The 61,739-nt window shown below is 34.3% G+C and overlaps 1 protein-coding gene and 4 long non-coding RNA genes across 5 annotated transcripts; 3 read left to right on the top strand and 2 right to left on the bottom strand.

Annotated features, from left to right (window-relative positions):
- Positions 1-20,122: 20,122 nt before the first annotated feature.
- LOC132068827 (uncharacterized) lies at positions 20,123-21,237 on the top strand. Its single transcript, XR_009417534.1, has 3 exons — positions 20,123-20,881; positions 20,952-20,992; positions 21,025-21,237. It is a non-coding gene; the product is annotated as an uncharacterized LOC132068827 (long non-coding RNA).
- An 83-nt stretch (positions 21,238-21,320) lies between these two features.
- LOC132062242 (glycosyltransferase family protein 64 C3-like) lies at positions 21,321-22,313 on the top strand. The gene has a single exon (XM_059454853.1). The coding sequence runs from the start codon at positions 21,321-21,323 to the stop codon at positions 22,311-22,313; it is 993 nt and encodes a 330-aa protein (XP_059310836.1).
- A 15,168-nt stretch (positions 22,314-37,481) lies between these two features.
- Positions 37,482-41,665, bottom strand: LOC132068820 (uncharacterized). Its single transcript, XR_009417531.1, has 2 exons — positions 41,483-41,665; positions 37,482-37,745 (listed from the first exon to the last, which is right to left on the bottom strand). It is a non-coding gene; the product is annotated as an uncharacterized LOC132068820 (long non-coding RNA).
- A 2,555-nt stretch (positions 41,666-44,220) lies between these two features.
- Positions 44,221-45,346, top strand: LOC132049055 (uncharacterized). The gene is made up of 2 exons (XR_009413046.1): positions 44,221-44,257; positions 45,227-45,346. It is a non-coding gene; the product is annotated as an uncharacterized LOC132049055 (long non-coding RNA).
- A 10,907-nt stretch (positions 45,347-56,253) lies between these two features.
- LOC132068815 (uncharacterized) lies at positions 56,254-61,267 on the bottom strand. Its single transcript, XR_009417529.1, has 2 exons — positions 61,143-61,267; positions 56,254-56,415 (listed from the first exon to the last, which is right to left on the bottom strand). It is a non-coding gene; the product is annotated as an uncharacterized LOC132068815 (long non-coding RNA).
- Positions 61,268-61,739: the final 472 nt, after the last annotated feature.

Here is a 61,739-nt window from a genome sequence, read left to right as displayed (position 1 = left end):
GCTCATATAGGTCCTCCATAAGGATTGTTTTGTTCTAAAGTTCCACCACAACTTGAAAATAAGGCTTTGACATATCCCGCAAAGATCTAAAACCCATTCCACCTTCTACCTTAGGATGACATAAAGTTGTCCAAGATACCCAATGCTTGCTTCAGTTTCCAACCTAATTACTCCCGAGAAAAAACTTAGGACATTCTATGAATTTGTGCAAACACTCCGATGGTAGATCACATGCGATAGTAAACGGATAGGCATACTCTCGTAGCACATGATTAATAAGGGTTGTTCTTCCTCCTATTGACAATAGTTTTCCGGTCCTTAGGCCTAACACCGTTCGTATCTTCTCGCCGATCTCCTTAAAGTGAGCAATTCTTCTCTCCCATAGTAGATTAGTATACCAAGATATGTAAAAGGGAATTCCTTTCGGGAATATGGGTACACTCTACTACACTATTTGCCAAAGTTTGAGAAACGATTGGCGCAGTAAATAGCTCTTTTCTTTATTGATTTTCTGCCATCGATCTTCTCGTATTACGCAATGTGTCCATTACAAGCTTCAAAGTATGTGGTTGTGCGTACGTGAAAATAATTGTGTCATCTCGTATATGCCAAGTGATTAATATACGGACTCCATTTTGGCATGCCATAACCTACATATCCTTCTTCTTGTGTAACTCATTCAATGCCCAGTCATACATTCTGCAGTTATTATGAATAAAGTAGGTGATAGTGGATCACCTTGATTTACTCTAGTTGATTTAAAGAATCCCGAGCCTCGTCCATTGATTAGAATAGAGTACCGCTGTCCGAAATGAGTCCGTATACCATATCAATCAAAAACTCTCCAAATCCCATCTTCTCAATTTTGTTAAGAATAGCCAAGAGATTCTATCATAAGCCTTGCCATATCCAAACTTTGATAACCGTGTTGGCCGGCTTGCCCCTTTATTCTCGATTTCATGGACTATTTCTTGAACAAGAAGTATATTTTCCACAAATGCTTCGCCTTCACAAACCCGATCTCTCGAGGAGATATAATAAGTGGTAGTAATTTCACTAGTCTCTCATGGATGATTCTCGAGAACACTTTACTAATGAAATTACTCGACTTATCGGTCTAAGATCCGAACAAGTAACCACATCTTTCTTCTTAGGTAATAATACAAGATTAGTTCATGTAATATACCTTGAATTTCATGTCCACAAAAAAAGGAATGTACCATATTAATGATATCTTTTGTAATAATCTCCTGTGCTGTTGGAAGAACTTCCCGATAACCATCCGGACCCCCTGCACTATTAGCATTCAATCCAAAAATAGCATTCTTGATTTCATTCTCCTCTGGAAACTCATTTATCTCCTTATTCTATTCTTTTGATATCAACTTTGGGATGTGCTTTAGCAACTCAAAATCTATGGCTTCGTTTCGGCGGTGAACCGAGACCGAAAAATGTGATGGCCTCCTCCACAATATCCTCTCTCTATCCAACCACACTCCATTTTGATTACGATTCTTGTCAATTGCAATTTCTTTCTTTTTCCTTTTATACGGGCATGGAAAAATTTTGTATTCCTGTCTCCATCTAAGAACCACTGCATTCCTGATTTCTGCTTCCAGAATTTCTCCTTCACTTCATAGAAATTAATGAGCTCTGCTTGAACCTTTTGTAACCTTTCTCTGTTAGCACCAGAAGGATTTTCCTCAAATTCTTGCTCATGGATCTTAACAATTTCCTCCAAAGTATTTATCTATTTGAAAATATCTCCATAGTTATCTCTACTCCATTTAGATAATACTTTGCTCAACTTCTTTAATCTGCTATGAAAAATATAAAATGGATCTGATCTATGTATTCCATTCCAATTATTTTTCACAACATCCGGAGAAAAAGAGGGATGATCAATCCGTAGAATTTAAGAATGCGAAAGATTTTCTAATTACCTTGCTATCGACTTACAAGTAATTAAAAGAGGTGAATGATCGGGGATCCTTGTTTGATAAGATGCTCCACTTCAAAGTTAGGATATAGACTCGTGGTCCCCCGATTAGCTAAGCACCTACAACCTTTTGAAAATACATTGCTCATCCGCTCTACCATTCCACCAAGTGTACACGCTTTTGAAACCCATATCCGTAAGATGACATATGTTAATACACCGATTAAAATTTTCTACTTCACAAATGGCACTTCCAAACCCCCATTTTTCTCACTTTCATCAACTATCACATTAAAGTCTCCTCCCACAAGCCAAGGTAAGTTAATATTATAAGAAATATGGTATAGATCATTCCACAATGCCATTCTAGTCGCTTCTTTCTTTAAAGGAGCATACACCATGGATGATGATCTCTTGACCCCCATCAAGATTTATCAATTTAACGGACAAAAGTTGATCCGTATCCAATTGAATCTCCACCGTATCCTTCCTAAACAAATAGCCGATTTTTCCATTAATATTGTGCAGAAGCGGCCCATTCCAACCCAAAACTTGTACATCTACGCATGTGTCTTTGATGTCGAAAAGGTTCCATTAATGCAATAAAATAGAATTTTTTTTATCCGTTTAACATCACCACTCTTTCAAAAGCTTGTTGAGTGTTAACGGATCGTATATTACATATGAGAGCACTATTCATTGGGAACCTTTTTGATTTAGATGTTGTTTTCTTGTTTGTACACCCCAATCGATTGTCGGTGGCACACTTTTTCTCCCCTCGCCTTTCTTTTGACGGCAAATCTTTTTGCCTTTGGCATAATGTCTTGGTGATACACCCCTTTATTCATAACCTGGTTCAAGTACCGAGTTAAATTCGATCATCCACTTCATCATCATCCCCTATATCTATTTCATTGTGATGTTCTTCAAGCAGCTGTTGTCCTCCTGGCTCAAAAGTTGTACAGTCAACTGGCAAGTTTCCTTCAGTACATTACTTCCTTTGTCCAGTTTTTCTCCAAATTTTTGTCTGCAACATTCTCCATATTTGCATCAATTTTTCCAGCAATTGATTTGTGAGTATCCACTTCATGTTGTCTCTCTATATCCATACTTTCATTTCCCTTTGTTGTTGATTGAGTGTCATCATCCGTAAATCCAATATCTTTTGTACCTCCAGTTGACATTGCACTACTATCATCTGGGGGTTTGTCAGGTTCATTGTTGAGGTCCACACTCATCTTCTTATGTCTAATTTCAACATTCTCGGATTTATTTTCACCATGTGCCCCTTCTCTGATTGCCTGGCTGTTTGCATTTTGAGAAGAAAGTTCAGTCAATCTGTTTTCTTTGTTGTCATCTTTCTTTTTGTCCACTATTTGTTGTTGATCATTAGCTTCATGCTGTATTACTTTGCTACTGATTGTTTTCTCCTTATTGCTATTGTTGTTTACTGTATCATTGGTGCCACTACATTCTCCTTTGGTCTCCTTGCTACCAGATTTTCCATTTGAACTTGTATTATCAAGTGTTTATCGTGTATTTTTACCGAGTGCTCTTGTGTTTTCCCAAATGAGTCTTCCACCCAAGGTTTGGCTGATTCCTTCTTCCCCTGTTTTGGCTGGTTCTCACTGGACTGATCCTCCTCCACAGTTGTGAGAGCCTCAAAGTTGTTCTTTGATTGTATTTCATGCCCTTTAGTGACCCCTTTCTTACCATAAGTTCTTTGCACCACCTCATTAATGTTGATTCTCTTCTTTTTATTAGTCACAACATTCCATTCCTTAGTGATATTGTTGCCATTTGTGTTTGCTCCCTTTCCTTTTGTGTGAACAGGCTTAGTACTTGCTTGTTTTTTACCATTCTCCTTAGTCTGAACATTATCCTGCTTATGCTGCACATTATCTGTGTCCGACCATTATCTTGTTTATAACTTTTGGCTTTCAGCTACTCGTTGTCTACGCTTTGGTCTAAATTCGGGATGCACCATCCAACAACCTTGTAAATCATGCCTCGCAATCTACAATTGGTGCAATATTTGGGAGATAGTCATATTGTATTCTTTGCCATTTAGACTTTATATCTCCAGTCTCCTCATCTACACAACTAATATGTATTCTCTTTGGTAATTCTCTTAATAAATCAACTTGTACTTTCACCCGAGCACAACTTGGTCGTGTCCTATTACTTGTTGCTTTGTCAATGACCAAAGGTGTGCCAACTGCATGTGCCATTGAGAATATTGCTTCCTTATCAAACAGGTTTGTAGGTAAAATAGGAAAAGATATCCATGCCACAGAGATCGTAGTCTCCTCCTCCGGATTAAACCAAGGATCCCAAACTAAAAACCTTAGAGGATATATTCTTCCCCTGAATTGTAATTCCCACGCACTTGATGTGAGAGCAGCATAGTCTTCAAGTCTAGATAGTCGGATTAGAATGTGTCTCTCTTCTAAAAAACCAATGTCACAGGGACCTTTAATCTCTAATTGAATAGGAATAATCGTTTTCAATTCTTTCAAATCTGGCCGCCCATATGAAAACTTAGCAATCACCGCATATTTCAATTTTTGACGCTTCGTGAACTCCTCAAACTCCTTCTTAGTCCACGCAATAGTCGGTTCACCACGCAAATACGTGATGGGTTTAATGGGTACATCTTCCTCTTGTGTAACTGGTTGTAGTGCAGTAACATAATTGAGTTTTGGGTTATTGGATGTAATGTTTTTCCTCAGCCTTTCTGTAAGTTTCAATTCAGAAGACTAAAATTGACCATTAAAAACAAAACAATAAGCATAACAGAAATAATTCTCGTAAAAGAACTCTATATTTAAATTTCTTTGTCTTACAATACTTTAATTTGGAGTTTTGCATACGAGATGATAATTCTGACATAAAATTCTTTATCGCTGCCACTACATTTGGGTTTCTTTTCATCTATCACATAAGCAAACTCTTTCTTGGTCCTTTATGGATCACATCGTAGTGTTCACAGGCACACTGGTCTCCAAACTTTGTGTCTTGTGACAGAAAGCCCTTTTTAATTTGGACCCCCAATATTTTATGCATAACTTTGTGCAGTCATTTATATCACACGTATAAATAATGATTGCAGATTGAACTTCAACAAGGTTTCTTCCACTGCCAAAGATCATCAATAGAATCAAAGGAAAGACTTTTTTTTTTTTGGCAACAACTGTGAATTATTACCATACCAACCAACAATCATTTACACCTAAGAGAGCACTCCTTAGTGAGCCTCGGATGCTAGTTACATAGCAACTCAATGAAATGACTAATCTTCCTACCCCTTTTTGATTCCCTATACATTTTTAGCCTTTCTCTAATGACATATTGTATCTGTTGCACTATCAAGCTATTGTGTACAATTTGTTGCCTGAAAATTTTATGCTTCCTTGTTGTCCATATCTGATATATGGTCGCACCATACACTGCAGCAACCATCTCCTTTCTGAATTTGCTCCAATATTTGTTCTTTATCTCCATCAGTGTTGTTGAGACTTTGCATAGTTGCATTTGAATCCCCGTCCAGTCTTGTACTGTTCGCCATACTTCGGCTGTCCTGGTGCACTGGCAGAATATATGCTCTGCATCTTCCACTTGATCTTCATCACATAATTCACAGAAGATGGAGTCATAATGTAATCCCATCCCATGTAGTCGCGCTTTGGTTAGCAACCTCTCTTGGTCCGCAAGCCAAAGGATGAACCTGTGTTTTGGCAATGCCAGTCTAGACCACACTAGTTCTGCCTGCACTGCCCTTGGCCCATTCCCTATCAGTTCCATATATCCCTTTGTCACTGAGTATTTTTGAGTAGGTACTAGGCAATAATGGCCATTATTGTACCAGGCCACCATCTTTAGCTTTAGCTTATGGAGTTTCTTCCAATACCAACTACAGTCATTAGGAGGTGTATGATTCCAGAAGTCATTCGTGTTATGCATATATATCCCATGTACCCATTTTACCCACAGCATATCTCCCTTTTCCACGATCCACCAAATTAATTTGCCAACAGAAGCCATATTCCAAGTTTTACAGCCCTTAATATTTAGTCCACCTTGGCTTTTCGGCTTGCAAATTTTGTCCCATGCCACTAAATTCACCTTTTTTGCCTCATCCGAGCTTCCCCACAAGCAATTCCTACACTGTTTGTCCACATCCTTAATCACACCCTGGGGTAGTATAAACACTGCTCCCCAAAAATTATGCATAGAAAACAGCACGGATTGGATGACTTGCAATCTGCCTGCGTAAGATAAGTGCCTACTTGCTGCTACCTTTATTCTTGCTGTTATTTTCATACTTAGTTGATGGCATTCTATCTTGGTCCATTTTTTGGGTGATAGGGGCAAGCCTAGATACCTAATAGGAAATGCTTCAATGTTGAACCCAGTCAGTTCTACCAATATGTCTTTCATATCAGTCTCTACCCCAGCAATTAAAATGTTAGATTTTTCATTCTTTGCCACCAATCCTGTCGTTGCTGAAAAATGATTCAGTGCTTCCATTATTCTTTTCACGGATGCTGTATTTGCTTTGCAAAATATCATCAGGTCGTCGACGAAGGCCAAGTGTGTGAGTTGTTGATTCTTGCACATAGGGTGGTATCTAAAATCTGGCAGGCTGCCCATCTTGCTCAGTACTCTTGATAAGTATTCCATGACTAATACGAATAACAAGGGAGAAATGGGATCCCCCTATCTAAGCCCTCGTTTCCCTTCAAAGAATCCATGACTTTCTCCATTAACCTTGATAGAGAATTTTGTTATAGTCACACACATCATGATCAGTTTTATAAATTTCATAGGAAACCCAAATCCATGTAGCATTTCCTCTATGAATTCCCATCTCACCATATCATAGGCCTTTTGCAAATCAATCTTCATTAAGCATCCGGGTGTTGTTGTCTGCCTATTATAGTGTCGTAGTAAATCATGGCAAATAAGCACATTGTGGATAAGGGATATGCCTCTGACAAAAGCTGCATGAGTAGCATTGATAAGTGCAGATAAGACTTGTTTAAGTCTATGACATAGCATCTTAGACACACATTTATATATCACATTGCAGCAGGCAATTGGTCGAAACTGGCCTGCATTTTCAGGATTAGTGGTCTTGGGTATCAGTGTAATATTGGTTGCATTAAGTTGTTGTAACAGTTTATCAGTCTTCAGTGTCTCCAGCACAGCATCAGTAATAGCCTCCCCAGTGATTGGCCAAGTATCTTTGAAAAAACCACCCCCATACCTGTTAGGTCCCGGGCTTTTAGTAGGCTTAATACCAAACATAGCATCTTTTACCTCCTTCCTTGAGTAAGGTTTTAGTAATTCCACCTGTTGTGCAACTGTCAGCACATGCCCATTTCGTAGAAATCCTGTATGTGCTGATTGTCGATTGCCCCCAGGCTCCCCGAGCATATTTTTGTAAAACCTCACAAGTAAACTTGCTATCACCTCTGGATCCTGCTGCATTTGCAAGTTCTCATCCTGCAGCTGAATCACATATTGTTGTAGTGTCTTCTGCCTAAGAATGGAGTGGAAGTACTTTGTATTTTCATCCCCAAGTTTCAACCATGTGGCTTTGCTTCTTTGAACTAACATCATTTCGGCCAAATAGCTAGATTTCTTAAACTTCCTTCCAAGTTCTTTCTCCTCTTGCTACAAGTTAGGATCTCTAGGATTCTATTGTAGTTTCAACTGTACGTCCTTTAATTTCATCCTGTCCGCATCCACCTCTGTTAACACATTACCAAACTCAGTGGTGTGTAATGCCCTCAATTTTCCTTTTAACAATTTCAATTTCCTCACAACTTGATACATTTTGCATCCCTCTACTTATTGATCCCACACACTTTTAACTATTTCCAGAAAATCACGGTGAGTACTCCATACATTGTAATACTTGAAAGCCCTCTTCCTTCTATGGATTGAGTGCATCAGTGTCACATAGGCAGGACTGTGATCACTAATGCCCTCGGGCAGATATTGCACTCTACTAGCCATCATAGTATCCATCCAATCTCCATTTACCAACACCCAATCTATTTTGGAATAAATTCTATTGCTCTCATGCTTGTCATTCCAAGTGTATGTACATCCACTTTTTGGCAATTCTGTAAACCTACAGTAATTGATACACTGCTGGAAATCAGCCACTTCCGCTAGTGTAACATTATTCCCTCCAATTTTGTCTTCTATATGTAGGACAGAGTTAAAGTCTCCTAAAGCCATCCAGGGCAATGAGTTGTTGTCATGTATTTGCCCCAAATAATCCCATAACTCTCTTCTTTCCTCCTTGACATTGTATGCATAGACAAATGTAATCAAATATTCAACATGCATAGCTATGTTGAACACTTTGCAGGTGATAGCTTGGACACTCTCGCTGTATTTCATTACTCTATATGTATCCTCTCTCCATATTACCAGAATTCTCCCATTATGGTGAGACTCATGGTTTGTACAATACTTCCACCCACCAAATAATCTATCTACTACCATATTTATTTTGCTACTCTTAATTTTTGTCTCGAGCAGCCCTATCATACCAACATTTAATTCGTTACAAAGGAGTCGCACCTCCTTCTGTTTTGAGAGGCCATTAAGGCCTCTCACATTCCAGCTAAGTGTATTAAGCATCCTTGTCAGGGGTAGTAGTTGGTCCACCCCTTTCCCAGGTCTTTACTACCTGCACATACGTGTCTCCTCTCTCCTTTTAGGTGGTTGGAAGGAGTTGGCTATGTTATGCTTCTTCCTATTCTCGTTTGTTGCCTTTGCAGTTTTCTGTGGCCTGACCCATACGATCCCCTCTTTTGGATTCTGGTTCTTCTCTGTTTGCCTAGTAGCATTCGTTCTTTTATTCCCCATTTGGGCCAGTTGTTTGTGTTGGCACAGGTGCTTGCATTTGTATTGTTTCAAGTGCTTGCACTGCAGGTGCTTGCACTTGTGCTGGTGCATATACTGGACCTGGGTCTGGTGCTTGCCCTAGTGTTGGCACAGCAGTTGGTGGTGGCCCTTGTGGTGCTATCACAGCTGCTTGTGTTTGTAGTGCCTGTGTTGGCGTCTCTGCTGGTGTTTGCACTATTTCTTGTGGTGTCACTTGTGCTGGTGTGGCCTTCTTATTTCTCCTACAATTTTCACTTTCATGACCATACTTCTTACAATGCTTACAAAGCGATGGTCGCCAGTCATATAGAACTTTTTGCGTAATGACACAGCCTCTTTCATTCCTGAAAAGTATTTCATCAGGCAGTTCTTCCCCCATCTTCACTTCTACCAACAATCGTGCAAAGTTGAGCCCTATCTTCCTGGCAGTGTGTCTGTCCACCATAAGTGGCTTCCCAACCAAGCTCCCTATTATGCTCAATCCTCGTTGACTTCAGTATTTGAAATCGACACCTGGCAATTTGATCCATATGGGAACTGATTGTAGTTCCTCTTTGGTGAACTCCATGTCCGGGGACCATGCTTTTACTATCAAGGGTTTATTATCAAAGTGGTAGAATCCACCTTGAATTGCATCATTCATCCCAGCTTCATTATCATATCGTACCATTATTAGCCCATTCTTCATCATAGCTATTTTATTGATACCCAGTTTTCCAAAAATCCTTTGGATGTACCCATTAAGGACAAAGAAATGGGGGATGTGCACCTAGTACATAGCAAATCACTGAGTGCTGCCAATAGTCAATCTCAGAACTTGTATCGTCTACATCTATTTCTCCAATTAGCTGGTCCCCAATACAATCCGGGTTTACAAATTCCAGTTTGAAACCAGCATTTGACAGTTTTAACAAATCGAAATCATCCCAAATTGATTTAGCGTCTACTTTCTTACAGCACTCTTGTTTTGTTGCTCAACCTCTTCTGCCCAGGATTTCCTACACCCACTTGCATTACCTTGAGTCACGCTAGTCCAATTCGCCAGTCGTTCCTTTTCTGGGGTGATTGATTTTGTATTCGGTGTTTTCCCCCCAATCTCAGGTGATTTTGGTTCTTTTGCGGTGAGATTCTCGCTCTCCGTTATCGTCTCCTCTGTAATCCGCTTCAATGTTGGACCCACCATCTTCGAGTTTGTACCCACAGCCTTCTCTTGCCCAACAATTTCACTCATCGCTCGTGTTCTCATGGTTCCCGCCTCCGGTCCCGTTTCCCTAATTGGTGTTTCCGATGGGTTCGCAGCCTTCCCTCTCTTTCCCATGGAGAAACGCACGCTATGCTAACGTGCACCGAGAGAGTCAAAGCTATCCCCCCCCCCCCCCCCTTTTTTTCTTTTTCTTGACTATAGTTTTCAATGAAAGAAAAAGTTTCAACAGTTTAGGAAAGACTATCTTTAGATCCATTTTTCTTCGTCTTTTATATAACAAGATATTTTTGTAATGTTGGGAAACGATCTAATTCCTTACCATTGTTTAAAATTTCTATAACAATCTTAGGACTTTTTTAGGAATATTTGAATGGGTTTCCCGTTTCCTTATGTCTATAATGGAATCTTGATCTAGTTACTTAAAATTATTTTTATGGAGTTAAGTTAAATATTTTTCTTATTCAAGCACCGTCCAGTCAAAATCAAGTTTGGAAAGTTTTAACACTTTTCACATAATTTTGAATGGTCATCTAATACAGTTAGACTGCTTAACAGTCACTTTCTATAACAATATTTCACTATAATAACCAAATTTTATTTAGAATCAATTTTTTATGTTATATTTTATCTCTCTATTACAGCTTTTTGCTTATAACAACATCCATCGATATAACAATACACATTCTTTTAAAGTTGCTCCTCTACAACAACCTTACTCAAATATGTATTAGTTTTACTATCCCACTTCCATTACTAGTAAAGTACTTTTATCTACAAAAATATATATAAAAAAAAAATTTAAAAAAAAAAAAAGAAAAAAGAAACGAGTACTATGTTGCTGTCATAAAGCTACACATAGAGATATAATCTCTAAGATAATTAATACTAATCTAGTATTTTAACCATATAGTTTTTAATCTTTAATAACCACTTTTGACAAAGAATATAACATTGCTATTTGCTACTTATATACTTCAGTAATCTAGTATGTGGGTGCAAGGCTAAAGTCCCGTGGTTGAAATAAAACGTGATAAGTGCCCCGTAAAAAAGGAGCGGACAATATGTACAAGCTGTTTATAACACGTTATCAGCACGATGCTCGCGATGAGGGGGTGTGTTGTGAACTTGAAGTTCCCACATCGCTCGCACACGGGATTGTGTGCGTGCTTATAAGCAGGGCCTGAAGCCTTTACTTGTATACGCGTTTTAAAGCCGTGAGGTGCGCCAAAGCGGACAATATGTACAAGCTTCTTCCAAGATGTATTACAAGTGTATTTCATATGAAAACTTATGCCTCTATTTATAGTGATACATATACATTTAATATATGAATTAATGGAGGAACCATTAAGATGGTGGAGGAAAATGGATGAGCCATTAAGATGGTGGAGGAAAATGGAAGATCCATTAACATGGTGGAGGAAGCATTATATTTGTGATATGGACATCCATAATATATTTCATAACACTCCCCCTTGGATGTCCATAGATGATGTGCATCGTTAAAAACCTTATTGGGAAAAACCCTGTGGGAAAAAGCCTCAATGAAGGAAAAAGAGTGCACATATCTAGTAATACGCTTTGAGAGTTGCCTCATTAAAAACCTTACCAAGAAAACCCAATGGGACAAAACTTGATTAAGGAAAAAGAGTACAACGCGTATTTCACTCCCCCCGACGAAGACTAAGATTCGATGTCGGAGTCTTCGCATTCCAATCTTAAATATCATCTTCTCAAGAGTTGAAGTTGGCAAAGATTTGGTGAACAAATCTGCAGGATTGTCACTTGAACGAATTTGTTGCACATCAATATCACCTTTCTTCTGGAGATCATGTGTGAAAAATAACTTTGGTGAAATGTGCTTCGTTCTATCTCCTTTTATAAATCCTCCTTTTAATTGAGCAATGCATGCAGATTATCTTCATATAATACGTGGGTAATTTTGTATCACATTTCAAGCCACATCTTTCTCTCGATGAAATGTATCACCGATCTCAACCACACACATTCTCTACTTGCTTCATGAATAGCTATTATCTCGATGATTCGAAGAAGTAGCAACAATGGATCTTTGTGGATCGCCATGATATAGCAAGAGACTCTCCGCATGTAAAAACGATAGCCTATTTGAGATCGAGCTTTATGTGGATCGGATAAATAACCCGCATCGCATAACCAACAAGATCCGTACTACCTTTGTTAGTATAAAATGTACCCATATCGCTAGTTCCCTTCGTATATCGCAATATATGCTTAACTCCGTTCCAATGTCTTCGTGTAGGAGAAGAGCTATATCTTGCTAGCAAATTAACAAGAGAACGCTATGTCGGAGTCTTGTAGCGTTAGCAAGATACATAAGTGCACCAATTGCACTAAGATATGGTACTTCGTGTGACCAAGAAGCTCTTCATTTTCTTCTTGAGGTCGGAACGGATCTTTACTCACTTCAAGTGAGCGAACAATCATTGGAGTACTTAAAGGATGCGCATTGTCCATGTAAAATCGTTTTAAAACCTTTTCGGTATAAGCAGATTGATGGATAAAGATCCCATCTGTCAAATGTTCAATCTGCAAACCAAGACAAAGTTTTGTCTTTCCGAGATCTTTCATCTCAAATTCTTCCTTCAAATATTCAATCGCCTGGAGCTCTTCCGGAGTTCCAATGAGATTTATGTCATCAACATAACCAAAGAAGTATAATGAACCCCGATTTTGTTTTCTTAATAAAAACACATGGACAAATGGCATCATTTGTATATCCTTCATTTATCAAGTACTCACTTAAGCGATTATACCACGCGCCCCGATTGTTTTAAACCATATAATGATCTTTGTAATCCGATTGAATACATTTCCCGAGACTTTAAACCAAATGCTTCTGCATTTTATATCCTTCAGAATTTTCTTCTAAATTTCATCAAGTAAACCACATAGGCGACAAAGATCCATCGCATAAATAATGTGACATTTTCTCTCACGTTTGACCGCCGGTCCAATAAACATTACGTTTACCAAGATGCATCATTTTTTGGTAATTATTTCTACGTTAGCATGATTTAATAGACGTAGAATTTAGATCCTCATAATCTTTTACAATATTGCGCGCTATATTGTATCAAAATATTGTCGACAAGATATCATTTTGTATCGGTTCGCAATTCGACATAACTTGCTGAGATCTCATCACTTCAATATTTTCAGGTACCTGAACCTCTCATAAGGTGTTATGTCGTAGCTCTTCAAGAGCACATTGCCTCCTTATTATGATCATTTGCTCCTCCCTTTTTTGTTCAAGGATTATTATATTTGGAACCGATTCGTCTACCGTGCTTCATGCATCTGTAGACTTGTCCTTCCGGGACATTAGGAGCATTTTGCAGATGAAATATGAAATAGTTGGGTCAGCAAATGCTTCCAGCATTTGACTTGAATTATCTGAGGATCATACTGATGATAATTCACAACATATTTCTTAGCTGCTTATTCTCTCCCCCTTATTTTACTGACATATGTCCCTATTTTCTTTGGGAAAATCCATCTGTGTGCATCATGGTATATCCATTAATCATGTACCTCACATCAAATGATAAAAGATGGAAATATATAGTTCCCGACCATGAACCAAATATGAGGGAGAATTTATCAAAATTTATTGATCCGAAGCATGCAAGTTGTCAGTTGTATGCAATATATCATATTTCAGACCAACATCTGAAACTCTGCTCTCATAAGCAATGGTTTAGCTGTATTATGGAGGCATCCAATACCAAACCAAATTAGATATAAACCAGCATTATCAAGATGATTGTCTTGATTACATATTCTGAAAATTGTGCTTCCAACTCAATCATTTTGAGCGAGCAACTTCGTAAATGTCAAACTGCCTTGACAATAAACATACATGTGACCGTCTCATAGATGCATCTATTTAAGACATCACATTACGGTGAAGGGGCCCATTCACCTTTTATATTTTTCGAATTTTGGGGATTCGGTCCCAACATTAGCGTGTAATCAACTTATCATGAGAACAAGCAACACAAACAAATTCTTGAAGAATCTTCTAGTTCTTCAATATGTTTTTAATACTCAATTAGCACATCGATTTAAATCGGACGATCAAAATGGTCTTGTCAACTGATAAAATTATCTGTACTCGTAAACTTCAAGTTTACTATGACGAGTGCTATTTCTTTTAATAAACTTCTGGTTTACTATTGCATGAAATTATATATATCAATAAACTTCTAGTTTATCGTGGTATGTGATCACATCATGCTCGGGTAAAATTTCACATGTGTATTTCTTACCCGTAGTAACTTGAAGATATTTAATATTCCGATCATTTGTAGTCTCAATATGATAACCATTTTTATTGTTAGTAAACTCCCGTGTCACTACGGTGTTCCGATCGTACCAATTACGATCTACAATGAATGGTATTATCATATATAACATCTTCAAGAGACTTCAATTTATTTATCATGATCGATATTATTTGGACAACCGCTAGTGTCATGATACTTGCAAATAAATAATTAGCTCTTCTGGAGCCTTTGATCATTAATTTCTATTACCAAATATTTCTTAAATACTTTTGGTACCATGAAAGTAAATTTCGACACTACTGGTGTCACGAAATAAATATTGAATTCTAAACTTCAATATTTTAAACATCTCCTTCAGGGAGATTCATCATTAACATCTGAACATTTTGTATCAAAGAGGCAACCACATAGTTATTAATTCCTTCACGGGAAAATACATTAATTGTTATTTCCTTCGAGGAAATCAATAACAACTAACCATAATTTATCAATGTGGTTATAGTAGAAAGCACTTTACTCTGCTTCCTTTTTCTTTAAAATGATACTTTAATAAAATTATTCAAGATGTTTCTACATACGACGGTACGTGTTGCAATGCCTTAATTTCATACCACACAAATAAAATGTATATTCCTTGTATTTTATCTCTCCAGGAGATAAGTTGTTGTATTTCTTCATTCACTTCGGGAAATGAATCCTGATTATTCAAATGTGCTTGCAATACAACGTTCATTAATAACTCGTTATTTTGCTTAAGCACAAGAAGACATTCCGAGAATATTTCTCGATATTTTACCAGATTCTTTACGTGAGTGAAGTTTAAAGTTTTACTACTTCAGAAGTAAATTTTCAGATTATTTATTAACTCGGGATTAAATTTCATAATTCTACTACTTCGGGAGTAGAATTAAAAGCCTTACTACAAACTATCACATTCACTTCGTAAAATGGATCTATATTTGCAACATTTATCAAAAGTTTTCATTCTTCAGGAATAAAACATAATTATCTGAACGTGTCTTAAGCATATCAAATCGTGATAGCTTATAACCTCTTTTAAGATATTGCTACTTCAGGAACAAATTTAGGCATACATATTTAGTCCCAACAATAAACCCATTAAAACTATTACCACTTCTGGTGGTTTACGTAAATGAATTCAGTCATAATCAGACTTGAAAAATATTGTCACTTCTGGTGATCACATATTTCTTGCAAAATTTGCTGGATATTAAGTGGGTCTATATTATCCACTTTATAATCTTGTTATGATATTGCTACTTCAGGAGCAAATTGAAATATACATATAATGTAGAGAATTACACATCTCCAATTACGAATTTGAGGTATCAACTGTCATTAGAAGCAATGACAAAAAGACATAAGAACACTAACCTTTTATGTCAAACTCTTAATGATGGCAATTCCATTTGTTCTATTGTTTTAGACTTTCACTTACTCATCTTTTCCACAGAATTAGTAACGATCAAATATATGTAAGTGCAAAATGTTGAGAATTCTCTAATCCTTTTCTTAGTTTCAACCAATCATGGAATCACGTTATTTTGTTAATATAGAAAGTAACTAGTATGCTAAAGGAATACCACTCCTTTCTAGCCACTATATAAACGGTAGAATTTTATATAAATATAACAAATTGGTACTACTTACCTTAGGAAGATCATGGCTCTAGCTTTGCTGGAACAGTTCCAAACAATCTTATAAAGCCACCATATCATCAACATTAGCTCAGTTGGTTAGAGCATCGTGCTGATAACGTGTTATGAAATGAAGCTAAAAGAGTCACAATATTAAAGGATGAAAACCATATAAATAGAGTGACAAAGAGGAGAGATTTTATTGTTCTTCCAAGATGTATTACAAGTGTATTTCATATGAAAACTTATGCCTCTATTTATAGTGATACATATACATTTAATATATGAATTAATGGAGGAACCATTAAGATGGTGGAGGAAAATGGATGAGCCATTAAGATGGTGGAGGAAAATGGAAGATCCATTAACATGGTGGAGGAAGCATTATATTTGTGATATGGACATCCATAATATATTTCATAACAGAAAACAAATAAACGAGAGAGAGAGAAGAAAGCTTTGGCTATTTGTTCGATAGTCCCGATTAGAAGTGGAGAAGTTGCTTGCTATTTATAAGAAAGAGCACTTCCACTGCGGGGAGGAGCTAGGTGAAGGGAAGGGGGTTCAATTGAATCTCCTTTGTTGAAAAATCATACAACGCAAGTGAGGCAAAAACGATTTATTTTTTTATATATAAATTGTTGAATTCTCTTGACATAAAAAAATATTCTAAGGGAAAAGGGTCAAATATACCCCTCTACTTTAGTTTATTGGCTAACTTTGCCCTCCGTTAGCTAAAGTAGTCAAATATACCCCTCCCGTTACAAGTTGGGTCAAATATACCCCTACCGTTAGCAAAGTTTCAAAAATACTCCTCATTTCTAACATATTTCCACATAAACAAGTCTAGTCATTGGAATCGGATGACATGAACGCCACATGACATTTAACTTATTCTATGTGGTACCTACGTGGCAATTTTTTAAAAAACAATCTAGAAAATTGATTTTTTTTTTTAAACAAATCTGACAAAAATGGCTTTTGTCAATAAACTAAAGTAAAGGGGTATATTTGACCCTTTTCCCATATTCTAACTTACTGTTAAGAGGGTCCAAACGTGCTTTAGTCACAAGTTCAGATCCAAACGTGCTTTAGTCACAAGTTCAGATCCAATTATGACATTATAGTATTTTCTTGTAATATTTTGGCTCCGCCACTAACTTCCGCTAAAAGTAGTTTCCAATCAAGTCGGAGTTGCTTCTCTATTCTTAACTAATGTTATGTAGAAGCAAGTCCTTATTTTTCTCTTGGCTAATGGAAATGCTTTGTAGGAATGGAAAGTGTTGCACAAGGTAGACTTCTTGAAAATGACAATGGGGTTCAGTGAAGAACTGGAGCTACCTGAATCAAAAACCAGAGTGGCAACTTATGAATCCTTCTATGCACAACAGGAAGAGAACAAGTCCAAGACTTGATGTAGTTGATGAGCAAGTCAGCTAGTAAAAAGAACAAAGAAGCCTCCCCTACTCCACCCCCATCCACCAAAAGAAAAAAAAAGGAATAAGTTAGTGTAATTAAGCTTAATAACATGGATGTTCAGTAATGCAAATTTCTATTGATCTGCTGCTTCTGCTATGTTGTGGTAATGCTACAACATAGCATTAATTACAAACCCAGCTACTTTAAAAAATTAAAATTTCGAACCCATAAACGTCAAATCCTGGCTCCGCCCTAGTGAGTGGTCGATTTTTTAGTCTTGTACAGGGTTCATATCATCGCATGTATATAGTAATTGCAAAAGCAGTAGCGTATGCTGTGCTTGTGCTCAAACTATACAATAATGTGCGATGATGGGACATACCCATGGGTGGAGCTATGGGGTTCATCTGAATCTCTTCGCCACACTGTACACACAAGACCAAAATATTTGTTATGCATTTATAGTAGATTTTCCTTAAATATTTCGTGTGCTTATTTTTTATATTTTAAATTCCTAAACGGCATACCTGAAGAATTTTTGTTCAAGCTCTTAAGTGCCAATTACACAAATAGGTCAGATCCTCAACCTGTTATTACGCGCCCTTCAACCCACCTTCCACCCCCCCCCCCACCCAGCCCCCACACACACAGAGCCTATAGGTACTCTTCGTATTGACAAAACAGAATACATTTCGGTCTGTCCTAGAAAAGTACACTTCTTCCTTGATTGACAAAAAAAGTTCTTCCAAAATTCTAATAAAAAGAAAAGCTCTATATATTTTAATGTGACGTGTTCTACAAACTCCTTACTATCTTTTAAAAATCACTTAGGCTTCATTTGTTTACACTTCACAAAGGTCTTAGTCTTAATCATTAATCTTTTTGTTTTTACGTCTGAATCTTAATCATTCATAAATTAATGAGTCTAAGTTGATCTGTAGAAAAGTCTTATAGGAGTGGGTATAAATACCGAAAATCGAAAAGCCGGACCGAACCGAACTAATTCGATTCTTCGATTTCGATTCTATTTTTTCTAAAACTTCGGTGTTCGGTTCAGTTCTCGGTTTTATGATCCCGGTTCTTCGGTTAAACCGAAGTTTTATAATATAAGTTCAAAAAATTTAAAATATTGAACACTGCTGCTCCCTCAGCCCAAACATTTCCTGCAAACCAGGCCCAATTCTCACTGTCTTCGAACAATTAGACTTTAATTTCCTAATTTCTATTTCCTAACCCTAGCCGCTAGCATCTGAGACAGAGAGAGACTGAGGACTGAGTGAAGCATTGAAGCAAGATCTGTGACTGTAATGTTTATGGCTGTAAGTTGTATGGCTTAAGGCATTTGTGTTGATGGTTGTAAGGTGTATGGTGTAATGAATTTTAAAACGTGTGTTGCTTGCTCAGTTGCTGGCTATTGCACGCTCATGAATCAGATTCTTGCCGGTGTGTATGGCTTCTAGTTGTTTCCCATTACTATCATTGCCATCCCCTTCCATCCCCTTCAAGTGAAATTTTATGAGATGGCTGAATCCTTCGAGTGAACTGTGTAAAGCGAAGGTTTAGTTAACACAACTTCAAACTGAATTAGAACAACTAGATCGAACCGAATTAATTGTTCGGTGAAGACTTTTGATAAATCGAGAAATCGAGCCGAAATTTGAAAAACTGAACCGAAAAATCGAACGTCCAACCTACGACCTAATTGAATAAGAAAAGTTCACCTAATTAATATTTTTTCTTAGGGGTTGAACTCATATCTCCTTGTCTCTCGAGTTTCTTGAAGCCTGTGCATTGCTTGCCGGTACAACAGCAAAACACTAGGCAGTACATGTGAAGGACCTATATTTTTCTTTTTAATTTTCGGGTTCTGCGAAAGTGCCATCTGCCAAATTAATTTGGTGATTATTCACCAACACTAGGAAGTTCTATTAAGTAGGCTTTTGGACATGCGATTCAAAACTGTGAGATGAAATCAATGTTTGAATATACATTTCATTTCATGATTTTAAATCATGGTTTGAAATTCCAAATCATCCAAAAAGATATGATTTGGGATTTCAAAACCATAGTTTCAAAAATTTTAAATATAAAACTTGACTCATAAGTTTATATTTTATAAAAAAAAGACCTATAAGTTAGTAGATATTTTTAACAATTACTTCCACCAATCATTTACCAACCTTTATTTATGTCTACCATGTGAATTATTTATGTCTACCATGTGAATGATTATATTAAAGAGTAGTTACATTACTATTCATGTTAAATTTTATTTTTTATTGAATTAAAATTTGATTAATTGATGTTGTATTTTTTAGAAAGACCTTCTAGTAGCGTATTAATTTTGTTATGAACTATGATTTGCTCATTTGGTAAGATTGTCTAAGAATTGAGAAAATTTTGATAGTTTTCACAACTTGTGTGATTTTTTATGTCTATAAGAAAAAATACAACTTAATAAATTAAAATTATATGTCCAAAAATGATTCCAAATCACGATTTCATAATTATGATTTCAAATCATGTCCAAAATGAAATTCATACACATAAAAAGGTTTTCAACATTGCGCACTGTAATTTTTCGGTAAAGAGATTCAGTTGACAGCGATATTGTGTCGTATCTAACATTAAAGTGAGGGTAACTTTTATTATACTCTTATAGTGAGAAAAGGCCATAAATAGTCCCTTATCTATGGGAGTAGGTCTAAAATGGTCCCTTATCTATACATTTACCGATTTTAGTCCTTTAACTATCCAAAAACTTATCAAATTTGGTCTCCGTCTATTTTTTTTATACAAACAGCGTACAAACTCATAAACCTTCGTGAGATTAATCGTTAAACCATTCCTCAGACCTATATTTCTCTCTCCCTGCTTCTTTTTCCTCAAGTTCCTCTTGTTTTAAAAAAAAAAAAAAAAAGAGCATTCTGGCACTGGTGTCGCTCTCGAGTCTCTAAAATTCGAAAAGACAAACTCAGGCACAAAATTTCTGTAACCATTCTTCTCAAACACTACTAAAAAACTGGTAAAAACCGATAGCAAAAATCGACGGAAATACCGACGGATTCCGTCGGTTTTTTCAATAATTTTTTTAAATCTTTTTTTTTTTAAGAAAACCGACGGACTGTGTCTGTTATTTTTTGCACAAAAATGCGCGAAAAAATATAATTATTTTCTAAAATAAACCAATGGAGTCCGTCGATTTTTTATTTTTTATTTTTTATTATAAAAAACCGACGGAGACAGACTCCGTCGATTTTTAGAGCGAAAAACAGTAAAAATTAAATCAATGTAAGTATATGAACAAAAAATATCAGTGTTCTAGTGGTAAAGCCCTTTAATGCCAAGGAACATACCCGGGTTCGATTCCAAGTTCCTACATTTCATTCTTTAATTTTCAAAAAAAAAAAAAAAAAAACGTGAGACCGTCGGTTTTTTTTTAATTTTTTGTTTTTTTTAACAAAACCGACGGACTATGTCAGTTTTAACCGATGCAGTCCGTCGGTTACAAAACGCGAGAGAGAACTTGAGGAAGAAAGTTGAGGTTAAAGAATGAACTTGAGGAAAAAGAAGCAGGGAGAGAGAAATATAGGTCTGAGTAATGGTTTAACGATTAATCTCACGAAGGTTTATGAGTTTGTACGCTGTTTGTATAAAAAAATAGACGGAGATCAAATTTGATAAGTTTTTGGATAGTTAAAGGACTAAAACCGGTAAGTGTATAGTTAAGGGACCATTTTAGACCTACTCCCATAGATAAGGGACTATTTATGGCCTTTTCTCCTCTTATAGTAGATATCCTTTGTTCTGAATCATAAGATTGCCAGTAGACAATGCCTAACTACCATAACAGAAACCTCAGAAAAATGAAGAACTCAAACGCCGGCTTTTCCTTACATGCAGTAATTATAATCTTATCCATGCCCCTTTTCGTCTCTTCACTCCGAATCAGACCACGCCTTTCGGACCCATGCAACCGTCCCCCGGCAGACCCGCTAACACTCCAAACCGATCAACTAACAGTACTAATCAACGGCTACTCCGAACACCGTATCCCACTCCTCCAATCAATCGCCGCCACGTATGCTTCCGCATCCTCCGTCGCCGCCGTCGTCATCCTCTGGGGAAACCCTACAACTCCGCCGCAAATCCTCTCTGATCTAACCGAATCCCTTGCCACGTCATCAACTCCGATCTCTATACTCCGGCAACTTTCGTCAAGCCTCAACCTCCGTTTCTACCCGCACAAATCGATCACTACACGTGCGGTGCTTATTTGCGATGACGACATCGAACCCGACCCGGAATCCGTGAACTTTGCGTTTAACGTGTGGAAATCCAACCCGGATCGATTAATTGGATTCTTCGTCAGATCGCACAACTACGACCTAACGCAAAAATCATGGATCTACACCATGGAAAACAACAAATACTCCATCGTATTAACAAAATTCATGATCGTGAACTTACAATACCTCCACGAATACACATGCAACGAAGAATTCGCAAAACTGAGGGCAAAAGTGGAAGAAAAGAACAACTGCGAGGACATACTGATGAATTTTGTGGTGGCGGAGGAGGTGAAAAAGGGTCCAATTTTGGTGGGTGCGAAGAGGGTTAGGGATTGGGGAGATGCGAGGAACAAAGGTGGGGAAATGAAGGAAAGGGAAGTGGGTTTGAGTAGTAGAAAAAAGGAGCATAGGAAGAGAAGAGGAGAATGTATTGCTGAGTTTCATAGATTATTGGGGAAGATGCCATTGAGGTATAGTTATGGGAAAGTTGTGGACTCCATTGGAGAACAAGGTCTATGTGAGAAAGGTGGTAAGTTGGTATATTGTGATAGGCAGATTTTCAGATGATATATGAAGGATATTCCAATTTTTCTTTTTCAATAATCGAAAAAATACGTTTGTACAGTTGTTGAATGTTCAAAGCATGACTTCTTGAATGAGATCAAATTATTATAGCATCTTTTGAAAATAAATAAAGTTTCAAGATACATAAAATATGTTTGAAACTTTAAATATTTTAAGATTTTTGTATTTTACAAATACTTTTGAGGAACTCATCTCCTATAGGCATATAATTAGAATAGACAAAAAAATAGTATATAAAAAAAATGTTATATTTACAAATCTCTTGTGTTATTTTTGTTAATCTCTGGTGAAGCTACTGACTGCAGATAGATTAGTCAACTAAGATATTCGAGCTTTTGACCAAAAGTACATTCCTATTGTGTGAGCTAAACTTTCATTACATCCTTGTAATATTCTACTTAAACTTAAAACATCCTTAAGTTTTTAAAACTTGACCAAAAACATTCCTCAGTTAACTTTTTCATTCACTTCTAACGGTCTCCTCTCATGTACTTTATAAAATGTGAGGTACTACTAGGGGCGGATCCATGTGGGTTTGCGGAAACGTATAATTTTTATCCGATCTTTATATTTATAATGTGAAACCCTTCAAACATATAAGAAATTTGAGCTGAGAACTCAGTAACAACAGACACTGCTAGCTGGGAACCCACAAGCTTCAAATCCTGAATCCGCCTCTGGGTACTACCCACTTCCCAATTTCATAACCTTGAATTTTCTGCCGCTTACCATGTTCTACTCCTAAAGAGCATTTACTCCAAGATATCACACGACTCGCACGCGATTTGAGGCATCTGATGACGAACATAAAGAAGTCGTTCCAACGGTGGTTGTGAGTAAACAGCTTTTTGAACTGAGAAATGTGTATTAACTTAAAATGCTTTCAGTCTGTAATTATAATTGCTTCCAATGAATTACCACTAGGGATACTTTCAGTTGTCGATATCATAACGTTACTAATGCCTCTAATAAAAGGGAGAATCCAACAGTGAATAGAAAAAGACTATCATATATTACAATTGGATCATTTGAATGATGACATTGTTCCGCAGACAAAAATAAACCAGCACATAGTAATAGTATAGCCTTCACAGCCACAGTAAAAAGGCAAAAAGATAATTGAAGAACCCTCCCCCCCCCCTCCCCCCCCGTCTCCCCGGCGTTGCACTGAGGATTCTTGTAAACCTTCGAATTCGACAAGGAAGTGACTACTACACAAAAGACAAATTATGGGTCTTAAAAAATAATGAATTCTATTAACCATGGTTCAAGTATTCAAGGAAAAATTCTCCAGTAAATTAGCTGAGACAAAATTGTCAACTGATTACAAGCTAAAATTTCATGCAAAATGCCTGAAAGAAAGAGCTAACATTTTAAAGGAGGTTTCCTATTTTCCGTGGTGAAAGTTTAGATATTTTTGGTTGGGGTAGTGGGGAATAAGAAGAAAGAAATGGTAAGAAAGGAGAAGAAGAATCAAAGTGTTAAGGCACAAGATAACGAGAAGCCATAGATAGCTGATGCATCAGACAAAGGAAGATGGAGGGAATTTAATTAAAAAAAAAGGTGATAAAGTTCATGAGAGAAAATAGCACCGTTAGAAATGGATGAAAAGTTAACTGAGGGATGTTTTTTGTTAAGTTTTATAAACTTAAGGGATGTTTTAGGTTAAGTGAGCTATTATAAGGATGTAATGAAAGTTTAGCTCATAGAATAGAGATAATTTTGGTCAAAAGCTCAGGATATTCATATTTAATCATATTTTTTTATTTTTTTACATTTTTAATTTATTTTTTTTTAAGAATTATTTTCGTATAATTTTAATTTAATTTTTTAATTTTTTATTTCTTTATTTCCAAAAAGTATTTAGATTTGATTATCAAAACTTCGTTTATTTGGAAAAGCATGAGCCAGAAAAAATTTACAATCAAAGAATATTAATATTTTTAGTTTCTCAAAATGTTCTAAAAGTGGGTTAAGTTGGACGGGCTGGATTATGGCCCATCATTTAACTCATCTTGACCCAGTCCGTTTTAGCCAGAAGCTTTTTTCAGGCGAGTTGGCATTAGCGTCCATCTATTGATTCAAATTTCATCTGGCCCGCTCAACTTTAGCTTAAACGGCCCATTTGCCACCCCTTAACAGTGGCCAATGTCGAAGGAAGATCACAAACAGCCCAGACATCCAGAGCACTATATATAGAAGTCAACTATGCTATTTGGTAATGAAAGAAACCAGCGGATATTTGAGGGGAAAAGCAGTGATGTCGACAGATCTCTTGTTTATCTAGTTTTCTTGTCTGGTTTATAGATTCTTGTTAAGTGTTGTTAGAGGAATAGAGGATTCCCACCATAGGAGGTGAGCCTCTTATTTCTCCAAGCAGATTAGTTCCACATGAAAGATAAAACTCTTTTTAGAGGTTATAGGGTCTCATACTCTCATTTATTTTTAATATAGTAAGAGTAAAATGTTTGAATCTAAATATTAAGTCGTGCATTTAGATTTAGATATTTGAATCTGAATATTAAATAATTAAGAATGTCTTTTTTTAAAATATGAATCTATAAAAAGTGTCTTTATTTAAAGATGAATATTATTTTAATAAAATTACATTAATCTACTATTGTATCAATAAGAATATTATTAAAAAATGTTATGACAGTAGATGGTGGTGATGGTTGTAGGTGCCGATTAGGGATGGTGTTGGCTAATGGTTGTATTGTGATTAGTAGCCAGTGATGATGGTGACGGTGGTTGACAATATATAGTGGTGATTGTGGGCAGTGATTGGTGGTTTTTGTGGTAATAGTGGTTGGTTGTGATGATTGTAATGGTGGCCAGTGATAGTGATGACTGATTGTAGTGATTACAATGGTTGTAGTTGTGGGTGGTGGTAGTTGATAATAGTGGGTCGCGATAGCTGACAATAGCGGGCAATGAAATTGATGAATTGTCATTTCTATAGAAATCTTAAAATAAATATCTTAACGATATAAAACTTTAGGGTTGGGCGTTCGGTTCTTCAGTTTGGTTTTTTCGAATTCCGATTCAGTTTTCGATTTTTCAAAAGTCTGCATCGAACACCCAACCGAATTAGTTCGATTCGGTTTGATTTTCTAATTCAATTTTTTCAATTTGAAGTTGTGTAAACTAAACCTTCACTTTACACAGTTCACTTGAAGGATTCAGCCATCTCATAACATTTCACTTGAAGGGGATGACAATGATAGTAATGGGACACAACTAGAAGCCACATACACCAGCAAGAATCTGATTCACGAGTGTGCAACAGCCATCAGCTCAGCAAGCAACACACATGTTTTAAAATTGGCCAAAGTCATAGACAGCCCTCTAAATTTGTCCACATATTCCTCATGGCCACCTAAACTGACGCTTGTTCGTTCCGATTGAACACCTGAACCCCTCCGAATTTGTACCATTTAGACACCTTTTTTATAATCAGTAAAAATTATAAAATGTATGTATTACACTCGCGGTAACGTGGCAAAATGACCAATTAAAAAATGACATGTGGCATTGGGTCCAAAATAATTATTAAAAATAATTATAAGTTAAAAAAAAAAAAAAAAAAAAAAAAACTAGGCCCTAAATGGTTGTAGCCGCCGCCGTTCCATTCATCTTCATCCCCACTTCTTGTTCTTCAAACCAATGCTAAGATGTGGTGTCATTCTCATGACAAGCTAAATTTCTCATGAGAAGCGAAAAGGGGTTTTCTGGCAAAGTGGGGAGAAAAGACAACCGATAGAGGCAACTTTCAACTTCTTTCATTACCTCTAACACTCCCTCTCCTTCTCAACCCCGCCCTTATATCCATCCTCAGTGCAAAAGTTTCTCTAAATTTGTTTAGATTTGATAGAGTATTTTTTGGCAGAAGAGAAGGAGGGAGGGCGACAGAGAGGTATAGTGGTGGCATCTCCATTTTTTCCGGCGAACAAGCTAAGGTGATAGATCTGAAGGTTGTGGTTGAAGCAAGAACGTCAGTGGATAGTGGCGATATCGTCGGTGGCGGCTGATCTGGAGGAAAATGAGGTGGTGAGTGACCAGAGAAAGAAGGGGAAAGAAAAAGATGATTGGCGTCGGCCGGCGGTTGCGATGGCGGTAAGAAGATGAAGAAGAGATTAAAAAAAATGAAAAATAGGCTAAGTAATGCCTTTCATGCGCCTCTCTTGTGTGTATTACACACACTTTGCCATATTAGCGAAAGGTGTCTAAATGGTATAGTGTTTAATCGGAATAAACATCAGTTTAAGTGGTCATGAGAAATATATGGACAAATTTAGGGTTGTCTATAACTTTGGCCTTTAAAATTCATTACACCATACACCTTACAACAAGCAACACAAATGCCTTAATCCATACAACTTACAGCCATAAACATTACAGTCACAGAGCTTGCTTCGGTGCTCCACGTTTAGTCCTTAGTCTCTCTCTGTCTCAAATGCTAGCGGCTAGGGTTAGAAAATAGAAATTAGGAAACTAAAGTCTAAGGGCTCGTTTGGTATGATGGATAGAGAAAAATAGTCCTAAGATAAAAATTAGTACCGCCTTATCTAACGTTTGGTTGGAAAAAAAACTCGGGATAACTAATCCCGGGATTAGAGTGTTTTTTATACCACCTTGAGGGTGGAATAACTAATCCCGGGATAACTAATCCCGGGATAAGTTGTTTCCAACCAAACGAGCCCTAATTGTCTAAAGACTGAGTGAGAATTGGGCTTGGGTTGCACGAAATGTTTGGGCCGAGGGAGCAACAGTGCTCAATATTTTAAATTTTTTGAACTTATATTATAAAACTTCAGTTTAACCGAAGAAACGGGATCATAAAATCGAGAACCGAACACCGAAGTTTTAGAAAATAGAATCGAACGGAATCGAAGAACCGAATTAGTTCAGTTCGGTCAGGTTTTTCGATTTTTCGTATTTATGGCCACCCCTACTAGGCAGCTTGTCTGTGCTTCGCGGTAATCAGGGGCGGTCCTACCTTGATGCAAGTGGGATCAGTTGAACCTACTTGCTCAAAATGTTTTATACTACTTATTTGTGGAAATTAGTTTTCGAAGAACTAACTGCAGTATATTAACAAGGATTGAACCCACATGACGAAAGGCGAGGCGCGGCGTAATGGTTAATGTGGGTTCATTTTGACCGAAAGGTTAAAAGCTCGAAAATGGATTTCAACACTTTTGTGCATGCATTTTTCATATTTTTTTAGAAAAATGGATAGATTTGCTGCTCTTAAATTCCTATTTGTGGCCTCTTATATTAAGATTATTAATGGTATAGTTTAGTTTATATTCTCTTTTGTTGTTATTGTTTGCAATTTGTTGTTCGTCAAAATAAAAATTTCAGAGCTTTTAATTTTTTTTAGTATAAAAAAATAGTAGGTTTAGCATTTTGGTATAGATCACTTGATGTTTGTTAAGTAAAATATTCTTTTTCTTATAAATTTTGATAGATTATTAAATTTTACAGAGTAAATATATTTGTAAAATCTTGATTTATGATTTTCATATTTTAAAGCGTGGCCTAGAAAAAGAGTTGCAGGCAAAACCATTTTGAGGTTTTGTTATGAACCAAAATAAAGAGCGGAGGTTGAAACCTATTACGTTATGCCTAGTATTGCTTTTACGGTGAGTTACTATCATGGACATTTTTTTTTTGAACCCCCTTGCACTAAATCCTGGGTCAGCCACTGGCGGTAATTAGAACATCATAAATTTATTAACGAACTTTTTAGTGTTTGTTAAGTAATCATGTAAAGAAATGAAAGATTCAAAAAAATTTGATCTCCTTACCTGCATATGTGTGTATATAATTTAAAAATACGTTTATTACTTTGTAAATTAAATACTATGTGTATATCAATAATGAGTATAATTTTTCCACCTTGCATTTGATCGGTTTGGAGTGTTCGTGGATCTGCCGCGGATGGTTGCATTGGTCCAACGAAGGGCTTGGATCCAGTTCGGAGCGAAAAGACGAAAAGGGGCATGGATAAGATTAGAACTACGTGTAAGGAAAAGGCTTCGAGTTCATCATTATACAGAGGTTTTGCTGATAGTTTGTTCTGTTATGGCATGGTCGCATGGATAGGATTATAATTACATGTAATCTGCTGACAATCTTGTGATTTTGGACAGATTTAAGGGCAATTTTGATATATCGCTGTCAATTGAATCTCTTCACTGAAAAATTATACTCCCTCCGTCTCAATTAGTGTCTTATTTTCCTTTTTAGTTTGTCTAAAAAAGAATGTCTCTTTCTATATTTAGTAAATTTTCCAATTCCAACATTCTACCTGACAAGTTTAAAACCACAAGTTTCAAAGAATTACACACATCTTTAATTTGAAACCATACTCCCTCCATGCCGTATTAGTTGGCCACATTACTAGAAGTCTCGCTTTATTTCTCAAACTTCGTGTCCAGTCTTAAGATACTTATAAAATGGGACGGAGGGAGTAGTGAGCATTGTTGAAAATCTTTTTATGTGTGTGAACTGATTGTTTAATTTCATTTAACACATAAAGAACTTCCTAGTGTGGGTGACTAATCACCTAATTAATTTGAGTCAATTCCACTTTACCCCCTAACATTTAAGGGTTGGGAAATAATACCCCCTCCACATATTAAATGGAAACGATAGCCCCCTTATGTAATATTTTTCGGTGACTTTTTTTTTTTTAAATAAAGATCTTTTTTCTTTTTTCTTTTCAGAAGTAAATTACAAAAATATATAAATCTTATTATTGTCCCATTCACCTATTCCGTTGAAAATAATATACTTATCTTTTAGGATATAACAACAACTTGGAATAATTTGTTAATAAATTTCAAGCTATGTTGCATTCGTTCTATCAATGATTTTGCATACCATATGTTAATAACAAATGTTGTATAAATATTTTTTCTTCCCTAATTTTAATTGGTTGGATATAATTGGTGTTTAAAGTTTTAGAGTTTTTGAAAAAATATTGTATGAATTAAATTTTAAAATATTGTTGGTTTTCTCTTCAAGAGCTAAGCTATTTAGGACGTCTTTCAGACCATTCGATACTTTATTTAGGATATATATAATTCTCATTCAACGTGTGCATTTTATGCCAAATTACAAATTTTGGTAAAATTCTACTCTCTATCCCAATTGATAATTTTGACTAGATTAAAATTTGTAGTCTAAAATAAATTATAAGATATCTATATGACTATAAATCATCTTATTAATAGTGAAATGAAAATTTTAAAATTAAATTACTCCCTCCAGTTCAAAACAAGTATTCACTTAGCCTTTAGCACAACTCTTTGAGAAAATACTAACTTCTTACTTGAAATTTATTAACAAAATTTTCCAAGTAGTTGTTATATCCTAAAAGATAAGTACATTATTTTAAACAGAATAGGTGAATGAGACAATAATAAGAGTTACCTATTTTTGTAATTTAATTCTAGCAAGAAAAAAAGGTGTTTATTCAAAAAAAAAAATCTCACCAAAAAATATTACATAAAGAAGTTATCGTTCTCATTCAATATATAGCGGGATATTTTTTCCAACCCTTAAATGTTACGGGATAAAATGGAATTGAGTCAATTAATTTGGCAGATGGTACTTTCACATAACCCGTTAATTTTTCTTTCTTTTTTTTTTTTGAAAAAAGGTTCGCACATTACATAGCAGGAGTACTTTACTGTTGTCGTACCAGCAAGCAATGCACAGGATCCAAGAGACAAGGAGATTAAATAGAAATAAGTTCAACCCATAAGACAAAATATCTAATTAGGCGATGAAACTTCCTTCTTTAATTACTTCCTCCGTTCACTTTTACTATTATTACTATACTTACTAAAAATAAATGTTTACTTTCATTTGTCCACTTTAGCATATCAAAAAGAAAGACAATTTTATTTTTTTATTTTACCCTTAAGACTAACTACTCATTCCTCAAATCATTTTTCAAGTTCATTAAATCTATACATCATTAATATGGGTATTATGATTAAATATGCACTTCATTTACTGTTCCTAAGGGACCTGTAAAGTCCATTGTGGACACGTAAAAATGAACAGAGGGATTATGTAGAGCGTTAATACTATCGTGAACATCGTCAATTATGAAGAAGAAAATGAGAATGGCTCTTTTATTTAGGATAATTTTAGAATAACTCTACGTTCACTTCCAAAAATATTTGATCTTTTAAATTTACGAAAAATGAGCATTTTCGATCTCGTCTTCGTTAGATTTTAAAGTAACAACGCACGTTAGTATTGATGGATCTCTAATGTGCTTCTCACATAAGGGAACAAATACCAAGCAAATAATCCGGTCTGTTATCCTAGTTTCATTAACAACAAAAAAGTTTAGATCTATATCATTACTAGGAAACTTGCCCGCGCTTCGCGCAGTCATAAAAGATTTCGTTAAATTTACGAAATAATATTTTCCTAATATTCAAATGTTAAGAATAAAAAAAGAAAAAAATTCATTTAAAAACTCAAAAAATTGAGAACACTCATAATATAAATTGAATGACAAAACCATAACACCTAAAAAGTTAAAAGAAATTGGCATAAGATGGAAAAGTACTAATGTGGTAAAAGTTATATCTAAAGTTTAACTTTTAGTGCTATATGTGTGCTTGTAGAGTTAAAAATATTTGTTTGAGTTACAAATATAAAGTGTACATAACTTTTGCTTTATTATAATCACATCTCAAGCTACTTGAATATGGATGATGGGAGAGGTATTACTTTCGATGTATTTTGTGTTTTCTATACTTTCCAATCATAACATTTGTTCCTAGATATAACTCCTTTTTCAATATTGATTATAATAAGCAAACTTCACTTCTTTTATTTTCAATCAATTAAAAAATATAAAATTTTTAACTTTACGTATGACGTACATCGTACTCGTTCTCAAGAATCTCATCGATATGAAGGTTTTTTAAAAATATTTTTGATTTATAATGTAAATGGTAATTATACCACATAAATGAAAATCTAAAGCTGCATTTGAGTCGTCATATGGACTCGCTTATTGAAAATATTTTTACTGATTATAATTGATACTTTTCCTAAAATTAAAAGAAGAGACTTCATACATCTTTTTTTTTTTTTTTCCCCTTCATGCACCACTTACAATCACTCTCTGGCAAAAATTCACCAACATAATGTAATCAATATATGTAGTTTTGTGAAATTCATAACCGAAGAATCTTTGTACCATAAGATGAGCTCTTCAATCTGGACTCTCTCTTCTCAATATTTTTAAAATACTCAAAAGCAAGATACGTATATCCAAAAATCAATTCAAGTTTACAAAACAAGTTTATCATCTAATTAAAGAATGACAAAAAGGAAGTGAGAATAATGGAAGAGAATAAATCAAATACAAAAGTTGATCACAAGACAAATGAATCGACATACATGAAACAACAGATGATGAATTCTTCTGAAATCTTTTTCACAATCTCATCACTTCAAAATGCCTTAAATCATATAAAATAATCTACTCAATCAGTTTAAAAGAGCAACACTAATAATTATTAACACATTAAACAAAGGAACTACACTCAATCAATTTAAACTTACAGGATAGAAAATACTCTAATATAAAAACAAAAAACAGAACAGAAGAAGATAAAGAGATAGAAATTCTCAATCTTCCCCACATGTTGATCCTCCTCCCTAAACACATTTTATTTTTATTTCCACCCAGTGTTTGGTACCAGCATTAGAGCCCGACTATATCCGGATTCGTGCCGCATAGGGCCCATTCGGGGGAAGCGCCCCATATCAAGAATTTTTCTATACCCAACACTTAAACCCGAGACCTCTAGTTAAAGGAGGAGCAAATGTCTTTCGGCATTACAGTTAAGGGAGGAATACCAACCATTCATTGCCGCACCACATCCTTTGATGGTCCCTTAAACACATTCAAGTAGGAATGTCAAATCAAATATGTATATATTGAATAATGTATCTTACAAGGTACAAACTAAAGAAAAAGCAATCAGGAAAAAAATCTGAAGACAACCACAAGAGGCCAAGACGTTTAGGAAGTCAAAAATCAAAGCCGTAAAATCAAGCATTACAACCAAATAGGAACATTCAAGATTCCAACATCTATGTCTATATAAAAGATATATACACAGAGAGAGAAGCAAAGGTGCACCAAGAATTATGCATATTCAAACGTGAATAACCAAAAAAAGACACCCAAGAATTTTTATGTAGACATCTCCATATGCAGTTAATTATCAAGTGCAGCTTTTCCTATTTCTTTTGTTATTAATTAAGTATTAATGTTGATTAATATCACAGAACGTTTTTTTTTTTTTTGGTGATTAATTGCCAGTGCAATTGTGATGCCAGAAAACGTTTCTTCAGTGACCTTTGAGTTTTCAAAGACTTTTAGAGGCTTTGGCCATAACTAATACGGAGTAAAAGGAAACAGCTGCTTCTTTATTGTATTTTTTGCATCTTTAAAATTAAGTTTAATTGAATTGATTGAGTAGAATGAGGGAAAAAATGTCAAAAAAAAGGAGAAAAAAGATAAATGTCAATGAAGGCCATAGAGAGGTGCCACATAGGATTGGTTATGCCTGGCTTTATATTATATATAGATAGATATAGATTGTATTACCATTATCCTTGATTATCAGGTCTATATCAAATCGTCAAACCTTCGAGTCTGAATTTAGGTTCTACCAATTTCAATTAAAGTTTGACACTCTGAAGTTTCAAATTTAAGACCTTCAGGCCTGATGTTTGATTATGGAATGGCTAAATCTAAAACTTATAAAATTTGACTATTCTTTAAATAGTGGTCCTAAAAATGGCTACTTCTGCACTTCACTCTACACCACACGACGGCACTCGAACACAAAAGGTAAACCTTAAAATTTCAAGCCTGTGGTTTGAAGTTTAACTAGTGTACAACTGTGCGCGGCTGAGAAAAAAATTATTTTACACACACAAGAATCATAGATTTAATGAAAGAAAAATAAAAGATACAAAAAGTTTGGCGTAAATAAATAAAAATATAGATAATCTCCACATTTAGTTTAAAATATTTATTTCTTCCAAGGAAATATTTTTTTACAGATAAATGCACAACATGTAAAACATACTAATAAGCATAACAAATGTAGGTCTACTAAAAAATGAGAGAAATATATGGAGAAAAAAAGAGGAAAAAGGGCAATAAAAACATAACATGTTTGTCAGCCTTAAACCTCTCTGATAACATCAACTTGATACAAACAAAAAACTTAAAATTTCAAAAAGATTACAAACCAAAATATACGAAGTAAAGAAATTTAAGAGAACTAATGATATTTACATGGCGATCAATAAAACAGTAAGGAATAATTTTAAAGCCTGCCACTTTTTTTCTTCTTTAAATACACAAAGATATTGAATACAATGTCCATAAGAAATTATGGATGCACGTGCTAGTTGGTCGTGAGCCTCTCTCTAGTGCATTGACCTGAAATTAAAAAACAAAAAAAAGTAAAATTACCAAAAAAAATTATAAGAATGGATACCTCAATATATGCAAATATTTTACAGTTATCAACTGTCAATTTTTTTTATTTATGACGATTTCAAATTTAAAAAGCAAACTCGCATGTAGTGCTGCAAGGGGAAGAGATCGGTAGGAATAAAAATGATATGGGAGTTTTTAAGAGTTGTGGTAGCTTTTATTTCGTAATTTTTTTTTTTTTTTTTTTTTTTTTTTTTTGGGAAAATGACTAAAAACAAAACTATATTCGAATTTGCTATAATACACACACACTTTGCGGGGGTCCTATGACCCCCCAGAACATTTTTGATGCAGAATTAATACACACATAAGTGTTGATGTGGCATAAATGACCAAACAGACATCAAAAAATATTTTATACTCGCCTTTTTCTCTCTTTTTTTTCTTTTCTTTTATATCATTTAAAACTTTTTTGTCCTTTCTTCAATTTCAATGCCTGCCTCTTTCATTCGTTTTTCTTTCTTTCTCAAGCCTATGATTCTATTACTTTTCTACCAACTTCTTCTATTTTTGTTCTCCTTGGTTGTACCTCTAGATTGAAGATGGTTACAGCCTGCTCTTCGGTTAGCTCTTAAAGAAATGGAACGCAAGAAATTGTTGTCCATACTCAATGAATTATGAGAGGATCCTCAAGGTGATTAGAATGGTGAACTTACTGCTTCGAACACAAGATCTGGTGACTACGCAAATCTTGTAAACACATCAAAAAGTGATTACATTAGCAACCAACATTTGAAAATTAATCAAGATTAAGACTAAACTGAAATGGGTTTCGAGTATTTACCTTGCAATTTGAAATTATGAGGAAAACTAGCTTTTTTATATCTCCCTTTACCAGATTTTGTGCCAATCTAAGGCGTATTGTAGATATTGGAATAAAACACTACGCGAATCCCTTTTTATCTAAATTTGTGAAAAAAGAATTAGAGCCCGTTTGGATTGGCTTATAGGCTTAAAAAATTTGTTACAATGAATAAATTTCAAAAAAATAAGTTGGGGTAGTCCAACTTATTTTTTTTGATCTAAAGTTTTTTCGAGCTTATAAGACAACGCTTTAGATAAACTAAGTTAAATGGGTCAATTATTTTTTTGAAACTTATTTTAAGACAAATGACTTTAAACACCACTTGTCAAAATTTTGAAACACTCAAAAAGTTTCGAACAAATTTATAAGCCAACTTATAAGCCAATCCAAACGGGCTCTTAGTAGTTTGGGGTGCCGGAAGGTTCTTAAATTTCTGTAATTTTGAGGTGGTCAATGGAAGGAAAGTATGAAAGACAAGGAAAAAAAAAAGAAACAGATGAGAAAATAAAAACTTAGGAAAATATTGTAAAATTAAAAAATTTAAATTTTTTTCTTACTTTTCACGCTCTGTAGGAGAGTACATGCACTCTCTTTGGCAGGTGACATTTTAAGGGTGTTATATTTCTACTTAAAAAATGTTCGGGGGTGTCATAGGACCCCCGCAAAGTAAGAGTGTGTTACAACAAATTCAGATATAGTTTAGGTGTGTTTTTAGACATTTTCCCTTTTTTTTTTTTTTTTTAAATCCCTTTTCGAATTTTGTATAACATTTATAGTTTGTTGATTTGGTAGAGCTTGTAATAACAGATGCACAAACACAACCTATAAATATGTCAAAAAAAAAAAAATCAATCCGACCATAATCACATGTGTCACCAAATAAAACAAAAGCTCATCCCAGTTAAAGTTAAAACCAACTTCTAAAAAGAAGAAAAACAACAATTGAACAATTTAACACCTTGAGTTAAAAGGGAAAAATATACTCCTCCCGTCCCAAAGTATGTGACTAATTTAGCTTATGTGATTAAATCAACTAAGTATCATAAAATTGAATATAGATATCTTCTCATGTCAAAATGATAAACTGTAGTTTCAAATTAAAATATTGGTCAAAGTTTACATTATTTAAGTCTTAATAAGCGGAAAAATGTCACATGAATTAGGACAGAGGAACTATACCTTTTCCAATTTCTAAGAATTTTTAGAACAATCTTGTATTTTATGGTGTAATGTTTTTCATACCAAATTATTGCTAAAAGTCCTGTGAATCTTTTTCTGCAATCAAGACACGAAAGTAAAGACCCGTTAGCTACTCCAATCAAGTAAGCTAGATTTTACAATCAGAGAGAACAATTGTTATTTATTATAAATAAAGGTGGGAAAACTATGATGAATGGTGAAGAAATACGGAAATTAAAACTGACGAAAATTATAAACCTAGCCATACATAAAACGTATGAGTTATGGAGGAAAATTTCTTATAATTAACGTGTTAACTGGCTTGGGATCTTATTATGTTTTCCATGCCTTAATTATATTATGTTTTCCATGCCTTAATTATACACCTAAAAAAAAAAAAAAGTGGAATAACACTTTATAGAAACAAAAACAGCCGGAGTAGTTTTAGAAAGGAAGAAAAAATGCTGACCTGGAACTAAGAATCACCAAGGGAAATAAGAAACTAACATCCCTTGAAATGACTCATTCTTCTATTACCAATTAGATGGCCTATGCCCGTGCTGCGCACGGGCCCAACATTTCGGATTATAGTGTATCTATGTAATTGTAGTTGTAGTTATATATATATATATATATATATATACACATACATACTATGTTCAAAATACGATTAATATAATATTGTAGTTTGTGCTCCCTATCTAAGACTTTATTTTATTCGTGTTTGCTACGAAAATTTATTAATACTTTTTAAAAGAGAAGATTTGTTTAAAAGAAAACTATTTTCTTCTCTTTGAGATAAAATAATAGCAATATTTAAGCATCGATTGATACTTTCAATTTTAATTCGATTAATTTAAAAGTGTAAAATACTTATTATTTTTTATCAAATTTTGATTTGGATAATTCTAATTCAAATTATTAAATTAATTTTACATGTTTGAAACGAAACAAAGTAGAAATTAATTTTTTATTTAAACGAAGAAATGCTATTTTTTAATTTTTTGTAAATATTCTCGGTTTAACTCATTTTACTTGTCACGTTGTCTTTTGCATGGTTTTTTAAGGAAACGCGAATTAGAATTATAATTTGACTAATTTATCTTATTCATTATTTGATCTTCATTTGATATTAATCTCTTTTCACATTTATTAGAGTAAGAATAAAAATAAAAAAAAAGTAATTAAATTGTATGTTATTTTTTAAATATATATATTTTAAGTATATTTATTTTAGTAAACATAATAAATATAATAAAGCATTTCTATCTACTTTTTAGAAGAGTTGGTAATATAAAGGATTTTTTTTACTCTTAAGTAAAAAAATAGGACCGAATACGGATGGCGATGTTGCCTCTATAAACGGCTCTTCTATACGGTAGTAATAGTAAAGTAATACATATAATTTTTTTTATCAAAATTTGATTTGGATAATTCTAATTCAAATTATTATATTAATTTTATATGTTTAAGATGAAACGAAGTAGAAATTTGATTTTCTATTTAAATGAAGAATTTCTATTTTTTATTTTTTAGTAAATATTTTTTGTTTAACTCATTTTACTTGTCATGTTGTTTTTTACATGTTTTTTAAGGAAACGTCAATTAGAATTAGAATTTCACTAATTTACCTTATTAATTATTTGATCTCTATTTAATATTATTTTTTCTTTTATGACATTAATCTCTTTTCACATTTATTAGAGTAAGGAAAAATGAAAAAGTAATTAAATTCTATCTTATTTTAATATATAAGTATTTTAAGTATGTTCATTGTATAATAATTTCATGTGCTCCCACTAATGGGTTGATACGCGTGTGTGAATGAATCCATCATTATTGATTTAATTGTTTGATTTTCTAAGCACTTTTTTTTTAACATTGTTTGTTTTTTCAATATGGGATTCATTTTTTTTTTATTAGTTGTTGTTTAATATATATGGGGCCCACATTTTTTTTCCGAAGAGTTTGGATGTGGTGGGTTTCACTTTTTTTTTTTTTTTTTTTTTGGTGTTTAATATGGGGCCATGAAGAACTTCTATTTTTAAATTTTTAATAAATATTTTTCGTTTAACTCATTTTATTGTCTCCGTATCTAAAACTTTATTATATTAGTGTTTGCTAAGAATACAAAGTCCGAACTTTTTTTTCTCTGACATTGTTTATTTTTTTAATATGAGATTAACTCTTTTTTTTATATATATATATTGCTTGATTTTGTCAATATGGGATACTTGTTCAAAGTTTAATATAACATTGTAGTTTGTCTCCGTATTTAAAACTTTATTATATTAGTGTTTGCTATTACGCATGGTGTTTAATATAGGCCCATTTTTTTTAACATTGTTTATTTTTTTTAATACGGGATTTTTTTTTTTTTTTTTAATATTGCTTGATTTTGTTAATATGGGGTCTAATTTTTTTTCCGGTGAGTTTGGATGTGATGGGTTTCACTTTTTAGGGGGACCCAAAATTTTTTATTTTTTATTTTTGTGGGCCTATTTAATATTTGAGGTGGCGAGGGGGGGGGGGGGGATAAAGAAGTAAGTAGCCTCAGCCGGAACTTTCAAGTTTTTTCCAGAAATTTTGCAACAGTTAATAGTGGTTTCATATTTTAGGGGAAGAGGCCGTAGTGGGTTCCTACTCATTTAATAATGTGATTATTTTCTCCTCATTTAATAATGTAATTATTAGCCACTTTTATATTTTAAAAAAAAAACAGAAAAATTAGGAGAAAAAGGCAAAAAAACCACAAGAAAGATAAATAACAATGTTGGTCATAAAGAGGTGCCACATCACTGTCTATGCCTAGATTTATACTAGGGAAAATAACACTGTATGACAATTTAGGCAAATTAATTACCCGGTTTAGCATGTTTACTTTTCGCCCCACTATAGCCACCGTTGTTTGTTTTTTAATGTGGGATTCACTTTTTTTTTTTTTTTTTTTTTTTTAATATTGCTTGATTTTGTTAATATGGGGTCCACTTTTTTTTTTTCCCGTGAGTTTGGAGGTGGTGGGTTCCACTTTTTTTTTCTTCTCTTTTTTTTTTTTTTTTAAATACTGGTTGGTGTTTAATATAGGGGTGGGCGTTCGGTTTTTCGGTTCGGTTTTTTTAAAGTTCGGTTCGGTTTTTCGGTTTCGGTTTTTTGAAAGTGGACACCGAACACCGCACCGAATTAGTTCGGTTCGGTTCGATTTTTTGAAGTTCGGTTCGGTTCGGTTTCGGTTTTTTAATTCGGTTTTTTTAGCAATTACAAATCTCTTCATTTATTTCCATTTTTCCTTCTTGATTGCTTAGAGTTACGGAAGTTTACGCTAGACTAAATGTTTGAAGGTTTGATGACTTTAGAATCCAACCATAGTGATCATCCACACATACAAGATGATATCTTCTATATACAAAATATAATGTATTATACAACGTATAATAAAATCATACAAAGTATAATAAAATCATACAAAGTATATAAAATTTTATATAGTGTATAATCAAATTATGTGAGTTATATCTAATTTATTATAATAGGTGAAATAAATTATATGAATATTATTCAATGTATAACATTTTTATTATACTATATATAACAAAAATCAACACTCAAATTATTAGTATATTTGTATTCAATATCTTGTAGTGTTAAATGAAAACTGAGATTTTATTTTTTATGGAACAATGAAAGAAGTTGAGAATAAGGAGGAAGTAGAGAAGGTAAGAAAAAAAGCTGGAAAAAAATCTTGCAGAATAAGGAGTAAGTATGAAATTGTATAAAAGCAGTTATACTATGAACAACAAATAGGTATTGGAGTTATTCACGTCTATATAGCAATTTGATTTACTATAAAACATTTAACTTGTCATGTAATGTTTAATAACATTTAGTTACTAAGAGTATGTAAATATTATAATATTATTGTCTACTTATGTTTTTTTTTCCCAAAAATAAATTGTATTCATGTAGTAAAAAAAAAAAAAAAAACTTCGGTTTAACCGAAAAACCGAAAAACCGGTAAACCGAAACCGAACACCGAACCGAACACCGAAATTTTTATTAAAAGAAACCGAAAACCGAACCGAAAAACCGAAACCGAATTAATTCGGTTCGGTCCGGTTTTTCGGTTTTTCGGTTTTCAGTTTTCGGTTCGGTCCGATTTTTCGGTTTTTGGTGGAGCTCACATTTTTTTTAATATTAGTTGTTGTTTAATATATATAGGGCCCACAATTTTTATTTTTAATATTAGTTGTTGTTTAATATATATGGGGCCCACATTTTTTTTAAAATTGGGATGGACGACATTCATTTTTTTTTAAATTGGGATGGACGACATTTAATATTATTTTTTATTTTATGACATTAATCTCTTTTCACATTTATTAGAGTAAGGAAAAAATAAAAAAGTAATTAAATTCTATCTTATTTTAATATATAAGTATTTTAAGTATGTTGTTGTACAATAATTTCATTTGCTTCCACTAATGGGTTGATACGCATGTGGCAATGAATCCATCATTATTGATTTAATTGTTTGATTTTTTAATACAGGATGCCCTTTTTTTTTAACATTGTTTGTTTTTTTAATATGGGATTCACTTTTTTTTTTTTTTTTTTAATATTGCTTGATTTTATTAATATGGGGTCCTTTTTTTTTCCCGTGAGTTTGGAGGTGGTGGGTTCCACTTTTTTTTCTTCTATCTTTTTTTTTTTTTTAAATACTGATTGGTGTTTAATATGAGGTCCATATTTTTTTTAATATTAGCTGTTGTTTAATATGTATGGGGCCCACAATTTTTTTTTTTAATATTAGTTGTTGTTTTATATTTTTTTTTAACATTGTTTGTTTTTTTAATATAGGATTAACTTTTTTTTTTTTTAATATTGCTTGATTTTATTAATATGGGGTACATTTTTTTTTTCCGTGAGTTTGGAGGTGGTGGGTTCCACTTTTTTTTTTCTCTCTCTTTTTTTGATACTGGTTGGTGTTTAATATGGGGCCCACATTATGGGGTTAATACGCATGTGGCAATGAATTCATCATTATTGATTTAATTGTTTGATTTTTTAATATAGGATGCACTTTTTTTTTTTTAACATTATTTGTTTTCTAATATGGGATTCACTTTTTTTTTTTTTAATATTGCTTGATTTTGTTAATATGGGGTCCACTTTTTTTTCCCTGTGAGTTTGGAGGTGGTGGGTTCCACTTTTTTTTTTTTCTTTTTTTTTTAAATACTGGTTGGTGTTTAATATGGGGCTCACATTTTTTTAATATTAGTTGTTGTTTAATATATATGGGGCCCACAATTGTTTTTTTAATATTAGTTGTTGTTTAATATATATGGGGCCCACTTTTTTTATTTTTAAAATTGGGACGGACGACATTTAATATTATTTTTTATTTTATGACATTAATCTCTTTTCGCATTTATTAGAGTAAGGAAAAAATAAAAAAGTAATTAAATTCTATCTTATTTTAATATATAAGTATTTTAAGTATGTTGCTGTACAATAATTTCATTTGCTCCCATTAATGGGTTGATACGCATGTGGCAATGAATCCATCATTATTGATTTAATTGTTTGATTTTTTAATATAGGATGCACTTTTTTTTTTTAATATTGTTTGTTTTTTTAATATGGGATTCACTTTTTTTTTTTAATATTGCTTGATTTTATTAATATGGGTTCACTTTTTTTTTCTGTGAGTTTGGAGGTGGTGGGTTCCACTTTTTTTTCTTCTCTTTTTTTTTTTTAATACTGGTTGGTGTTTAATATGGGGTCCATATTTTTTTAATATTAGTTGTTGTTTAATATATATGGGGCTCACAATTTTTTTTTTATTTTTAATATTAGTTGTTGTTTTGTATATGGGGCCCATAATTTTTTTTTTTAATTGGAACGGACGACGGTAAAGTGAGCCAACCGGCTCTTCTATAGAGTACAAATATAAGAAATTTATTCAAAAGGTAAAAGTTATAGGGGGAAAAAATTATATCAATGACTACCGCAAAACTTCTAATTTTCTTGCGCTTTCTAATAGAGTGTTTTCATATTTTCAAAAAGTATGTTTCCTAATAACCTAAAAGGTTAACTCATTACGCATCGTACCCATCTAACTAAATTTAGTTATTCAACTTTTCATATTATATCTAATCACTTAGTATACAATAATAAAGTTATTTGAATTAGCTAATTGTTCATCACTTTGAGTTTATAATTTTTCCCTTCAAACTTATTAGTATTGTAATTTTAATTTTATCTATACCGTTTTAAAAAGTATATATTAATTAGTATGAAGCGCACGCGCAACGCACGTGTCTAAAACTAGTATTTTTTGTGTGTGTGGGCAGTGGCGGATCCAGGATTTTCATTCGGGGGTTCGAAAAATAAGAATAAGCTAAATATAATTTATTCAGGGTGTTCAAAGTTAATATATGCACATAAACACAGAAAATTTATCCTATATATACACTGTAATTTTTTGCCGACCCCTCTTTAGATCCGCCCCTGTGTGTGGGGCAACATCTTATCTATGATTTATCCAACAGTAATCTTCCTCATCTGAACTCTGAGGTGCCACATAAATATTCTTTCTTCACTTTGTTTTCCAAGTATTTCTGTCTTTACAAATTACAATGCTTGGTGGGATATATTGCTTTTTAGTTTATTCTTCTTTTTCCTTTTTCACATTTACGGTTTCAATATCCCGTTTTCTATTTCTTTATTAGTATATTCTTTTATACCCAAGGAAGCAGGGTGTTCGCAACTTGGCATTATCATCAGGGGTGAAGCTACTATTCTAATTACGGATTTAATAACTCAATCATTTTGACGGTGCAAAACTTTGTATTTGTGTTAATAATCCACCTAATATATATAAATAATGCATAGAAAGTTAGAAACCCAATAACTTTTTTCTTTTTATTTTTTAATATTTAAAACTTATAAATTCAAAATTCTAATTATGTGTTTGATTACCGTGTCTCAAAGTCTCCAACAAAAATAATGATATTTTCTTTCTTACAAGCAACAGCTCATTGAAATATTACTGAAAGTGCAGTGCTACTTTTAGACTTTGAGGCCGTATCGTATCTGATGCCATCTGCTTTGTATATGGTGATTGGCGATGATGTTAGCTACTGTGACGTAGGTCCATCTTTACCGAGTTTGCACTTAATTTATAGCAGCAGTCCCTTCAGCTTCAAGTGCGTGCTCTCTAAGTTTTAATACTCCTATTTAACTGGAAATGATATTTAAGAAAAAGTGAAGATTTTTGAAACTTGTGATTCAAAATAAGTCTAAAATATTTATGTGGCTGTAAATCATTTCATGAAGTGAATTTGTTTCTAAATTAGAAAAAAGATTATTCATTTTGGCACGAATTAAAAAGGAAATATATTCACATAAATTAAAATAGAGAGAGTATTATACATACAGAGCTGGAAACTTTTCAAAAATATTAGGTTGATTGCACCCAATATTTTAAAAAAAAAAAGTATTGGTGAATGAATTGTACATGATATTTCGTGCGTGCTTATTTATAGTTCCGAAGCTTACCAAATTGCACTTTATTAATAGTTGTTGTGCTAATTTTTCTTTAAGAGTTTAAGTAATATACACCGTAAATATTTTTTATACTATCAAATCATCATAATATATATAACATAGCTGATTTTCAAAATTTGAAATTTTATATTTTGAGAAGGCTTACTGATAGATATCTTTTGCATAAATAAGAAATTATTTATAGTGATGGTGTATAAAACTTTAAATACGTCTGTTAAATAAGAAAACAACAGAGAGTCATCAACGCGAACATATCCCCTAATGACTAGCTAGACACCTTGTGTGGAATCTTCTAGAAGTTTGTTTGCTAATGGCCGATGAGGAATATCTGCTTGAAATTTGGCCTCTATGAAATTAAAAAATTCACACCAACGAGTAAGACATGATTAAGTTTTAATATATATAATCTAAATTAAATTCCTTAATCTCCCCTTATTTATTTGCTCTTTCCAACCCTCTTTGCTACATCTCAGATCACACATTAGCTACTATTTCCCAAAGTATAGTTCCCTGTAACTTTGAAGAGTACTCGAAATGGGAAAGAACCAAATCACCACCAAAAACACAGAGTCCCAAGGTGTATGTGAAAAGATTTTCAGAGCAGTGAATATAAGTCCAGCTTTTCGACGAATTTCTAGTGTTCATCCACAGTCACAAAATCCCATTTCTGCTACTAATTCAGCTACCAAGCCAATAGTAGCAAGCACTGATCATCACAGAAATGACCCTGCCAAAGCCACCAAATTCAAGCTAGTTGCTGAAAGTGGATCCACCACCAAATATCAGAACTTGTCTACTGCTGCCTCTAACATGGTACTGTTGAATTGTCTGACCATGTTAATTACTTATTACATCTCAATACACTCTCTCAAGTGTGAGTCTAATTCTTTTTCATTGGAAGTATTTTTTTGCTAACGGGTTGTCGTGAGACTTGAACCCAAAATCTCTTGATTTAATAACATGTCTAAATCTTTTGGCTCATTAACTGTATTCAGTGCCGGCTCAAGGGCCAAGCAAGTCAAGCAGTGGCTTGAGACCCCCAATTTTTTAGGGCCCCATTTTTTAAGTTAATATCCTCTACATTTTATTTTATGTGACGTAATTTAACTTGATGTGAAATTTAAGAAAGATTTTTTAAAAAAAATTATGATATAAAATAAGTCGTAAATATTTGTGTGGTTATAAATCATGATCTCAGTAAAGATAAAATAAAGAGTTTAAAGTTAAATTGAAACAATCGTACTTTATTTTGATATCAAGTTATCAACATACTACTATCTTTTTCTTTAAATTTTAAAAAATTAATTTTTTTTACCTCATAATAGTATAGCAATTTTTTTTTTTTGAATAAGGCATTTTATTAAAGTTTAGCTTTAGGCCCCTAATATTCTTAAGCCGCCCCTGGTATTGACTTTTAATACTTTTCGTGTAGCTTTCAAATATGTATATTTTATTTTAAATGTTTTGAAGAATCTACATGCGAACATAGGCAAAATTGAGTATTTTGATCCTCATACTCCGAACCCTTTGATATAAACTGGGACACAAGGGGTACTTGTTATGTGATCAACACGCTTTCTCATGTGTGAGTCTAATTCTTTTTCATTAGTCAAATACGTGAAACTTTTTGTTTTGCTAACGAATGATAGTGAGACTTGAACACAATTTCCCTTACCCGATTTAATAACATGTGGAATTGTGTGATCATATAATCTAGAAAAATTAAGTTGTTACTCTTTGCACACTTTTAATTACCGTAGTTAATTTATTATGTCTCGACAGGTACGTGTAGAATATAATCACAGTGCAGGAGAAAGTGCCACACCCAAGTTTAAAGCTGAATCTCTGAAACCTGTGAACAAGCTCCATCAGCAGAATCAAGATCCTTATAAAGGCACAAAAGTTGAACCTCATGTGAACAAGTCCCCTGTAAAGAACATGTTGACTACAGTTCATTATCAGATAAATGAAGGACCTAAAGATGATAGTAATGAAGGACCTAAAGATGATAGTAATGAAATATTTTCTAATTATATCAATCGCGTGAAAAACAAGATGAGAAATACGTCTAGTTTTGATGATGATCATAAAGACTCTCACTATGTTGGCCGCTCCAAGTTCAAGACCTGAACTACAACTATTGCTGGTGGGAACAAAGGAGCTGCTTGAAGAATCTTTGCAGAGTTATGTGTATGATTGTTTATCCTTTAAATAAGAGAAATTTGTTGGGTGCTATATATATGATTTTATATATAGGTTCGTATATGTATTAGAAAGACTGAATCTTCGATAAAGGAAAGAAGCTTTTAAGGTTTTGTGTATAATAATGACTTTCTGCTAATTTATGAGACATATATACTTTATCATCTTAAAGGACTTTTGATGGCTGTACGAACTGTCTGTATTATTCTTCATAATAGTATGCTAAATATCATACCATCATAGAGATTATACAAGTATGTATGATTGAGGCAGAGTTGTGAGGTTTAAGGAGAGAGCCAAAAAATAATTTTTTTCAATTGGAAATGCTTCGTACACCGAACTATATGTAATATGGCCTTCATTTTGATAATAGGCATAAGCCTATTAGCAATGAACTTGGGCACCAAGTTTTAATATGTGTCGTGGATGCATTTGTTCATGACATTACCCATGACATCAAACTTGGAGACCAAGTACTTCTTGCTATATATGAAAGAGCTTCTCATAGTTGAAGACACACCAAAAACAATTTGAAGATCTTCTCTCTCTTTGTCTTCTTCTCTTCTTTTAGAGTATTATTTTGTAAGAGAGTTGTGTTGGGAAACAATTGTGTGAACCCATTCTTGGAGTGATTTTGTGAGGTTATCCTTTTGGGATTTTTGGGATATTAGAGTATTTAATTATTCTAATTTTGTACTCTCTTTGGTTGTTTTGTACTCTTTTTTATATCCGTTGGTGTTGGTAAATTTGCTCCTCTTTTGGTTGTGGATGTAGGCCAAGTTGACTGAACCACGTTAAATCTTTATCTCCTGTTATCTTTGTTATTGTCCTTAATTGATTGCTTTGTCTAATTCCGCACTATCCCGGACTCCCGATCCTAACACTATCCATAATCAACTTAAACAATAGTATTTGCATCCGAGTTTGTGTTTCATTTGCATTTATTGACTAGGAGAGTGAAAACTGAGTGGAAATTGATCCTCCTCTATAACATGAGTAGATTTGAGGAGAAAATGTAAACACGCGCTTCGAATTTGAATTTCTGAATGCAAATGACGCCATTGATGGAGGAAGCTGGAGATCCTGTTTGGGGGTTATGAAGGGTTTAGGTTTTGTTTGTCTAGTGTGTGTTTCTCTGGCTGTTCAACAAGGTTTTACTTGTGCAGCGCAAAAACGACAATGTTAGAGTGCTTACACCTCGTTGATTGAGCTGGCTTTGCTAAGTGGCTAATCATAGGGCAATTTGTAGGATTGGCCTTCGCTGGAGCTGATCTTTAATTTTTGTCCTTCAAATTGGTGGTCTTTAACTTTTGCCCTTCGCTAAAAATTCTTTGATTTCGGGTTTGAACCCCCGCTCAGTCAAAAATTTTAAAAAGTTCGCAAGGTCGAGTTTCGAAAAATTATTTTTGATAAGAAGCAGTCTGAGTTTGGTTAATTAATTTGAAAAGTACTTTTATATATCATTTAATGTTTGGTCAAGCTTTCTAAAAGTGTTTCTAAGTTTATTTTCTCGAAAGTGATTGAAATAGAGGGAGTATAGTAAGAGCTTGTTTGGATTGGTTTATTTTAGGTGTATTTTTGACTTTAAGCACTTTCGTAGTGTTGGATGAGATAAAAAAATGTCTTTAAGCACTTGTTTTTAAGTCAAAATAACAAAAATAAATCAAAAGTCATAAGTTAGAATTCTTAAATTTTGACTTATAAGTCAAAAGTCGTAAGCTCATCCCTGATTTTTTTTCTCTCCAAGTCTCCAACACAAATAATGAGATTCTTTTTACAATTAAGCAAGAAACCCCATTGAAAATTTTACTGAAAGATCAATGCTACTTTTGGACTTTGAGGCCGTATGGTATCTGATGCATTTGCTTTTTACCAAATTTTCACTTTATTTAAACCAGCAGCCCCTTCAACTTCAAGTACAAGCTCTAAGTTTTAACCTATTATATATATAGAGCTGGAAACTTTTCAAAAATATTAGGTTGATTGCACCCAATATTAAAAAAAACAAAAAAAAAGAGTTATTGGTGAATGAATTGTACATGATATTTCGTGCTTACTTATTTATAGCTTCGAAGTTTTACCAAATTGCACTTTCTTAATAGTTGTTGTGCTCATTTTTCTTTAATAGTTTTAAGTAATATATATTGACACTGTAAATATTCTTTATACTATCAAGTCATCATAATATATACTCCCTCTGTTTCAATTTATGTGAACCCATTTGACTGGGCACGATATTTAAGAAAGAGTGAAGACTTTTGAAACTTGTGGTTTAAAATAAGTCTTGAATATTTGTGTGGCTGTAAATCATTTAATAAAGTGAATTTGTTTCCAAATTAGGAAGGAGGTCATTCATTTTAGCACGGACTACAAAGAAAATAGGTTCACATAAATTGAAACAGAGGGAGTATAACATATTTGATTTTCAGAATTTGAAATTTCATATTTTGAGGAGGCTTACCGATAAATGTCTTTTGAATAACCTGCTAGTATAAGAAACTAGTGAATGCGCGGAGGTAATAAGATTTATTAAATTTTAAAATTAACCTTTTTGTAGTTTAAAAGTATAGAAGATCAAATTTTCATATAAAAGCATACAAATTATAAATTGGATAAATCACTAATATAAGTATTTTTCGAGATCGGCTTCAACATCCTCCATATCACTTAGTCTTTTTTTTTCCTACACCAGGTGTCAGATATCAGTATTGAGGCCTAAAATAATTATCAAACGTAAATCTATTAAATACACAACGACCACTGAACTAAAAGGGTGAGAAAATTATGGGTTTAGATTAAAAAACATCTTGTAAATTAACAAAGTCACTGGTAAGAAAGTTCTAATCATTTATATTGACTTTTCCAACACATATAGGCACTAACATATTTGTATTTGTTTATGTTATATATATTCTAATTGATTCGAGTGAGCCCAATAGTTTTTACCTTTGAATTTACCACACTTTATTTTAGATTCCTATTGGTAATGTTTTTTCATATGAGAGAAGCAACTGATCAGTAAAGAAAACTCAAACAATATAACATGAAGGATATTGGAACGAAGAGTAGAAAATACCTATAAAATTTAATGGAAGAAAAAAAATTGTTTCTTCATCAATAATAAACGTCTTACTTCCAAACCCGAATTCAATGCTCACTCCCGGACCATGTTGGCATGTTCTATCCTCTTTTCTTTTTGGAAAGACTCCTTCATGCTGCTAACAATGTTTACGGTGGGAATATAAAGACCAAGAATATAGTATTCATGTTTTTGTCTTTTCAAATTCACCAACGCATATTGGCCAAATTATATTTATGAATTGATTTCTTAATAACAATTGCAATAAGTACACATGTAAATACATAAAAGGTATCTTTTGTGATGACCTTAAGTACGGAAGGAGTAAAGTTATTAGTAGGAGTACAAAAAAATCAAACAAAATATTATAATTTAATATTTTTTATGTTTTATCATTAAATAGTCAAAGAACAAATTTCCTTAAAATCTTATATAATTTTTGGTTTACCACGTGGTCTTGGTCCTTTTAGTTGTTCTGCATATTCTCGAGTTTTGAAGGTTGCAGTTAATTCTAATTTTAAAAAAATGATTGTAGAAAAATTTCTCGATCATAAAAGAAAAAGACAACAGAAGCATCGATGTGTATCATCAGTATATATCACAAGACCTCATTGCATGCGTAGCCATATGCCTAATCAGATTTAAAAAATCAAGAATTTAGAGAGTGACAATAATTACTTTGGAAGAAATACATTCAAAGTTTAAGATAGATACCACAGAGTGTAGCAGGCTCCTTGATGTCAGTGGCGGAGCCACACTATGTCGAGGGTTCTCATCCGAACCCTCTCGGCGGAAAAAAACATTATTTTTATTGGGTTAAAATTATTTTTTATGTATACATAGTAGATGTTGAACCCCCTTAGACTTCTTCGTATGTTTACTTTTATATTTTTTGAACCCCCTTGGCGGGAATCCTGATTCCGCCACTGCTTGATGCATATGACATATAGCATAAATTATCAAAATTCAACAAATACTAGATAGGTAGTAATTATTGAACTCGAAAGAGTAAATTTTTCAATGGCATACCTGGAAAGAAATTGATCTATTTGAATATGGTGGGAAGATGACACATACAAATAAATTCAACCAAAATATTATATATCGACTGACACATAAATCTCACGAGATAAATTATGATTATGAAAAGTACAAAAAACTAAAAATGTAGTGAACCTTGTGCTGGAGAATATGTCAGTGCAATGTTGTAGCCTTTTTCTCTGGGTATGATTGTTGAAGCTAAAATAAATTGTTCATGTAGCTCTGCAACATAGGGCTTGGGTTACAATTACATTCTTGACTTTTAATTTCCTATCAAATACATTAATACACATTAATATAAATTAATTATAGGAAAGTGGAGAGAAGAAGAATGAACGTTCAGGCATTAATACTGATTATTGGGCATTCTAATTTAAGCTAAATTAATAAGATGGAAGTTACCTTTTTCTAAGCCTAATTTTATATATAAATTAATTTAAAATGAGAAAAAATTCAGAAAAAGGAGAAAAAAGATAAATGACTTTCTAGGTCATAGAGAGGTGCCACATCACCTTATCTATGCCTAACTTTATATTATATATAGATTATTTATATTAATGGTGTACAAAACTTTAAATTCATCTATTAAATAATAAAACACCAGAAAGTCATCAACGCGAATATTTCCCCTAATGACTATCTAGATACCTTGTGTGGAATCTTGGAGAAGTTTGTTTGCTAATGGCCCATAAGGAATATCTGCTTGAAATTTGGCCTCTATGAATTAAACAATTCACACCAACGAGTAACACATGATTAAGTTTTAATATATATAATCTAAATTAAATTCCTTAATCTCCCCTTATTTATTTGCTCTATCCAACCCTCTTTGCTCCATCTCAGATCACGCCTTAGCTACTATTTCCCAAAGTATAGTTCCCTGTAACTTTGAAGAGTACTCGAAATGGGAAAGAACCAAATCACCACCATAAACACAGAGTCCCAAGGTGTATGTGAAAAGATTTTCAGAGCAGTGAATATAAGTCCAGCTTTTCGATCATTACGACGAATTTCTACTGTTCATCCACAGACACAAAATCCCATTTCTGCTACTAATTCAGCTACCAAGCCAATAGTAGCAAGCACTGATCATCACAGAAATGACCCTGTCAAAGCCACCAAATTCAAGCTAGTTGCTCAAAGTGGATCCACCATTCCCCTTGAGTTAAATGGCCAGAAATATCAGAACATGTCTAGTTGCCTCTAACAGATTGTTGAATATCATTTTAATTACTTATCTAGTCTCAATACACTGCCTGTGTGAGTCTAACATTGGAAGTATTTTTTTGAATTGTCTGAGACTTGAACCAAAATCTCTTACTTGATTTAATAACATGTCTAAATCTTTTGGCTCATTAATCTCACTCACGGGTTGAGGCGCCCCATTTTTTAAAGTTAATATCCTCAACGTTTTATTTTATGTGATGTAATTTAACTTGATATGAAATTTAAGAAAGATTTTTTTTTTTTTTTTTTAAAAATTGTGATATAAAACAAGTCATAAATATTTGTATAGTTCATCTCGTGATAAAATAAAGAGTTCAAGGATAAATTGAAACAATAGAATTTTATTTTGATATCAAGTTATCAACTTACTACTAACTTTTTCTTTAAATTTTTAAAAATTAAATTTTTTTACCTCATAATAGTATAACAATATTTTTTTTATCAGTATCAAAATTCAAGTATGTCAATCATAAGCATGAATCAAGTTACTCAATTTTTTTGTTTTTGTTTTTTGAATAAGGCATTTTATTAAAGTTTAGATTTAGGCCCCTAATATTCTTAAGCCGCCCCTAACTGTATTGACTTGTAATACTTTTCGTGTAGAATTTAAATAAGTATATTTTATTTTAAATGTTTTGAAGAATCTACAAGCGAATATAGGCAAAATCGAGTATTTTGACCCTCATACTCTGAATCCTTTGATATAAATTGGGACACAAGGGGTACTTGTTATGTGATCAACACGCTTTCTCATGTGTGAGCCTAATTCTTTTTCATTAGTCAAATACGTGATTTTTTTTGTTTTTCTAACGAATAATAGTGAGACTTGAACCCAAATTCTCTTACCTGATCTAATAACATGTGGAATTGTGTGATCATATAATCTAGAAAATTAAGTTGTTTCTCTTTGCTCACTTTTAATTACCGTAGTTAATTATATTATTTCTCGACAGGTACGTGTAGAATATAATCACAGTGCAGGAGAAAGTGCCACACCCAAGTTTAAAGCTGAATCTCTGAAACCTGTGAACAAGCTCCATCAGCAGAATCAAGATCCTTATAAAGGCACGAAAGTTGAACCTCATGTGAACGAGTCCCCAGTAAAGAACATGTTCACTACGGTTCATTATCAGATAAATGAAGGACCTAATAAAGATGATAGTAATGACAGATTTTCTAATTATATCGATCACGTGAAAAACAAGATGAGAATTACGTCTAGTTTTGATGATGATCATAAAGACTCTCACTATGCTGGCCGCTCCAAGTTCAAGACCTGAACTACAACTATTGCTGGTTGGAACAAAGGAGCTGCTTGAAGAATCTTTGCAGAGCTATGTGTATGATTGTTTATCCTTTAAATAAGATGTTTATCCTTTAAATAAGAGAAATTTGTTGGGTGCTATATATATGATTTTATATATAGGTTCGTATCTGTATTAGAAAGATTGAATCTTGGATAATGGAAAGAAGCTTTTAAGGTTTTGTGTATAATCATGACTTTCTGCTAATTTATGAGACATATATACTTTATCATCTTAAAGGACTTTTGATGGGAGTGCGAACTGTGTGTATTATTCTTCATAATAATATGCTAAATATCATACCATCATAGAGACTATACAAGTATATATGATTGAGGCAGAGTTGTGAGGTTTAAGGAGAGTGCCAAAAATTAGTTCTTTTCAATAGGAAATCCATAATCAACTTAAACAAGTCTAATCGACTTATATATTGAATTGCTCAGATTGACATTTTTACCAGCATGCGAGTTGGTGTTTCCGATTGTAACAAGTGTAAAACACGAGATGATAAGTTGCAACATGTAAATGAGAAATGATATTTTCATGCTAGTTCGACAAGCGTACAGTCAATTCCATTTATAAAATTGATTGTCAGATTCTCCATCATTCAATTTATCCTTTCATTTATGAGATCTTCCTGCTATTTTCTTTTCAAGCGTGTGTCTTGTTTGATTGCTTGATAGTGATGCCCAAAATCTTGCTCCTTTTCACTCATAGAACATATAGATTTGAATAATTCTTCCGCTATATTATGTTTTCTTTTTGACCAATCCCATCCATTGTTGATACCTGCCTGTTGAAAACTATTGAGTTCGTTAGTTTAGAAGACTTTTATTGTTGAGACCTACCTGTTGAAAACCATTGAGTTATCAGTCAATGTAGTGAGTTGACAAACATATTGAGGTCTCGGGTAATAATGACGTCTCGGGTTCATTCTTCTTATGGGTTCAACTTGGGTGGACAGAATTACATTTAGTCTCGTTTTAAACTTCAGTCTACCTATATATGACTGCGACTATTTAGTGTTGTGGTTTTGTTTGATTTTTTTTTTTTTTTTTTTTTGCTGTTATTAAAAAAAAAGTGATTTAGACATATTGTTGTCTTCCATTTCCTTAGTTTCAGCATGCTCCAGGAAGAAGGGATTTAGTTGGCATCATAGACTCTCAAAGGCTCCAAAACCAATCACTCTGAGATTCTTATACAAAGCAAGAGAACACATTGTAGGCAAAGTATACACTTTTTAGACTTTGAGGCCACCCCTTTCTCACATCTTTTTGCTAAATAGTAAATTAGTAATATAGGGGAAAATTACCAACTGGAATATGATTCCCTAATAGTGACCATCCAATCGACACCTTGTGGAACCTTGGATTTAAAGTGACTAAATTAGTCTCCATATATGATATATAATGATCTCCTCTTATTTATCCAACCTTCTCCCATTTCACAACCAAAGTTGGTTATTTCTCAAAGTAGTGTATTAATTTCCCTGGAACTCTGGATACTTGAAATGGGAAAGGACCAAACTATCATCAAAGATACTGAGTCTCAAGGGGTATGTGCAAAGATTTTCAAAGCACTGAATTTAAGTCAAGTTTTTCGATGTTGTTCCCGAAATCCCAAGTCTGCTACTAATTCAGCTACTAAGCCAAGAATAGCAACCACAGATCATCAGAGAAATGACCCTGCTAAAGCTACCAAATTCAAGCTAGCTGCCGAAAATGGATCCACCAATTTTCCCCTTCATGAGTTGAAGGGCCAAAAAACAATCCCATTACATGAAAATGACCAAAACTTGTCATTTGCCTCAAACGGGATACTAGTCGAATATAATCACAGCTCAGTGGACACTGAAATACCCAAGTCAGTGAACAAATCCCCAGTAGAGATGTTTGCAGCAAGCGATCATCTGCAAACTCAAGATTATGATGAAAGTACTAGTAAAGACAGGTTTTCTAAATATATCGATCACGTGAAGAGCAAGATGAATATGTCTAGCTTTGATGAAGATGATAGTAGTGGTGTTGGAAGAGCAGCAACAAGAAGAGAAACAAGCTTTGATGAAGATGATAGTAGTGGTGTTGGAAGAGCAGCAACAAGAAGAGACAGTTTCGACGACAAAATCCCTCAGTATATCGACCAATCCAAATTCAAGATTAGAACTATAACTATTGCTTGTGGGCATTAAGGATCAGCTTGAAGAATCTTAGAAAACTCATATTTTTAACTACTTCCATGTTCATCTATCTATTAGGAAAGATTGATTCTTGAAAGAAAAGGAAATGGGCTTTTAAGGTATTTGATTAAGTAAAATAATCACTTTTATAACTTTGGTTGTAATGATTTACAATTGGCAGTACCTCATCTTAAATGTCTTGGTTTAAATAACAATTGCCTGCTTTATTCTTAACAATGTCCAAATTATCATACCATCACAGAGACTATCAGAGTAATCAGGTTGTCTATAAGTATGTTGTTTTTCCAATTTATTAAATACCCCCCAACTTTTAATTGGAGAGCTTTGGTACAACGGTAGAAATTGTTGAGTGACCAGGATGACCTCAAGTTTTGGAGACAATCTCTTAGATAATAGTAAAGTAAGACCATGTACATTGAAATTGATGCAAGAGAAAGAGGAAAAAAAAAAAAAAAAGGCGGAGTAAAATAGCTGATGATTTTTATATTTATTTCAACTTGCATGTTTCTAACCAGATTAAAGTGACACATGGCAACTATAAAATAGTTGTAAATGCAACAACTAGGTTTTAAAAATTCCAACCCGTAATTTGCACTCCATCATTTATATAGATCCTTTCTTTTCTATGTCTTCTCGAATCGTCAGATTATGAATTTCCGAAGTAGACAATTTTGAATGAAAGAATGAACAAAATAAATAGTTTGGCAGAATTTTATGATAGAGAAATAAATGTGGAGCCTCCTTGTTTGGGATACCGAATTTATGTTGATTTTCTACCTCCCGAAGTATTTCATCGATTACTACGCACTTCCTCTCTGGGTGCCTAAGTTACCCCCCCCCCCCCCCCCAACAAAAAAAAAAAGCCTTTCCTCCCCTCTCGCCACACTTGTCGACTCTAAGAGCTCTACCTTAAAATGCGTTAGATTGTTAACAAGAAGGAACGGTTCTGTTTGTTTCTTACCTTTAGTCCAAATGTCTATAGAATGGATTAGATTGATTCTAGAATTTTACTATGTTTTTTGTACAGAAAAGGTCAAATTTGCCCTTGTACTTTCACAAATAAGCTATATTTGCCTTTAGTTATACCTTTTCCACATATTTGCCCTTGCAATCCAGTTTAAGGTCATATTTGCCCTTGTACTCTAAAAAATAGCCATATTTACCCCTACACTGATAAATCTCCATGTCCCACCCTAATTTTCCTATGTGGCATTATTTTTTTTTCCAAATTAAATTTGGCCACCATTTTTTTTAATCGGCCCACCCGATTAAACTCGACCCAACAATCTAATTAAACCCAACTCCCGCTTCGTACACTTCGAATGGCTTTGATGCTTGGTTTCTTCTGCACTATGGAGCTCACTGCAATGATACTCGAGCTTTGCAGTTCGTTTGTCCATGTGATTCCACAAAGTACCTAACATATGCCTAGTTCAAAATTTAGAGCAATCAATTAGGTATAGGTTCACAAATTTACCTCAACACTAGGCCTCTTGAATTCAAATTGAATACAAACAACTAAATTTACAGGAACAAGGCAGTGATTAAATCACTTGGAAACATTACAATTTTAACTGTGAAGAATAATTGATCACTGCGATCCAACAACATCAGCACTATGTTAAACTTATTCCAATGAACAGAAACAGATAAGATTATGAACAAATTGTTGGGAATAAATAGACCCGCAAAAATAATATTCACAGTATTAGTGATAAACGCGGAACACTAACTTATGGTTAAATTAGCAAGAATAAAATGCAGCAATAATGACACCAAGATTTTACGTGGAAACCCTTCTGAATAAGGGAAAAAACCACGGCCAAGAGGAGCAGCTGATATCACTATAGTAAGGAATTTTACACTGTGTATTAACGAGTATAAATACTCCTAAGACCACTACACCCACAAAAGAAAAACACTCTTTTGATTTTTCCCACCTTACTAGAATATCACTCACACTCTATTTTTCTTCACAGACTATTTTCTTACGGTATGGAATACCTCACTTTGCTCTCACTCAGATGTATTGTCTGAGATTTTCTTGGTGTATTTTCCAAATGAAGCTTAGAACTCTATTTATAAGCTTCAGAAAACGCGTGAACAGTACACCGCGTGAACAGTAAACCGCGTGAACAGTACACCGCTCACGTGAACAGTGGCAAACAGTAAACCGCGTTTTATACGCGTGAACAGTACCACGCGTATTTACTATTCAACTCGGTGGGCCCCACATGTCCGAGGGACCTACTCAACAATTCTCCCCTCCCGACGACATGGGGAAGAATGTTCTTGTGAATCACCGAGAGCTCATACCGGCTAGCTTGGAACAAACTTCAAGCTTTTGCCTCGAGACCGCCTTTGTTATCATATCACCGCATTTCCATCTCGTGTGGATTTTCTTCAATCGGAATCTTTTTGTCTCCGTAGCATCACGAATCCAGTGATATCTGACATCAATGTGTTTTGTTCTCGCATGGTACATCGAGTTCTTGCTCAAGTCTATTGCACTCTGACTGTCGCAATAGACAATATACTCCATTTGCTGCAATCCAAGTTCTTGAAGGAATCTCTTGAGCCATATCATTTCTTTGCCAGCTTCAGTAGCCGCAATATACTCCGCTTCCGTTGTAGACAGTGCGACACACTTCTGCAACTTTGACTGCCATGATATAGCTCCCCCTGAAAAAGTAAACAAATATCCAGTAGTGGATTTTCTGGTTATCAAGGTCACCCGCCATATCGAATCGTATAGCCCTTCAAAATTGGATTTGATCCTCCAAAACACAAGCATTCATCCGAGCTTCCTCTTAGATACCGAGTATCCACTTCACAAACTTCCCAATGCTTTTTCCCCGGATTTTCGAGAAATCGCTAACAACACCGATCGTACAGCAATATCTGGTCGAGTGCATACCATTGCATACATCAAACTTCCGACGGCAGAGGAATAAGGAATCTTGGCCATTCTCTCTTTTTCCTCCGTTGTTGTAGGACACATCTCTTTGCTCAGTTTCAGATGACCAGGGAGAGGTGTGCTAACCCACTTAGCATTCTTCATATTGAAGCGCTCTAGTACACGTTCTATGTACCTTTCTTGTGACAAATAAAGCTTTCTTTCATCTCTTGAACGAGTAATTCTCATGCCCAAAATCTGCTTAGCATGACCCAAGTCTTTCATTGCAAAAGACTTACTCAACTGTTTCTTCAACTCGTCAATCCTGGAAGCATTCTTGCCTACAATCAACATATCATCCACATATAGCAGAAGGATGATAAAGTCATCATGAGAAAATCTTTGTACAAACACACAGTGATCTGAAGAACTCTTTTGTAGCCTTGCTCCCCCATACATGTGAGACTCAAACTTCTTGTACCACCGTCCGGGAGCTTGCTTCAATCCATATAGACTCTTCTTAAGTTTGCATACAAAATTTTCTTTACCTTTTTCCTCGAAGCCCTCAAAGTTGTTCCATATAAATCTCCTCTTCTAAATCACCATGAAGAAAAGCGCTTCACATCCATCCGCTCAATCTCCAAATCAAGACTAGCAATCAAACCAAGAAGCTCGTCCGAATGGAGGACATTTTCACGACAGAGAAAATATTTCGTCAAAGTCAATACCTTTCCTTTGACCAAATCCCTTAACAACCAATCTAGCTTTGTATCCGGGCTTCAAGTCGTGTTCTTCGCTTTTACTTTGAACACCCACTTGTTCTTCAAAGCTCTCATGCCCTTAGGCAATTTCACCAACTCATAAGTATGGTTCTCATGCAGAGATTTCATCTCATCTTGCATGGCTTCGATCCATCGATCCTTGTGCTCATCTTCCATGGCCTCCTCATAACATTCGTGTTCTCCCCCATCAAAGGAGTAATACGTACTCATTAGGTGAATAACGGGAAGAAGGAACATCTTGTCTAGTAGACCTTCTAAGTGGAATATCCGAGTCATCCACGACTTCATGAGTAGAAGCATCTACCTCATCAATAGCAAAGATCGTTATCATCATCAACATGCCGATCCGGAACATCATTCTAGGCATCACCATCGTCATCGAGCCCACCAACTTCATCAACATTTGTTTGAGGAACTTGATCAAGATTAACTAAGCCTTGTAACTTGAAGATTTTATCTTCTCCGCTTTGTTAATATCTTCAATGGTTTGATCCTCCATGAAGATAACATCACGACTTCTTATGAGCTTATTATCAATTGGATCATATAGCTCGTAACCAAACTCATCAAGGCCATAACCAATGAAGATGCACCGCCTTGTCTTGCGCTTAATTTTGACCTCTCATCTTTAGGCACATGTACAAAAACTTTGCAACCAAACACTTTCAAGTGGTCATAGGAAACATCCTTGTCATACCAAACTCTGTTTGGAACATCACTTTGCAAAGCAACCGCAGGGGATAGATTAATAACATGTGCGGCGGTCAACAATGCCTCACCCCAAAAGTAATTCGGCAACTTTGCTTCAGAAAGCAAACATCTAACTCTTTCTATCAAGGTCCCGTTCATCCTCTCTCGCTAAACCATTAAGCCGAGGAGTCTTAGGAGGAGTCTTCTCGGTGTCCGATACCCCGTTGCTTGCGTATTCGTCAAACGGTCCACAATATTCACCACCGTTATCTCGTACGAATACACTTGACCTTCTTTCCGCTTTCTCTTTCAACCGAGGCCCGAAACCGCTTAAAGACACCCAACACTTGGTCTTTAGTCTTTAAGACGTAGACCCAAAGTTTCCTTGAGCAATCATCAATAAAGGTAGCGAAGTAAAGTGCACCACCCAAAGTCCTTGTCTTCATTGGACCACATAAATCAATGCACCAACTCAAGCAACTCTCGTCTTTCTTGAAGGAGGATGAGACTTGAAAGAAACTCTATTTTGTTTTCCGACCAAGCGGGCTCACACTTTTCTAATTTAGCACTTTCGAAATTTGACAATAATTTCTTTTTGGCCGAACATTTAGTCCTTTCTCGCTAATGTGGCTAAGCCTCTTATGCCATAACGTTGAAGAGCTATTGCTCTCAACCGCATTCACCATATCAACACGGTAGAGGCCGTAGTCCAAAGATAGACCACGACGTTTTTCGCCACGAGCCACAATCATGGAACCTTTAGTAAGCTTCCACTTTCCAAACCATTGTACCGACATATCCCTTATCATCCAAAACACCAACAGAGATCAAGTGCGGACGAACATCGGGTGCATGCTTTACATTGTTTAAAACTAGTTTAGTTCCAATACTAGTTTTCAAACAAATCGTTCCAACACCACCACCCTAGATACGGTCTCATTACCCATGCTCAAAGTTCCAAAGTCACCGGAGTATAGGATGAGAAAAATTCCTTCCGTGATGTCACATGAGATGCGGCACCACTGTCCACAACCCAGCTTGACTCATCACAAGCAATATTTATCAGATCCACATCAAGGATAGTAACAAGATCTTCTGTAGTGACAAAGGCAACACGATTGCCATCTTCTTTCTTTTCCTCCTTATCTCTATTCTCCTTTTTCAAAATTCGGCAGAACTTCTTTGTGTGCCCTTTTTTCCCGCAATGATAGCACTCAATATCTTTAAGTCTGCTTCTGGATTTGCTTCTATGATGTTCTCTATTTTGAGAACCACGATTCTTGCCTCTCCCCCTAGTGTCAGTCACCAAGACATCTGATGAGGAGGAACCTTGAGATTTTCTTCTCATCTCTTCATTTAAAAGACTCTCTTGGCAAGATCCATAGAGATCACACCATCCGTGAGCGAATTTGATAATGAAGTTCTAATAATTTCCCAAGAATCTGGGTAGGGAACCAAGTAGAAACAAGCCTTGAATTTCTTCATCAAAGTTAATGCCCATAGCGATAATAATCTGGTTCGATCCCCCGAAAAATATTCGGATGATCATCATTTGCGGAACCATCGTGGTATTTTAAACCCAACATTTGCTTTATCAAAAACATCTTGTTGTTACCGAGCTTTTCCGAGCATACAAACTTTCAAGATGCTCCCATAGGGTCCGATACGTGTCTCCCGTAAATATGGTTCAACACATTATCGTCAACCCACTCGTCTAATAAAGCCGCAAACCCGCCGATGCAACAAATTCCACTCTTCATCTGATTTATTATCAGGATTTTTATTTGCAAAGACAGGTTCATGAAAATTCTTGACATAGAGCAAATCTTCCATTTTGCCCTTCCAAATGGCATAATTTATGCCATTTAAAGTGACCATTCTACTAGTGTTGGCTTCCATCGTTTATCACAAATACAAATACTATTTTATTCGAAGACCAAAGTAATTCTTTTCTGATGTGGAAGTTCGGGATCGTGCTGCAACCACGAGCATACTCGGTATTAACCTTGGCTCGATACCACTTGTCGGGAATAAAATAGACCCGCAAAAATAATATTCACTTTATTAGTGATAAACGCGGAACACTAACTTATGGTTAAATTAGCAAGAATAAAATGCAAAGAATAATGACACCAAGATTTTACGTGGAAACCCTTCGAATAAGGGAAAAAACCACGGCCAAGAGGAGCGGTGATATCACTATAGTAAGAAATTTTACACATCACAGTAGTAACGAGTATAAATACTCCTAAGACCACTACACCCACAAAAGAAAAACACTCTTTTGATTTTTCCCACCTTACTACAATATCACTTACACTCTATTTTTCTTCACAGACTATTTTCTTACAGTCTATGGAATACCTCACTTTGCTCTCACTCAGATGTATTGTCTGAGATTTTCTTGGTGTCTTTTCCAAATGAAGCTTGGAACTCTATTTATAAGCTTCAGAAAACGCGTGAACAGTACACCGCGTGAACAAGAACCGTGTGAACAGTACACCGCGTGAACAGTAAACCGCGTGAACAAAGGCAAACATTAACCGCGTTTTATACGCGTGAACAGTACCACGCGTATTTACTATTCAACTCTGGTGGGCCCCACATGTCTAAGGGACCTACTCAACACAAATCGAATCACACATGCAAATCACAAGAATGTAAACAAATGTGCAAAACAAATGTGCAATTTATATTAAGACTCTATATCCATTTGCAGTGAGCTCCATAATGCAGAAGAAACCAAGTATCAAAGTCATTCACAGCGTGCCAAGCGTGGAGTTTGGTTTAATTTGGTTGGTGGGTCGGGTTTAATTGGGTGGGGTTGGGGGGGGGGGGGTAAAATAATTAAAATGGTGGCCAGATTTAGTTTGGAAA

This window comes from Lycium ferocissimum, chromosome 1, assembly GCF_029784015.1.
Source record: "Lycium ferocissimum isolate CSIRO_LF1 chromosome 1, AGI_CSIRO_Lferr_CH_V1, whole genome shotgun sequence".
In the NCBI taxonomy this organism is placed as follows: Eukaryota; Viridiplantae; Streptophyta; class Magnoliopsida; order Solanales; family Solanaceae; genus Lycium; species Lycium ferocissimum.
Note: the sequence above shows the minus strand (reverse complement) of the source record. Positions and strands in the feature narration are given on the sequence as shown.

Coding starts and splice junctions, on each gene's coding strand:
- LOC132062242 (XM_059454853.1), top strand. CDS start 21,321: ATGAAGAACTCAAACGCCGGCTTTTCCTTACATGCAGTAATTATAATC.